The 72,089-nt window shown below is 35.9% G+C and overlaps 2 protein-coding genes across 2 annotated transcripts; one reads left to right on the forward strand and one right to left on the reverse strand.

Moving 5' to 3' along the window:
• Positions 1-15,712: 15,712 nt before the first annotated feature.
• Positions 15,713-17,948, reverse strand: LOC133815645 (uncharacterized). Its single transcript, XM_062248459.1, has 6 exons — positions 16,780-17,948; positions 16,522-16,686; positions 16,204-16,476; positions 16,024-16,114; positions 15,849-15,941; positions 15,713-15,763 (listed from the first exon to the last, which is right to left on the reverse strand). The coding sequence occupies exons 1-6, from the start codon at positions 17,946-17,948 to the stop codon at positions 15,713-15,715; spliced, it is 1,842 nt and encodes a 613-aa protein (XP_062104443.1).
• A 15,685-nt stretch (positions 17,949-33,633) lies between these two features.
• On the forward strand, positions 33,634-34,700 carry LOC133819689 (membrane protein PM19L). The gene is made up of 3 exons (XM_062252991.1): positions 33,634-33,936; positions 34,046-34,223; positions 34,307-34,700. The coding sequence occupies exons 1-3, from the start codon at positions 33,807-33,809 to the stop codon at positions 34,542-34,544; spliced, it is 546 nt and encodes a 181-aa protein (XP_062108975.1). The 5' UTR covers positions 33,634-33,806; the 3' UTR covers positions 34,545-34,700.
• The last annotated feature ends 37,389 nt before the right edge of the window (positions 34,701-72,089 follow it).

Genomic DNA, 72,089 nt, shown 5'->3' on the forward strand with positions numbered 1-72,089 from the left:
ACCTCAAATATATCTCTAATTATTTATTTTCATAACTCGGTAATATAAATAACCACTCAATACCTGAAATACCCCTTGACTTGTCCAAAGTCAAGCATTAGGCCCCGTTGTGACTTTCCCACTATCTAGCTCCCTAGGATCGCCTTAAGTCGCCCGCTGCAGATTTACCCACATAATAATGTGGCTCTCACAAACATAACATCTAACCACATCTATAATCATATAATCATACAAGCATGCTTATCATGTAATCATGCATTAAATCAATAAATTCACACATAAACCAATTATGCCCTCCCGACACACTAATCAAGGCCCTTAAGCCATATTAGTGAATTTGGGTCGTTACATTTTCCTTACCAAAAACTGGGATATTGGAGACAAGAGCGGGATTGGAAACTCCTAAAACCAAACATAAAGAAACCATAAGTCCTCTAGAGAAAAGAAGATGAATAGAATATCTAAACCATTGGAATAAAGACTTACCAAAAACCTTAAATTTCAAAGAAATTGAACACCTAACCAAAAGTCATTATAACGAGTTAGGATTTGAAGGAAATGAAAAGAATAAGAGGAACTATAATGAACTAACCCAGAGGATAAAGAATACCTTGGATAGATTAGAACTTTGATCTACACCTCAATACCGAAAAGTCACTCTATCTTACTTCCAACTATTTAGAAAAGCTTAGATTTGAAAGCTTTTAACCCCAAAACCCTAGTGTTTCTCTCTAGAGTGAACTTAGCAGCTTGAAGGCTCTAAAATGTGCTTGAATGATGAAGAGAATGGATGAGTGAAGGGTCTTATTTATAGATTTCAAGGAGTGAAACTAACTCCCATTTCAATGAATAAATAAATGATTAAAAATAACCTTTTTTAGTTCAACAGATGCCCAGAACTCGGTGAAAAATGTTCAGGAACAAGTTAAAGTTGTTGAGGGTTGTTTCTAGTTGATGATTCTACGAAAATTCAAAAATGGCTACTGGAGCCAATATATCGCCTCCTATAGGCGATATATCGCCTACACCATAATCCCGAGGGTCCGTGGTTTCGTTCGTGCGAAGTCGACGTGTTTTCCGTATCAACATAGGCAATTTATCGACCCCTATAGCTGCGATATATCGACACACACTGATATTTTAAACACGTTTTTGCACACTTTTAGCATACTTGAATTTTGTTTAAACCACTTTGACTGAGTAAAACTTAATCCTAATAGCTGAGGGAAGTTTCTAGACTTTCTAGACTTATCCATGTTTATTTTTATTTATCAAAAACCTTAAATCTTTAATAAACATACATGTGACAAGTGTCACATTTTTAGTTATTCTATCTAAACCTTAGGTTATAATAATTATCATTTCTAATACCAGCTATATTAATCAAACCTTATGATAAAATTAATATTTCTAAACTATAGGCTAAACTTATAAAATTCATAACTATCTCTACGAGTTTCCAACTAAATCCCAGCTTGAACCAATAACTACGAAAACTAAAATACTAAGTTACTACTACTGCTATGTAGCTAAGTAAAATTCTGGGACGCTACACACACTGTCCTCACAAACGGGTATTCATGTCTTTTTTGTGTTTAGAACAGAAAAACGTATTTCAACTCCTTTCTCTATTAATTTTCCGTCACTTCAATCTTTAACAAATTAACATAAATATCAGGATTCAATTAAAAACATTACGCATTTTGAATTTTGTTTTTAAATTTAAAAAAACATAACAATAGTTTACAATACAATACTTCAAAATAAAATTACAAACATAACATCGAAGGTTTAAAAAATTAAATAAGAAAGTACAAAGACATCTAAGTGAAGGAACATAACTGGAACTACCTTACCACAGGTATCACTTTTCTAGTGTATTATTGATAGCCTCTACAATACGAGCGAGTGTGTCCAGCTTCCTCTCCATCTCTTGAACGACAGCTGATAAGGTAGCCATCTTGTTTGCTGCAACATTATATCTTTCTACCCCTCCATTTGCCAATTCAATGATTTTGTGTCGGATATTGTCGGATTCGTTGATACCCTCAATTGATGGCGCATATTTTTCACAAGGATTCTTGAGTATTGGAGCATCGAACTCATCCCCACCATTGTCGGACCCACAATAACTCTCTGAATCGCTTCCACCTATGAACACAAACATTTCATCATCAGTAGAGAGGTTATTTGAGCTCATGATTTATCAATTTTCATGCCTAAAAATTTCAAATTTTTTGAGAGAATATGAACTGGTGGTTGTAGGAGGCTGTTATTTTTATAGTCTCTGAAATTTCCAAAAAAATATTCTAAATCTTCTAAAAAATTCCTTTGATGAGGGTAAAACACTTTTTCTTTAGGGAAAATGTGACATTGAATGTTAAAAATATTAAAAAAAAATGGGCAGTGGGATTTCGTTGTCCATGTAAATGACAAATGAAGGAGTATTGTGATATTAAAAACAATAAAAAAAAAAGACAAGACATATTTGTCATATTATAATATTGTAATTATTAAATAGTGATGCAAACTCATTTTACATATATAGTGATTTGATGGGACAAGTGAATCTTTTGACCATTTCTATAGGGGACCCACTATTACAATTATTGAGCCCATGTGTGCTCTACTCTATCATTCAACTCTTAAGACATGGTTAATTTTTCATGGTCTTAAAACATAAAAAAAAAACTTCAATTCCATTTTTATATAAAGAAAATACATTTTTCTTATTGGAAGTTTACCATTTCTGAAATACTATTTTATACATTGTCGTGGTAGGTCTTGTACCATTTTAGTAGGGTAACGTGTGCCTACTTGGTCACATCTGCCCAGTTATGGTCACTGCCAAGTTTGGCTACATTTATTTACTATTTTTGTAAATTTTTCCTAACATTCAAGTACAAGCTTTCCTCCAATCTAGAGCAGTCGAATTAGTAATATAAAACACATGATCATGTCCAACTTCATTTAAAACACCAAAATGTCTGTGTTCTATAATTAACAAGAATATAAACTTCATTTATTACATTAAAGGTGGTAGGTGCAAAAAACCGACTATAAAAATCCATTTTGTAAGAATTTTCATAAGTGGCAATTTTCTTCCACGTGTTCTATACATTTATTTATTTTTCAATGGATAACTAGAAATACTATGTATTATTTGATGGTAGCAAACAACAGATATTTGGCAAGAAAGAGTACACATGGGGCGGTGTTGGAAGGTGGTGGATCAGTCATCAAAGGGTATGCAACCTTTGAGGAAGCTTTTGCAGCATCGGTAGTGTATGATGAATGGTGTGGGTTTCACCCCTGCTTGCATGATATAAAGGAATGGGCATTCATAAGTGAAAAAAATGATCCAATCATTGAGGGTTAGGCCATCTCCAACCCATAACACCATATATGGTTGCACCAACACTAAAACTAAATAATCTTAGCACCATATTTTTTTTCCATTCCAACCACAACACCAAAAATTACACCAAAAAATATATTTTTTTATTATTTTATCTTATATATAAAATAATATACATATATATTTATTATTAAATACTAATATAAAAAGCAAAATAGTACTGCTTTTTGTTTTTGCCGTTGCTACAGTACCCCACCATATTTGGTGGGGTACTGTCGCTTGACAACATAATGGTGGGATAAATGGAGTTGGGTTGGATTTGATTTTGTGCCTTTTTAGCACTATATTTGCTGTTTTGCAGTCCGATTGAAGTTGCCCTTATAGTGATAACTCCACCAATGCAAAAATTGAAGGTAATAATGATTTAAGTGATGTCACAAGTGCGGACAATGTAAGCACATCGAAAAATGCCACCACATTTAAGGGAAAGGAGGGCACACCAATAAAATCTGACATTGTACGCAAGGATGAAAACAATGGTGAAAAGGACAACTAGTTAGCTAAATCTTCAGGAATTAAAAACTACCACAATATGCTAGTATTTAATAATGCAATATCTTTTACACTAGATATTTGTCTCCAACTTTAGGTTCCTCCTTTCCATATGTAATTGTAATGACCCAACTACTCTAGACTTTTGGACCATTAACGAAAACTATACATAAACACTAATTCTTAATAACACTTACAAGTGATAAGATCATAACTTTATTACAACTTTGAAAAAACAAAGGTCAAACTTACATAAAATTTAAGTTAGGATATGGGATCCCATTGTTTTAAAACCAAAACATGACATAATGATAATTTAAAAAGAGATTACATAATAAAATGCGGAAAAATACATATAAAAACCATAAGAACAAAAACTACATCCTCGAATCGAAACTCTCGGCTCTTTGAATCTATTCCGCCTCAATACACATTCCCCAAGCTGCCAAGAACCTTATCCGCCACTAAAATTATTTTCCTGCACATATAAACAAAAAGGAGTGAGCCTAATGCCCAGCAAGGAAAATCTAACATATAGCCATATACATAAAAATTCATAATGCAACATAAAACATACTATAACACTTATGTCACATACATACTATAATGACCATTATTACTTGGGGTCCCATAAACTAAGCAAGTCATATGCCCATTAGATTAGTGGGGTCCTGCTAGCTAAGCAAGTCATATGCCCATAATCTATTTGGGGCTAGTTAGTCATATAGGTCATATGCCCAAGTCTACAATCATACTTAACATAACATATTACATAACATAAAATCATAAGATAACATATAAAATCATATAACACATAAATCCTATCCTATTTTCCTTACCAAAATAATCGGGATATGGGAACTGATTTGGGACCTTGGAACACTCCTAAAAACCATTTATAATATGGTGAGTGTTGACCGCGTTTTTGGCCAACGAGACGTCAGAAACAACAAAACCTTCAAGAGAAATAAAATGACACAGACGGTTTTTGAACAGAAAGTAAATAACACAGGCAATTTTTATAGTGGTTCAGCCCCAATATGTTGGTAATAGCCTAATCCACTTAGAGTTGTGATTATAGATCTGTACTCAAAATCAGATGAACTGAGCCAACTGAGTTTCTTCAGTACAGATTGCAAGAATATAAGAATTCCTTCAGATACAAGCACTTTCTCTCTCTAGAAAACTCAGACCCAAAATTTCCCAAAAGTCCAAAAAGAAGCCGATTCCCCCTTCTGATCTCATAAGCCATGTATTTATAGGCTTATGATCATACATCTGATATCCCCTAGAATCGGGATATTTTATTATATTTATTACATTTAAATTACAAAAATATTCAAAATATAATAGAACACCAAATTTGTGGGAAGAATGAGAGATTCCCGCGTGTGCCAAGACCGGTTCTTGTTGAAGCCGTCTCTGAGAATCTTGACTTAGTCCTCCTCTATCTGGTCGACCCATATCTCCTTCAGGCTGGTCGAACACACCTCTACTGGACAGTCATGCACTTGCTGGTAGGACACGCAAGTGCTGGTCGGACACATGCATGCTGGACATATGCAAGTGCTGGTCGGACACATGCATGCTGGACATATGCAAGTGCGGGTTAGACATGCACATGCCTCTCATCTAACATGGCACTCTGGTCTAGCATGCCATGTCTCTCCTCTAACATGGCACTCTGGTCTAGCATGACTTTTCTGGGCAGCAAAGTCGTGACTGGTCGGACAAAGTCATGCCTGGTCGGTCATGACACTTCTCAAGCCAGTCAAAATTTTATCACAACTCTGAAGAGCCAATATATTTATTGACTTATTAATGTGTCTTTTACAGACCATGTACTGCCACTTGTCACCTCTATTTCCATGTCATCGATCTCCAATTTTTGGGTATAACAGTGAGTATATTGAAGAAAAGGGATGAAAGTGAAAAATGGACTATGCTATCAAAATATACTTACCAAAAACCTTGTGCTTAAGAACTTGGATTTCCTAACCAAGAATAAGAATAAGGTTAGAATGAGTAGAAGACTATGAGAATTTTTAAATAACATAATATAGAAATGGACTAGAGTTTGGAAATACCTTGAAGACTTATATAACCAATCTAAACCTTGAACTGAAATGTGAATAAACCTTACTTCCCCAAGTGTTTGATAAGCTTATAATGGTCAAGCTTATAATTCCCAACCCAAGTGTTTACACTCTCACACTCACCTAGCAACTTGCAGCCTCTGAACTTAGAGTAATAGATGAATAAATGGCTGGGTACTAGGTCCTATTTATAGAGTTTAGGAATGAAAAGATCTTCATTTAACTTGAATAAAAATAATGGCTTTTAAGTGAAAATAATTTGAATTATCGTTCAGCAGAGGCTGAAGACTCGTTCAAACAGATGCTGGATTCATCAAGAGGTTGAAGGTTTGAATGGAGAACGTTTTTTAAAACTTTCAAAATATGCTGAGAGGGGCGATATATTGCCTGGGCCAGTATGCTCGAGGCAATCGTGCAACGTTTCGTGTTTTTCGTATCTTCGTGCTGCGATATATCGCCCCCTATAGCTGCGATATATCGACATACGCTGATTATTTAAACATGAAATTACACATTTTTAGCTTAATTTAAATTGAGTAAACAGCCTTGACTAAGCCCTCTAACGTTTTCAAAGCTGCTGACTGACCTTAGAGTATTCAAATTTTAACCTTAATAAATTAAATCATCAAAATACTTAATCATTAATAAACTCATACATAACATGTGCTATTATCTAATTGGTTCTTATCTAAACCTTATAGTATAATAAATATTATCCTCAATATCAGTCATATTAATCAAACCTTAGGTTAAAATTAATATTCCTAAACTATAGGTTAAACTTAGAAAATCTACAAGTACTACTATGAGTGTCCAAATAAATCCTGGTCTGAACCAAAAATCCACAGTCATAAAGATAATACTATTATTACTATTATACAACTATCTAACTTAGCTAAGTAAAGTTCTTGGACTCTACAGTAATATTATATATTTAGTAGTTTTAAGTTTGGGCATTAGTGGTATGTTTAAAGTTTGGAAATAACATAATATAAATTGTGTCCCTTCGTAATACTAATTTAATATAAATACTATTTTCTTTGTTCAAACTTTTTGATTGACCCAAATTAAACTCGGTCAATGAAAGCCAAAATTAGAAATTGACACAAATAATCATGAGTGAAAATAGCTGATAATTTTGACTGCGAAACTCACAAGTCATACCACGTTCACAATAAAACAAGCTGCTAAATAATCTAACACCTAACCCATTTATCAGAACAACTGCTCCAACTTATAGTAAGACAAGTTTACATGTAAGTTGGCATAATATTCTAACTTAATCACACCACATTTTAGGTGAACCATTACAAAACATTGTAGGTGAATTGTTACGGAGACATGTTACTAATAAAATGGCTATACTCTCAAAAGGACTTGTGGGATTTGTAGCAGGATCTCAATGCTGGAAGTCAGTCTACGGGAGTAATACTCTCGACTAAGGATGATGGATTATTTAGTAGGCATGTAATCTTCTCAGCATCTGCATCAAGACCCCTCATATGTTCTCTTGCCAAGCTAGACATTTTCAATAGTTTGAAAATAATTTCACTAAAGTCAAACAAATGGTCCCTAGCTTCAACACATTGTCTGTTAGCCTTTCGCCTTAGTCGCATCTCCTCCTCCAACTCATCTTTGAAAATGGGGCATCTCCTACACTTGACAACTTTATGAGCCACCTTCCAACCTCAACTCGAAATTGATGAACCATTTTTCCTTGACGATCGAGGAGTCCCAAAAACTATGGGGGAAACATTTTTGGGGTACCATATTCTCCGGAAGACATCGTTTTGCACTTTATTTTTTAGTTTATTTGTTCTATGTAATGTTTCCAAAAGTTTCTATTTTGTGGACTATATTCTTTCAACATAAATTCAACCAAATGCCTTTTAAATAGGTGTGGTTTAAGATATATGAATAACAGTGTACCCCAAACACACAAGAGTAATAGACTGCACATGTATTTTGTCTGTTGTTGAGTGCAACATGTCATAACAATGAATAATTTCTTACCATACCTTGAGATGACATCACAATGACAGTATAATCTTAATAGGATTGAGACCAACAATTTTTAACAACCTCTGAATCTTTTTTACTATTAAATTGTTTGAGTAATAGACTGGTAACTAGTTATTGGTAATCCTAATTTCATTATATAAATGATTTTGAATTATTAATACATATATATATTCCCTCTCAAAGGGGTGATCCATTTTCTAGTATTTTTTAATTGCAATCATCTCTCTAGTCTCTTTCACGAAATTTGTCAAGAAAATATAAACAAAAACGTTTGTTTGGAAAAGTTTGAGCAAAAAATATTGATTTGCTTAGTCTTAAAGCTCCTTTCTTTTTTAAGGAAAGTATTAAAACTTCTTATTCATATTATTTTTTTAGGTTTTATATTTCTTCTTATCTTCTTTTTTTTTTTTTTTTTTGTTGAATTGCATTTTATTTGAATATAATAGAGCATTAGAATTATCTTATTATTTTTTTGCTATTGTAAATTTTTAATATTTTTTTTTCTTATTGTTGTGTTGAGTTGTTTTATAATTGTTACTATATTATTAAGCTGAAATTATGTTTATTATAAAAAATTAATATGGATATGACAAAACTTAATAAAAGAAACAATGAAAAAAAAATTGAAATATTCGAAAATTGGGACTCTTGATTTTTTTTTTGTTGCAAATAATAAGAACAATTTTTATAACTCATGGAAAATTTTAACAAATTAATTTAGATAAATTAGAACAAAATAAAAAAATTAATTATGTTTGATACAAACAAAAAATGTGAATAGCAAATGAGAAAACTATTCACAAATTTAAGAATAACTATATCCGCAACTAAAATTAAATAGATTAATCATATTATTTTTTGAAATTTTTCGACTAAATAAACTTGAATATGAAGATTTTTTTTTAATTTGTCTCTTAAAATATAAAATAAATTATTAAATATTTACAATGTTAATTTTTTGTTATCATAAGGTCCTCGATTATTATTTTTGCCTTAAGACATGATGTATGCTTGAGCTCGCCATAGTTATATATATTGTATATTATACTCAATTTTTTTTCACTTGTTTGGAAAATGTACATAATAACATAAATATATTTTATTGTATATATGGTATTATAAAATTATAATTTACAAAAAAATGTTAGTTTTACTTTTTAATTTGTCAAACTCATCTATAACGAAGCTCATTAATTGTTGAATATTTTATGTAATGGGTGAGTTTTGAACCTTTGATAGATATAAAAGCAACTTTTACTGTTCATGACAAAGATAGTATAAGAGAATGAATTATTAATTTTGTTAATAAAATATAAACACTATTTAATTATCTAAAAATATATTGTATTTTAGAAGATTAAATAATAAAAATATATCATTTTGAATACGTTAAAAATGAATTAATAAATTGTCTCCACTCCTCTACTCTTTACATCCTTACTCCTCTCCATCTTACTTACCAAAACGATGGTGTGTGTGAAATTTTTTTTATGAAACAAACTTGAAGAAATATAGGGAACCACAATTTTGATAAAATAGTATATATCTACTTACTATATAGTTGAACACATTAGTTCTCCTAGATTGCTACAACATTTGGAATTAAAATTATAAAACAACCACATGGTTCATTAAACATTAAACCTAATATATAATAATTACGTAGAAAGCCCCACAAAACATCATGCTACAGCGTCACACACAATGCACTAAATAAATAAGTACAGACAATATTAGAAAAACACAAAAAAAAAAAAAAAAAAAATTTCAAAGATAAACAACATCTTAACTCATTTCACAACATCCCTCACCTTCCAAAACACTTTACTTTCTCAACACATTATTTAGATTCCTTACATTGTTCCCAATTTTATTTAGCTTAATATCTTGTTTCAGCATAGCCATGTTCAGCTCAAACTTTATCGCCATTATTTCTTCAGTCACATTCTTGATTCTTTCTCGTACATTAGGTTGAGCTACCATATTTCCACTTCGTCGAGGTGTACTATTTACACACCGAGGCATAAATATGGGATGAATATACTCATGTCTTCCACTTTCCCCATTGCTTCCACCTATAGAAACACCACTTAACTCTCCCTGATTTCCTTCCCTCGCCCTCGGTTCATATTTTCACATTGCTAGTATTACAATTTTAAACCACTGGGTATTAAGAAAATTGGGGTTAGGTTGTGCAAACTCTCATCAATCTTTTTTGTTTTATATATAGATTTGTTGGACATTGTTGAAGATTCCCTAATATTGGTGTTCAATTATTATAATAGGTGATAAAAAAAGTATAATAATATTCTCCAATTTTGGAATAAATACCACTTATGACTTGGAAGTGGGTTATTCTCTTTGCAATTACAAGATACTTGCCTAAAGATTCTCACCAATAGTAAATATTCCAACACCACAAATCCACCAACGGTACAAAAGTTTTTTAGTTTCTTTTATGGGAATTTACTCATTTAGTACCTTAAGTTTTTGTAAAGTATCATTTTGGTACCATCTGTTTTCAATAATGCTCATATAGTTATTTTAAAATTATACATATTTGATACACTAGACTCAGATTTGATAGATAAAATTTTGTCAATATGATCAAACTGTCATCAGTTATATGTAATTAAATAATTAAATTTAAATTCGGAACTTACATAATTGATAGCAGTTTGATTAAATTGGTAAAATTTTATTAATTAAATTTGAGTTTAGGGTACCAAATATGTACGCTTTTAAAATACAGGGTACCATATGAGGATTATTAAAAACAGAGGGTACCAAAATGATACTTTGTAAAAAACCAGGGTACCAAATGGTTACCTACCCTTCTTTTATTAAATTACTCATTCTATAATTGGAGTATGCATAGGGAACATCAAATAAAATATAGCTTGAAATAGTAATACAAAGAGAATATCAAATATCAATTTACTAATTAACACTATAGGCAAATGAATAAATAAATTACCTCAATTAATTGAAGGTTCGCGTTTATAATTTATTAAATCATAATAGTCTAAATTTTGACATCTTTAACACATTAATAGTAATTATAAATCAATTTTGTCCTCAAAGTATCAATATTAAAATATATCTTATTATTATATTAGAAAAAAATATACCAATCACACCAATTAGATAATAAGCAAATATAAAATTCTAACGCAATTAAAATATTACCTGAGTATTATTTTTTATTTTCTTAATCAAGTTATGTTTTACTTTATAGTCATTGAAATGAAATTATAACTAATTCAAATTATTAAATGAGTACCCATCTCATTGTTTCATATATTGTAATCTTTTTTGTTATAACTAAATTTTGTTTTCATTCATATATATATATATTGGAAATCTAAAAAAATTGGATATATAATTAATCTCTATTTAGGTCTGAAAAATGGGTTCTTAATTGTTGTCCATGGTCATTCATGTCCATTATTCACGTGATTGCTACAATTTAAATAATGAATCAACAACAAACAATTGAATGGTCATTCACATGCACTATTACAATAGTACATTAGTCATTCACGTGTACTATTGCAATAGTAAATGGTAATTCGTGTGCACTATTTAATAAAGTTGTATTTTTTGTCTTTTCTTCTCAATAATTGCTAAGATTTTCTACTATTTACCTTGTGATATATCCTATCATTGTCACCATGCCGACTAGGTAAAAGTGGTATTTCTCCTCCTCTGTCATCAATATCAGTAATTTTGATATATAATTAATATCTTTTTAGGTTCAAATAAAATGAATGGAAAAATATTACATAGACTTAGAGCACTCCCAACGGAGGAGCTAAAATGTCTAATTCTTTATAATATAGAGAAAAAATGGTTAAATAGTCTTCCAATGGGTGATGTAAACTTATATTTTTTTACCTAAATGAATAGTATTTCTCTACATGTAGTGAAACACTATTCATCAAGCTATAAATATTTTATTATTTTTGTATAAACTTTTGTATATATATGAGTGTGATACTATTATATTTAATTATTTTATTTCTTAAAATGAATAAAATATTTTTTTTAAAATATAATATTTCAATGATGTATAGAAAAAATAGAGAAGATGATGTATGGTATAGTGTAAAAGTTTGATATAAATTATAAAAAAATATGTTTTGGTGATGTGTTTTGTAATACACTTTCTCTATAATATTTAGCTAAAACTCACAAAAACATCTTCCATCAACTCATTTATACATATATTTATAATAGTTATGCACAAACTCCAATTAATCCATAAATACATTTACATATCCTTTATACAATATTTTAATATTATTATTTTTCTATATAAGCTTTCTCTCTCCCATTTAGTATATATTTATTATTTCTTTTTTCTTTTTCAATTATTTTATTTTAATTTAATTAATAAAATATGTTTAAAGATATAATATTTAAATGATGTAGAAAAATATATAGAGAAGCTGATGTATGATATAATGTAAAACTTTGAGGTAAAATAGAAAAATGTGTGTTTTGGGGAGGTATTTTAAAGGATGGAGTAGGGCATCCATTGGGAGTGCTCTTATCAAGATCAGTGTAGTTTTTTTATGGGAAAAATAAATTGTAGATTCTTTAATAAATTATCTCACATTATTTAATTATTTATTATATAACACTATACACATGATAACATGCCATTTCAAACAGTGGTTCTCTTAAATGTTGCCCATGGTCATTCGTGTACACTATTTACGACATTGCCACAATTTTAATAAAAAATGAGTAACAAACTAGTGAACAAGCCATGTGCAAGAAAAGTACATTGGTTGCACTATTGCAATAGTAAATGGTCATTCATGTGCACTATTTAACGAAGTGGTCTCTCTTGTCTTTTCTTGTCTATCATTCCCCAGATTTTCTACTATTCTTGTGATATCCTATAAGTGTCTTGATGCTGAGTAGGTTAGTAGTGTTTGCCCTCTTCTATCATCAATATTAGTAAGATTCTATACTATTTAACTTGTACAATTGTGTCATTCTCACCATGTCGAGTAGGTAAGTGGTCTTTGTCCACTACAAGAAAAAAAGGCTTCAATGAGGACAAAATTCGTCAGTGAAGGGTGCTTCTTTCGTCAATAGTGGCTATCAATGGCGACATGTCGTTAGTGATAGGTCGTTGGTGATACCTCGTCGGTGAAAGTCAGTATCAATGACGACTTTACAAGTTGTTGGTAAAAAAAAGTATCACTGACGACAATGTCGGTTGTGATAATTTAACCTTTTTTTTTTAATGCTTTTGACTATCAATGACGATTATGTCGTTAGTGTTATTTATTTATTTTTTAAAAATTATTAATTAATATAAAAATAATTAATTATTTCATTTTTTTATAACTAATTAATATAAAAAATAATTTAATTAAAAATAAAACATATAACAAACAAAAATGTTCATATTAAATTTTAAAAAGTCATACATAGAAATATAAAATACTAAAGTGTTCATAAAACATAAATAAATACATAATCAATAGTCCATAAAACGTATATAAAAATACTAAAAGAAATTTGTAGTAGCATCGTCATCGTCATCGTCATCATCACTAGCATTTCTCGGAATTTGTTGTTGAGGAACATTTGGCATCTGTGGGTAGTAGGGCAGCACCTGCGAACTTGGCATCATCAGCGATGTTTGCTGCCCATGTGGTGTAGGCATCATTGGCGATGTTTGCTGCCCATGTGATGTAGGCATCATCGATGATGTTTGCTGCCCTTGTGGTATCGGCATCATCTGAAAAGTATGCGGCATCTGAGACATTTGTTGTGTCGGCATCATTTGTGGCGTCCGTGACTGAGAAACTTGAGACGTCTGAGGCGATTGCGTCATCATCTGCATCATTACTTGTGAACTGTTTGGCGACTGTGACATCATCTGGAAGAATGACTGGAACATCTGATATTGTTGAAATTGAATCATGTGTTCAGGGGTTAAAGATGCAGACGAATGAACAGGAGGTTGTTGTAGTAGTTGCTGAAAGGAAAGAGGAGTCTGTTGCGATTGCTGATGCTGAAAACCCATTGGCTGAAAAGATGGACCAGATCCATCTCTAGGCATATGAGAATGAGATGGTCGTGGATGCGTTGGTTGCGTTGGAGCTGCATTATTCATCTCAAGATCCATTTCAACACGTTCCTCAGGAGACAGTTTTTGAGACAATATCTGAACTTGTCTTTGCAATTGAGCTACTGTCTGCTGTAAGTCGGGCTGGTTAGTAGTTGTTGGTTGTGTACGCCGTTTTGATGATTGTCCTTTCAATTTGCGACCCACTCCTCGGTTATGGCCACGCCTCTCTCCAAGAGTCTCACGAAGTATCTCAATCTCAGAAACTTCTGTAGAGTCAGAAGTACTAGATCGACTGTCATAAGTATTCTTCATCCGTTCCTATTTTAAGAATAAGTTAGAAAGTAAAATCAAATTATAATTATTTGAATATATTTAAAAGTAATTAATTTATATAATCTTACCCATTCATTTTTGGCATAGTCGTTGACAAAGGTGTTTGTGCATTTCTTTGTATGACAATCCTTCCAATTCTCAATGTAACCCTTGCTTTGCTGATAAATATAAATTGTAAGAAAATTATAATTAAATTAAACTTCATTAAATATATATTATATATACATTAACTTACATTTTCATGAAGGGTTTCGGCCATCGTTATCGACCCTTGTGTTGAAGAGTATTTCATCTTCTGCTGATTGAGAGAGTTTTGCTTAGAATGAGCAATAAACTGAGGAGATGTGAACAACTGACATATTAGTCGCCATTGTTCTTCATTGAGTTCATTGGGGGGGTTTTTGATAGCGTTTTCGAAGTCTTCTGGTTTTGTGTAATATTCCTTGAAATGTGCCAGCCTAATATTCTTTCTCGTCTTGTATTTTTCGGCCATCTCAGCTAATGCTATTAATGTTGCATTGTCGTCAATCTGATAATAATACTGCATTTGACAAAAAAAATATGTTAATAACATACTAATAATAACATTTATTAATTTAGATATAAATTTTTAAAAATTTACTCGAAGTTTGGTTAAGATAAGGTGTTCGTATTGCTCCGGAACATTTGCCCAACTCTCAAAATGTCCAGGAACATGCAATGTAATCTCCCTCCCTACCAAACGAGGGAAAGCTTTACTCTCCAACCCTACTATTCTGTTGGAGGTGTTATCCACTAATAATGGCAACGGGGCCCCAGCTTTTTTTCTTCTATCTTCCAAATTTGCTAAAACATTCCTCCCGCGACCTTTCTTCGATTCACTACCTATATTGTCATCGAAAATATATAAATAAGTGTATTTAAGTTAATAAATGAAACACTTTACTTAAAAAAATAAAAAAAATACGAGAAGACTCGCACGAAGCAGGTACCCTAGTAGGATCTAGCGGGTCATCACCACCACCATCTCCACCATGATAACTAGCAACATCTGCAGACATTTTATACTAAAAAAGAATAATAAAATCATATGAGCCCTTATTTTAAAAAAATAACAACAATTCCTTATCCTAGCAAGAATGTACGGGTCATCTTTGTACCATATACCACTAACATTTATGCAAGTGATATTATTTTCAGTAATTAATTTCTTCTTTCTCGGATCTACATTGAACCATTTATACCGAAATAATACTACCGAATAGGCACCACTAAAATTCAAATGCAATATTTCTTCAAGCTCCCCATAATAGTCAAAACCTTCTGTCCCTATAGCAGACACCCCACTGTTTTGAGTATTGCGATCTTTGTCTCGACTGTTTACAACAAATCGTACCCCATTAACTATACATGCCGGATATGAATACACAACGAAATCAGACCCAGATGCTAAAGCTAGCAATTCATCACTATGTTCTAATGACCCGGGCTTATACAAATTGAAAATCTGAAGAAAAAAAAACAATCAGGATTTGAGAGATTTGAAGATCAGGAATAAGTATATATTAGGATAAGGAACACTTGTATACCTTCTCATGAAACCACGACTGAAATTCTTTTTTATGTAAAAGGTTATGGTTAGCGTTCGGGTCCCTCCGTCTGATTCCTTCGAGATGCTCTCTATCAAATAAAAAATTATTATAATTTTAATTAAAAAGAATTATACAATGTTATTCATTAAGCAACATGTAATCATTTGATTAACTTACTTCATATAAAAATCGATCTCAGTACAATTCTCTAGTATGTACCACTCAGCTCTTTTGCGAGTCTTCTCGTCGAGAGGTATTATTGTTTGTTTTCCGAGTGGACGACATTGAGATTTGAAAACTGTTAGGTACCGAGATAGAAGAGGAGCATCTTCATTGCGCTCAGGACAATTGAATTTTGTATGCACACCTTTGAAGTACATGGAGCAAAATGTCAAAGCCTCGTCTATAACATATCCTTCAGCAATAGATCCTTCTGGGCGTGCTTTATTCCTAACATAATTTTTCAACTTTTTCATGTACCTTTCAAATGGGTACATCCATCTCATAAAAACTGGCCCACCCAATATGGCTTCCTCAGGCAAATGTGGTACCAAATGTATCATGATATCAAAAAATGCTGGAGGATAAATCCTCTCCATTTTGCATAAAAGTTGAATGAGGTCTCCTTGTGCCTTCTCCATGTCTTTTACATTCAATGTCCTAGAACATAAAATTCTGAAAAAATTACACAATTCTATTATGGTGGTTGATATTTCCTTCGATAAAAACTTGCCAATACAAACAGGAAGTAACCGTTGCATGATAACATGACAGTCATGGGATTTCAATCCAACAATATTGTTGTCAGTTACTTTCTTCTTCAAGTTCGAACAAAACCCATCTGGCAATTTAACTTCTTTAAAAAATCTACAAAATAATTGCTTATCTTCAGCAGTCAATACATAAGGGGCATGGGGTTTTAGCAACCTTTTGTGAGCATCTTCGTAAATCCATAAGGATTGACGAACTCCCATATTTTTCAAATCTTGTCTTGCATTGGTGGTGTCTTTAGACTTGTCATTATCCAAGAGGGTGCCAAGGATACTATCACAAACATTCTTCTCCACATGCATAACGTCTATGTTGTGTTTCAGCTCATTGGTACTCCAATACTCTAGTTCATAAAAGATGCTTTTTTTCCTCCAATTACTTTCAGTCTCACCTCTTTTTCGTTTCCTCGGAGCTCGTTCTGATATAGCATTCACTTGTTCTAATATCTCTAAACAAGTAAATCGTCTTGGAGGAAGCCTCTTTTCAACTTTTCCATCAAATTCACGGTCCTTTCTCATACGATGATTGGATGGCAAGAAACGTCTATGGCCAACGTAAGAGGTCTTACCAATCACTCGAATAGAACTAGTATCCTCATTGCATGTAGGACAAGCTTTATATCCTTGGCCACTCCATCCAGACAAGCTACTGCGAGCGGGAAAATCATTAATTGTCCAAAGAAGAGCTGCACGCATCTTGAACATTGAATTGCTTGTCGCATCTCTTGTCTTAATCCCGTTAGTCCACAATTCCTTCAGCTCGTCCACCAAAGGCCTCAAGAATACGTCCATGTTTTTACCAGGTGATTTAGGTCCGGGAATAAGGAGAGTCAACAAGAAATTGTTATCCTTCATACACATCCATGGTGACAAATTATAATTCGCCAAAACTACAGGCCACATACTATACGATAAGCTCATGTTTCCAAAAGGATTAAATCCATCGGCAGCCAAGCCTAAGCGCACATTCCGTGGATCTCTTGCAAAGTCCGGATGTCTGCTATCAAAGTTTTTCCACGCGGCGGAATCAACAGGATGACGCATAACACCATTTTCTTTCACACACCCAGTACGATGCCATACCATCTCTTTGGCTGTAATTCTTGAACTGTATAATCTTTTCAATCTTGAAGTTAATGGAAAGTAACGCATCACCTTATGCGCTATCTTTTTTCCACTTGTGTTCTCATTAATCCATCTACTGGTCCCACATACCGGGCAAAAATCTTTCGATGCATGCTCATTGTAAAATAAACAACAATTGTTCTTGCACACATGAATTGATTCATACCCTAGGCCTAATTTACTTAGTTTCTTCTTCGCCTCATAGAATGTTGGAGGGATTTTGTTTTCCTTTGGAAATGCAAACTTCAACAATTTCAACAATTCATCAAAGATATAATTTGGTATTTTTCCCGAATTTTTTAAGTGCATCAACTTTGCTACAAAGTTGAGGGAGGATATCCAATCGCAACCGGGGTACAACTCTGCCTCGATCTCCTCAAACATCTCATCATAATATTGACCCCTCTGAATTCCATCGTCGGTTGCTCTTCCATCGTCGGTTACTTTTTTCTGGATCTTCCGTCAACTGCTCAATCAATTACTTCTTCATGGAATAATAACAAGAAAATTACTTGATTTTCTTTTATTATATTATCCCCATACCCTTCTTTTTTCCTTCATTAATTTGATTCTTTCTTTCGATGGATATCGGAATTCCATATAATTCGAATTAAAAATGAAAAAGAAATCTAGGAATTAGAATCGTAGGAGTAAGAGCTGTCTTGCAATCATTTCAGATTGATTGGAATCAAGACAAATCAAATAGATGAAGCAAAGAAATAGAATTGAGACATACTACTATGTACATTATATATATATGGAATTGATATCTATTCTAGATATAGAAAGATAAGATAATAATGTTGATTGATATATATTAAATTAATCTCTATCTTCATAGAGCAAACTTTATAGAGTACAATAACCATACTAGTATGGTAGAAAAATATTTTTTTCTACCATACTAGATAGTATCTCATAGAATACTGCTAATTCTAGTTCGCTCATTTCATTTAAAACACGAAATTGGAATCTCATAACTGCTTTCAAAACCCTTGGTAAAAATATGTGCCTCCACAGTATCTAAAGGATGCAGTCTGGTATTCTTGCATCTAACACAAGGACAGAAAATTCTTCCGTCAAAATCTTTGTGTTTAGACGTGAGTGCCATAAAGACTTGGAGACCTTCCCAGTAAGCAGGATCCTTACGATTTCTCATGGTCACCCAAGTCTTATCGATTGTCATCTACCAAAAATTTAAAATAAATTAATTTTAATCAAATTGGTTTGTGAGGTACAATTTTTATGATTAATGTACAAGTTGAACAAAATGTGTTTTATGTTATTTTATGATTTTTTTTTAACTTTTATTTTAAATATTATTTAGATAATTCTAAAAGAAACATTCAAATAATTAAACTTATAATATATTTATTGATTTTAAAAAATAATATTAATCTTTTTTTGAGCACAAAATTTTATTATGTTAAAATTAAATATTAAATCATTTAAATTATTATTTATGATTTATTAAATTAATTGTCTAATTATTTATTTTTATTAAATATTATTTTTTATAGAAAATATGCAATAATATTTTCTTACTTAAATTACTAATTCTGAAATTAATTTTATCAAATTTTTTAAATTGTTAATTATTTAAATAATAATCCTTTTTAAAATTAAACTTTTCAATATTTTTTTATCAAATTACTAACTTATTATAAATTATCTAATTAACATAATTTTTTTTAAATGTCTAAAAATTCTACTAAAATTTCGGCAGCATAACAACTAATTTTTAACCTATCCAAAAATTTTAAAACCTGCACTAAACACTACAAAAATTTCTAAATACATCACAAATTCACAGAATTTCAAGATACACAATAATTACATATATATATATGCAGAAATAATTAAACAACTAATTAATAATTATAAAAAAAATCATATATAATATGTTTTTTTTTCAAAACTATACAAAATTAAATTACATCTGATTTTTTTAAACCTACACTAAAATTAATACTAACATTGATAATAAAACACAGTAATAATTTGCAACAGATAAAAGAAAAAAATACTAACAGTGATTTATGCGGCGATTCCCCGTTCTCTGTCGGCTCCCTTTATATCTGTAAAATCAAACAAAAATATAAATATACATATATATATACATAAAAAAAATTAAAAAAAAATTAGTATGCCATGGTGGTGGTGCGTACCGATCTATGCCACGGAGAGGGAGACGACGGCGGTTTAAGAGAGGACGGCGGGAGAGGGAGAAGGCGGCGGTGAGGGAGAGCACGGCGGCAAAGGGAGATGGCGGCGGTGGTGCGAGTCACGGGAGACGGGAGGGGACGGGAGGGGAGGGGACGTGGTGATAGGCGGGAAGGGAGGCGACGGCCGTGGTGATAGGCCGGAGGGGACGGGAGGGGAGGGGACGGCGAACTTGATATGGTGATAAGGGGGGCTCGGCGGCAGAGGGAGGGGACGGTGATAAGGTGATAAGGGAGGATTTTAGATCTGAAAAACTGATAAAAATATGTTAAGAGGAACTGGGGGCTCGGGGTTGAAGAAGGTGATTTTTAATGATTTTCACCAACGACTATCAATGAGGACAAAGTCGTTGGTGATTGGACATCACTGACGACGTGGCAGAGCATTATTAACGACAAAGTCGTTGGCAATACTTTTTAGAGGGAAAAAGCCCGCCTCTTTAACGGTTCATTTTCAAAAACAGAAGAAAACATCAATGAGGACAATGTCGTCATTGATAAATTTATCAATGACGACATTGTCCTCATTGTTGCAATTTTCGTTGGTGATGTTTTATTTAACCAAAAAAAAAGTATTACTGATGACAGTGAAATGTCGTTGGTGATACTATGACTTTTACTAACAACATTTTGCCGTCAGTGATAGTGTCGTTAGTGATATTAGTTATTCTTGTAGTGGTCCTCTTCTATCTCATCAATATTACTATGATTCTATACTATTTAACTTGGACAATGGTGTCATTCTCACCATGCCGAGTAGGAAAGGTTTTACTACTTACTCATGTGAGTTGTGAATTGTCAAAATCATTCACGTCATTTCTTTTAAAAAAACTATTACCCATGTGACAAGCATGCAATGCCTAAAAGAATTATCTTCATTTTTTTTGTGGCAATGTCGTTGGGAATAAAGTGAGAAAGGAGTAAAAAAAACTAGCACAAAAACTCTGTCCATATTTATTATATGTTAAAAATATTACAAATTTTATTAAATCAATTTAACATTAAATAAATTTTATTTACAACATTGAAAAACCATACAACTTAATATTAATTAGGAAGAAATTTAATACACTCGTCCACTCTTCTGAAGACTGCTATTTCAAAACAAGAGTTAAAGCAGCAGAGACTTGGGCGCAGCGTGAACACTATGACCAACATTCTAGGAAAGTGATGGCAAAAAGAAGATATATGTGATACTATGATTATGTTCTTCATGATCATTTTTAGTTTTTTTTTTCAAGGTTTGTAGACTTTTGGTATTTTAAGTTTGAACTTTTATTATTATGTGTGTAATTTCTTATAGTGACACTCTCTATCATTTTAAGTATTTTTATTTTCGCGTTTAACAAATTATTTGAGGGCCAAATATATATATTACTTTACATGCACAACTAATCATCACAAAATCTGGAAAACATCATTTCAAAATAATATTGTAGTATCACCAAACTATATGCTCCCAACATTTAATTTTGGTACTTTTTATTTCGATGGGTGCATAAGGTTTGTTATTAGGAAATGTGCCATGATTTGACAAGACCATGCCAAGTTGTTGGGAACATGACAAGGACTTTGCCTATAAATACAAAAGTTAAACTCATTTTCAAGCATAATCATCCATCTATACATTTAACCATTTCCATGCAAACTGAGGTACTTTTGTTCTAATATCATCTATGGCCACCAAAACCCAATGCAATGAGAACTGCCCCAATGTTCCCCATTACCATGGGTACGTTGATGATGGAATATGTGTTTGTGGTGTCGCCGAAGAAGTACAGTTTGCATTTGACCAACTTGAGTTGAAGCATGAGGAAGTTGAAGTTGTTGTCAAACAACTTAACTGCCATTTCAATGAGATGAAATGGCATTTTGGTTGGTTAAAAGGTCGTGCAAATCGTCTAGAGAAGCTGATGGATTCTATGGGGTGATATGTTGTCACCCTAAACCAGTTGATAAGCCAACTTTAGGGGTTGATCTTCTAGTTACCACTGTTTGTTTTTTGTGGTTTGAGAAATGAGCTCTATCTTTAAAAACGTATTCCAATTGTTTCTGCTTATTTTGAATATGTATTTATCTTCTGTTAATCATTGTTTTTTCTTGGCGAATCTCTATTTTGTATTTTTACTTTGTTATGTTGTCGTAATATGAAAATATTAGCCTATAGAAGAACATGTTAGCTAATACAAAATAAGGTTAACAATATTCTTCTATAGGCTAATATTTTCATATTACTACAACATAACAAGGTAAAAATAGAGAACAAAGATTCGCCAAGAAAAAACATTGATTAACATAAGAAAAATACATATTCAAAACAAACAGAAATAATTGTAATACATTTTTAAAGATAGAGCTCATTTCTCAAACCACAAAAAATGAATAGTGGTAACTAGAAGCTCAGCCCCTAAAGTTGGCTTATCAACTAGTTTAGGGTGACAACATATCGCCCCATAAAATCCATCAGCTTCTCTAGATGATTTGCACGACCTTTTAACCAGCCAAAATGTCATTTCATCTCATTGAAATGGCCGTTAAGTTATTTGACAGCAACTTCAACTTCCACGTGCTTCAACTCAAGTTGGTCAAATGCAAACTCTACTTCTTCGGCGGCACCACAAACACATATTCCATCATCAACGTACCCATGGTAATGGGGAACATTGGGGTAGTTCTCGTTGCATTGGGTTTTGGTGGCCATATGGCCGGATCAACAATTGAGGTCACCCTTGAGAGTTACATTTGATCCAACAACCTAGGACAACTTCCATTTGCCTATAGAAGGTACAACATTCATATCCATCAAAGACAAACCTGTACTTAATAATTAGATTATATCTTTCTCTATATATATATATATATATATATATACTCTTTCTTTCCAACTAGAGGATTTTCCCTGACAAGCATTCCTTTTACCCCATGTGTTGGTAGAGTGGATAAAAAATAAGAAGAGAAAAAAATATAAGGGATAGAAAATGTGAAGGTAAAAAAGTAAGTGTATTTTCTCTTCTACATGTTTGGTAAAAAAGAAATGAAAGAAAATAGAAAAGAGTAATTTTCTTTTATTTATTTATTGTTTTAATTAAAATTAAGAAACAAATAATTCTTTTTGACACTTTTATCTTTATATTATTTAACTTTTTCAAGGATGTTTTGGTCAATCATAAGCCCACAGATTTTCTTCTTGGTTTTCTCTCTAATTTGGAGTAAAAAAATTTGACATGGCCCCACTTTCCACTTTATCTTCTATCTTACCAAACTACCCTACTTTTTTTAGTTCTCCCCACTCTTCTCTTAAACTATTTCCTTCATTCCACTTTTCTTCTTTAACAAACAAAGGGTTAGTCTCATTCTCAGACTACTTCAAAGTACCACCCCCTCAAACAATACTAAATGATGGGCCAAATTCATGATTTTTGGAAAAATTAAAAATTATTTATAAAAAGTAGCATGATATATATATATATATATTAAAAATTTGAAGGGATCAATGCCACCCTCTATGTCTATGTAATTCTGTCTTTGATTTCGCTATTTTCTTAACAAATATTTCACTACTTTTTAACAGTGATAAGAAAACTCTCTTTTACATTTTTCTTTTAAATTTTTTATATAAATGTTTGACAAATAAAATTATTAAAATATTTATTTATTTTAAAAATATTATAAATAATCAATAAAATCCACATTACAAATAAATAATTAAAAATAATAATTTTCATCATCTATACCTTCAAGTTTTTTGCATTTTTTCAATTTAATCTTTGAGATTTTTTTTTTGACAATCAAGTATTTAAGTTTAAGAACAATAGCATTATACATTCTCAAATTTTATACACATATAGATTTTATTACAAAACTAAGAACTTTATGAAAAATAAAAAATATAAATAGAAGTTACTAGTACCACAAGGTGTGGGGTAACCTCCAAGATCAATTCATACCAATTTGTCTACTTCTCCAATCCTTTTGTTTTTGTTTTTGTTTTCTAGCTCAAATTTTGTGAGTACCAAAACTTTTGTTTTTGGCTTTCCCTCTTAAAATATTTGAAATTACTAGGAGGAAGTTCCCTTCAAAAACTGTTTAAGCAGTCCCAAGACATCATGTACAATTATTTTCATTTCAAAAGTGGACATAGCATGGGTAAATTATATAATTTAAAAATGTATTTGAGATGGAGAAAAGAAATTAAAAAAAAAAAGAAAAGAAAATATTTTTCTCCTTTCTTGTTCGGGGTGACAAGATAGAAATAAAATTTTCTCATATGAAAATTATTATTTTCCTTATATTAGAAATGAGGGTAGTTTAGTAATTTAGTAAAAAAAATATTCTCCTCCATTTTCGGGAGTATAAGCTTTTGTGGGCTCTACAACAATTTTTTTTTCTCTCCAATTTTGTCTTTCTCCCTTTTTCTCTCCTCCCAAACACATATTTTTACTTTCCCTCCAAATATAGACAAAGTAATATTATAGTATTCGATAAACTCTATAATTACAGTAGAAAATATTATATTGTAAAAATTGACAGTTTTAGACCATATTAGTTTTCCTATAAAAAGAAAAAAAAGTTTCACAAACATAAATAACTAACAAATTTGTAATTCGTAACATTATCATAAAAACAAAATAAGTCATTTTCATGGTCCTTATTCACTGTCACGCATTATCAAAACACAAAAGAATATTACTATAAAATACCATGGTGCCCAATAATTCACTTTGATATAATTTGTGCAATTTAATTTTAAATCTCACATATATTTTAATTTAAATTAAAATATATGAGGCCAATACTAAATTAAGTGGTGTGGAGCATTATGCTTCATACCAATATTCATTAATAATATAGTTCTATTATTTAAATATTCAATTATTGAAAATCACATCACGTAAGTCTCAAAACTAATTTGTGTTTGCTTTTCAATAAAAAATTATAATTTTCACATGTGATGAATAATATTTAAATTATAAAATATTGAAGATGTCAAATAATTTTTGTTTGTGCCAATAATTAACTTTAAGATTTGTTTTTGACTACTATAGCACATGAAAAAATGACTCTTAAATGGGAGAAAATAATTTTTTTTGTCATCTAAAATTTTTGATGACAAAAGTATTATTGATTATTGGTGAAAAACATGACTTTTTAATAGCATTTGTTTTCTAAGGACTCATGTCATATAAATTTAAAATATTTAGAATAAAAATAGTAAATAAGTGTAATTTATGAATTAAGTTCAACGAGTGATAAAAATAAGAACCAAACATCTAAAGAAAAGCACAAAACGTCTAACTAAAATGTTCGGGCTTGGGCCTTCTCATCCTGTTTGGGCCTAGATTGACCTAGTAATCAGAGTATCGGGCTTAGCCCAACGTACGTCTTGTATTAATGTCATATATATAGAGATTTTTTTAAAAGTACCTATTTTTATATTTTGATTTTTTTTAAGATTCCTAAATTTTCTTTCTTCAAAAAATACGTTCACCCCAAAATATATCTCACACTCAATAATATACTGAACACCAACTATATATTTACGACCACATATACATCACAACACTGTAAAAATGTAATAAGTATAAAAAAATATCGTTTTTAAAAAAGAAAAATAGTGAATGTAAATTTCAATATAGTAACGTAACATATAATAACACCAACATAAATCCAGAAACGTGAAGAAAGAAAGAGAACCCTTTTAGTGTTTATCTGTTCCTTTTCCTATTTTAATTGTAAAGAATATATAACAGTTTATCTTCTCCTTGAAAGCAATCAGCTAGCTAGAAAATAATAACTTTTGAGGCCCATATATTATTGAATCAAAATACAAAACAAAGGAAAACTCTCATTAATAATTAGGATCCAATGATAGGATCATTCTAGAAAATAATACTACATATATCTTTATATATTATAAATGCAAGTATAACTGAAATAGTTATTTTGTGTTCAATTTAACATCTTTTATTGTTTTCTAACATTATTAATTTTAAAGTTATATAAATAAGATAAATAAATTAAAAAAGTAATAAATCTAAATTTTTTTATCAAAAGTACACAAATTTCTTATATTTTGTACCTTAAATAATATAGTTTGTGATCTAAAATATTATCATATTATATATATATATTTTTTAAAAAAATTATAAACCATGTTTTGGTTTAATAATTTTTATTTTAATACATTTATGCCATTTTTTTTATATATAATATTAATTTATTTATTTGAAATTTATATGATAATCATAAAAATCAAATAAAAATAATTAATAAATTTTCTAAAAAAAAATAAAGTTATTTGTATTATACATTGCTATATATATGAGAACTTATATGTAAGTTTGATAGAGGGAAGTTGAAGAAGTAGAATGTTCACATATATAGTAAAGTCTACATATGATATGTGATGATGATAATGTGGCCAATTCATGATCATTGCATGAGTTTTTAGCCGTTGATATGCTGCTGGACAAGTTTGGACAGACTATCCACTGCTCTTCGTCACCATATATAATACATACAAAAAATGCTTTGTAGTATATATGGAGAAATTGGAACACATCATCACAGTACTACGTAATAAAAAAGAAGAAGATAATAAGTTCCATGTATCGGAATTAACTGTAATAGGATTTTCTAGCTTGAATCCATGTACTTTATATTCTTATAACATTTACATAGCTAATGAGTGCTAAAAAAGTGAAATATTGTTATATATTAGTATATCTTAAAAATGATTGTAGCTTTAATGATGTTGTAAAAGTTGTGTCAAATTTGGCGCATGTTAAAAATTATACTAAATTTAATACAAAATATAATATAAATTAAATTTGACACACAATAAATATTATATTTTTGCTACTATGGAAAGCTTTTTAATTATTTATTTATTTAATATATATTTTTTTATATATTTTCAATAAAAATTAAATAACTTGGTTGATTTTTTGAATTAATTTGCACTTTATGCGTGTAGCACAATTGTAAAAGTTGAGTCAGATATAAAATTTGTTCACTTTTTGAGGTAAATTTGACACAATTTACACTTTGTAGATGGTCTAAAATAAACTTTATCTACAGTTAAAAATGTATGACATTAATAGTGTGATGTGCATTTTAAATGTGTGAATTATTATTCATTTCTTTTTCATAAATGTAGAGATATGATTGTCCCCAGAAGTTTAGTCAGTAAGAGCTCCTCAAGAGGTTGAACCTTAAAAAAAAATGTATTTGGTAAAAAAAAAAAAACTCTCCACCCCACTTCAGTAGATAAGGAAAGAAAATAATAAGACCGACAGAGGAAAAGAACAAAGAGAGTAGACTATGCCAAAATAATAAAAGAGAAACACAACAAATTACAAATATGTGTGAGAAGAGAGAAAAAAACAAAAAACAAGTTAAGATTTTTTTTAATTTCTCCGAGTACATATTCATATTATTAGGAAAAAAGATCAACTTCTCAAACGCAACTCAACTGAAACAATAAGGTAGCAAAGAAATTTACTTAATTTGGTAAAATTATCAAACCCAAGAGAAATCTATTTCACTTAATATTTTAATATTATACAATCAAACTCTCTACTCAAAACTCAATATATCATTTGCTTCTTACTCTCACGCTCTCAACACTTTAAACTCACTCTCGCTCTCTCTTCAAAATCATGTACTCACACTCTCTTCGAAAGCCCACACTCTCAGATATACAAAATACATATTTACAGAGTTGCAAAACTTCGGCATCAAGACAACTTGCCTAACAAGACACTTATTTTACATAAATTAGTAATTACCCAAAATTAAAACTCTATAAATATAAATCATAATTAATTTGAGTCAATACTCAACAATCTCCACCTTGACTCAAATTCTCTAAAATCACAACCATCAGTAAGAGTAAATATGCATGAGTTCATACTCTCATTGAATTTCACATGAGCACTTGTCTTCACATTCTTCAATGACTCACTCCTCTTATGAGTGTTGATGTCTTTTTTCTTCAAACAACATTTGACTGGAGTTGGAGTCTTCACCATCTTGTTGCATTCTTTCACTTTTACAATACTAGATGATGACATTTTATGACTTGGCTCCACCATCACAGCTCTACCTAAAATTGTAATGACCCAACTACTCTAGACTTTGGACCATTAATGACTACTATACATAGACACTAATTTTTAATAAAACTTACAAGTGAAATAATTATAACTTCATTAAAACTTGAAAAAAAACAAGTGTTAAACTATATAAAATTTAAAGTAGGATATGAGATCTCATTGTTTTAAAAGAAAAACATAACATAATTTTAAATAACATGGATTACATAATAAAGTGTGGAAAAATACATATAAAATTTAAAGAGACTTCATCCTCGAATCGAACGCTCGGTCCTTCGATTCCATTCCGCCTCAATACACATCCCCAAGCTTCCAAGAACCTTTCCCGTCACCAAATCTATTTTCCTGTACATATAAACATAAAGGAGTGAGCCTAATGCCCAGCAAGGAGAATCTAACACATAAAACATATACATAAAATTCATATCAACATACACTAAAACATATCATAACATATGTCACATATACTATAATGGCCATTATAACTTGGGGTCCTATAAACTAAACAAGTCATATGCCCATTAGATTTGTGGGGCTTGCTAGCTAAGCAAGTCATATGCCCATCAATTTATTGGGGCTTGTTAGTTGTACAGGTCATATGCCCAAGTCTACAAATATACATAACACACAAATCATAAGTTAACATAACACATAAATCATAAGATAACATATGGCATAACACATAATATCCTATTCTATTTTCCTTACCAAAAGTACCGGGATATGATAACAGGTTTGGGACTTTGGAACACTCCTAAAAATCATCAATGAAAGGGTGAGTATATTGAAGAAAAAGGAATGAAAAGAATGGACGAACTATACCATCAAGAATATACTTACCAAAAACCTTATGTTCAAAATCTTGGATTTCCTATCCAAGAATAAAGAATAAAGTTAGGGTGCTGAGTAGAAAACTATAAGAACTTAAGGAAAACAATACCAAAATAAACTAGAGTTTGGAATACCTTGAATGCTTCTATGACCGATCTAAACCTTGAACCGAAATGTGCTATAAACCTTACTTCCCAAGTGTTTGGTAAGCTTATAATCCCCAACCCAAGTGTTTACACTCTCAAAAATAACCTAGCAGCTTGCAGCCTCTGAACTTAGCTTGATGAATGAATAAATGGATGGGTACTAGGTCCTATTTATAGAGTTCAAGAATGAAAAGATCTTCATTTAACTTGAATAAAATAATGGCTTTTTAGGTGAAAAATATTTGAATTATCGTTCCGTAGAGGCTGAAGACTCGGTCAGAAAGATGCTGGACTTATCAAGAGATTAAAGATTATAAAGTGAACGTTTTCAAAATCATTCAAAATTAACCCAAGGGAACCGATATATCGCCCCTTGTAGGCGATATATCGCCTGGGCCAGCATGCCCGAGGCTCGTCAAGGTGATCGTGTGAAGTTACGTGTTTTTCCTATCCCCGTACTGCGATATATCGCTCCCTATAGCTGCGATATATCGGCATACGCTGAATATTTAAACATGAAATTGCACAATTTCAGCTTAATTTGAATTGAGTAAACAACCTTGACTAAGTCCTCTAATGTTTTCAAAGCTGCTGACAGACCCTAGGATATTCAAATATTACTCTTAATAAACTTATTCCTCAAAAATACTTAATTATCATTAAACATACACATGACAAGTGTTACTTTCTTATTGGGTCTAACTAAACCTTATAATATAATAAATATCACCATCAATATCAGTCATATTAATCAAACCTTAGGTTAAAATTAATATTCTTAAACTATAGGTTAAACTTAGAAAATCTACGAGTGTTACTACGAGTGTCCAAATAAATCCCGGTCTGAACCAAAATCCACAGTCATAAAAATACTACTACTATTACTATTATACTACTATCTAACTAGCTAAGTAAAGTTCTTGGACTCTACAAAAATTGTCTTCCCAACTAGTTTATACAAATTCAACTCATTTTCACCTTTCATGACTACTATAAGTCACCTTTCATAATAGTCATTACACCATCTTTTGCTAAATAGTCACAACCTAGAGTGTCCAAGGCTCCCAGAAAGATTAAGCTCCTCCTCAATTTAGAAACATGTCTAACCTCATTCAATGTTCTCACAACACTATCAATCATCTTCACCTTAACAATTCATATTCCAACAACTTTAGAGCTAAAATCATTATCCATCAAAACAGTACAACCATCATATGTCTTATAAGTATCAAAACACTCCTTATATGGGCACATGTGGAACGAACAACCAGAATCTAAAATCCAAGAGTTAGAAAATTTTTCATCAGTTATAACAGAAAGGACATCAGTATCACTTTCAAAACCTGCACCAATAACATTAGTGGAATTTTGAGTCTCTTTGCATTCTTGATTTCTCATTGCCTCAGGATGCTTAGTCAATTCTTGCAATTTCGTCTCATGTGTCCCTTTTTTGTGACAATAATAACATTCCACTTCTCTCCAAGTGCGTGATTGGCTACGATTATTTCTTCTGTCATCATACTTTCCTCTTAACTTACTCCTACCACGATTTAATTATGACCTTGTCACAAGAGCCTGATCAATATAAGATGTATTACTTGGTTATTGCTTGATACTCAGTGTCTCCAAAAGAGCAGTTGACACCTCATCCATAGTTAAAGTGATCTTTCCAACTAAGAGTGTAATTACCAACGTCTAATGTGATTTTGGTAGTGAGGCCAACAAAATAATAGCTATATTCTTCATCAATTTTAACCTCTGTTTTTAACAATTGAGTTATGCACTTATTAAATCTATTTATATGATCTCTAACATCATCACCTTCAATCATCTTTAACTCATATAATTGTTTCTTCAAATATAACTTATTTGTTAGAGATTTAGACGTATATATAATTTCTAGAAATTTTTCCATAGCTCAAATTAACATGTTTCATTCAATACACACTATACTTTAATTCAGGAGCTAAACTTAAACAAATAGTGCTTATACCACTTTTGCCTGCATCTCTTCCTATTCTTCATCATCCATACCCTCATGTTTTTTTCCTTATAGTGGCTTCAGGAGCCCTTGCTGCACCAAAACATTTTTCATTGGGCTTCGCCATATACTAAAATTGTTCTTTCCATAAAAAAACTCATTTTTAAATTTTGTGAAAGACATCATTTTTTATATATCCGGTGAAGATCTGAACCTTGGCTCTAATGCCATTTGTTGAAATAAGACAAACTTCTCAAGTGCAACAAAAACAATAAAGAAGCAAAGAAATTTTCTCTGTTTAGTAAAATTATCAAACCCACAAAAAGATATTTATTTCACTTCAAACTTCAATTTGCATACTTATGACTCTCTCAATCTCTCTACTTAAAACTCAATACACCATTTGCTTCTCACTCTAACACTGTCAGCACTTCAAACTAACTCACCTTCTCTCCTCAAAAGCCTACACTCACACTCTCTTCAAAAGCCCACACTCTCACATACACAAAATATTTATTTATAACAAAATTTGGGCATCAAGACAACTACTTGTCAAACAAGACACTCATTTTACAAATTAATAACTAACCAAAATTAAAACCCTAAATATAAATCATAATTAATTTGAGTAAATACTCAACACTTACTACTTTCTTTCACATAATGGAAGCAACAAGTCCTTCCCATAGGGGACAGATGCTAAATAAAATGCTAATTTTATAGTAGTTGTTAGCGATGAGAAATGACCAGACTTCATATAGGGGGCAGATGTTGTCACACAGTATTTCATTTATTCATATAGTAAAATTTGAAAAAATCGTATTATCGAATTTTTTTTGTCTGAAATTCTCTACAATAGCGAAGTTAGTAAGCTTTTCTCACCACCTGCAGTTAGAGCCCCTTAATTAATCTACTCTTTTTTCTCTAATCTTCTTCGAGCCACCCATAAATATATATATATATATACTAGTTAATGGCTCGTGCTTTAGGCACGAGCAACCCGTTAATATTATTACTTTTTCTCTAGCGTTTTGTTTATTATCATAAAATTAAAATTGATTTAAAAATGAATAAATAAATAAGTATATTTTTATTTTGAATTCTTATAGGTGATGAAAGTAAATAATAATATAAACAAATAATTCATAATTAATAATTTTTTTATTTTGGACTTAGAAATTGAATTGACTGTGTTACTTATTGAATTTAAAATTTATTATTATTATTATTATTTTGTCACTTCTCTCATTTTATGACAATTTTTCTTTGTTTAATAAATTAATATTTTGTGAAAAGATAACTTAATTGTAAACTAATATTTTTCTAAATATTTAATTCAACTATTTACAACTTTACAAATAGTTTATTGATATTATTGGCTTATAATATTCCAAATACCAAAAGTAGAAAATGTTACTACCTAAAAAAATTCATATAAATACACTATTATTTACTTATTAGGATCTATATTTACATTTTTAATTTTCGTAAAGGTTCAGTTATTTGATTTTTTTAAGTGTTTATCGTATATATTCTTTTTAGTGCAAAATATGAAAGGAAAAAAAAAAGGCTTGAATTTAAATGAAACTGTTATATTCTATAGCTTTTAAATTATATCCAAATAGAAATATACACATATATTTATCACTCTTAGTACTGGTTATCTAAAATATAATACACCATTAATAAACTAATTTTATGTTTATTATATTAACAGTTTTTAAAGGCATTTATTTATGTTATGGTTGTTATTAAAATAATTGTTCTGGCATAGTAATATATGTTAGACATAGTAAAAGCATATTTATCTAACTTAATAAAAATAATAAGAATATAATAAAAAAAAATAATGGAGACAAACTTTTCGCTAATTTTTATCTATCCGCAAGAAGACAAAATAAAACTATTGAATCAATAACACATAAAATGTCAGTTTATTGATTTGAAGTGCAATTAATAGACAAAACGACAAAATAGGTGGCCCAGTTATTAATTTGAAGCTTGATACATAGTAGAAATAAAATGAAAAAAAAAGGATGACCACCAGCTTATCCACGCATATATATATCTAGTATAGTACTAGTACTAGTATAGATATTTCTCCCAACTCTACCGACTTACGTACGAGTGGCGCCGAGGCCAAATGGGCGTGAGTGGTGCCTTATAGCTAGGTCTGGTGGGGCACGCCTCAGTATAAGATAACGCACCGTCTGATTGAACTTCGAGGTTTATCCAAGAGAGAAGCACAGTTCATAGGACGATACATCGACAAGTGTCCCGCCACCTGTAACCAAAACTCCACATGCAAACCCTATTCGATCAACACGTATCCGTATCTAAACCTTTGGCTCTTACACAATAAACTATCTATCTATATATATACATTCTTATCCATAGCTACTTATTATTATTATTATTATAACCTCCTGTGTGAGAACGCAAATTAATTTAAAGCTCAAGAGCTACTCGTTACAACAAATTATATAATCATATTGTCAAACAGAGCGAGTGGATTATTAGTCATCATCAGAAGCAGAAGATCGAAGAAGAAGAAGAAGAAGAGTAGTGAAAGAGTAATAGTTACAAATATGGCTCAGACAGTCGGAAGAAACATTGCAGCTCCATTGCTGTTTCTTAACTTGATTATGTATTTCATTGTTCTTGGTTTTGCTAGTTGGGCTCTCAATCGCTATATCAATGGCCAAACCCACCACCCCAGTAATCACTCTCCGGTCCCCTAATATTATTATTACATCAATAATAAGTTCTGTTCTAAAAGACAGCAGCACATTATTAACATATACAAGTGCATTTTTTTTTTCTTCAGATTTTGGAGGAAATGGTGCAACAATGTTCTTCCTGACCTTCTCCATAATGGCTGCTGTGGTGGGAATTGTGTCAAAATTTGCAGGTGGAAACCACATCAGGGCTTGGAGAAACGACAGCCTAGCCGCAGCTGGAGCTTCCTCACTCATTGCTTGGGCCCTCACTGCTCTAGCCTTCGGGTATATATATATACATAACCAAATCTCTTGCATGGTTTATATATATATATATATATTTGTGTTAATTGTATATATTTAAACAGGTTGGCTTGCAAGGAAATAAGCGTAGGAGGATACAGGGGTTGGAGACTGAGAGTGTTAGAAGCGTTCGTAATAATCTTGGGCTTCACTGAGCTTCTATACGTGTTGATGCTTCATGCCGGTGTTTTCAGCAGCAAGTACGGCCCAGGCTACCGAGACACCGACTACGGTCTCAGGGAAGCCGGAACTGATCCTAACCTCAAGACGGGTGTTCCAGTTACAGGCACCGCTAGGGTTTAATCAGGAGATATATATATATATATATCATCATCATATTGTATAAAATATATATATTGTCTAAGTATCATGTTCATGTGTGTGATGAAGTCTTATAATTTGCATATCATGTAGTGTTTCGATGTCGTTTATTATTTCAAGTTGTACTTTTGGCCTTGAGCTTCATGATGTCGTTTATTTCAAAGCTAGAGATTTCGTGGTTTTTGAGTAGAACGATTCGAGTACCTAGCTGAGTTGCTAAGTACAATTATCCATGTGTGGAAATTATTAAGTTATATATATATAATTTCCCTCCCTATATATATATATATATATATATAGCTCATCCTCTGCACATTTATAGATTTTCAACAAAAATTGAGCGTCTTCACTTCATGTTTTTTGATTTATGTGTTTAGTTTTTCATAATTTACAATAACAACATAACAAGATAAGATTATAGAAAAACCCCAACATAAAAATAATTTAAAACAAAAGAAGATCAAATTTCCTTAACTAATGGGAAGAATCTAGTATATATAATATATATTATTGTCTTATAAATATCTATAGAGGGCATTTCAGTGTTGTCGAAAATTAAATTTAACTAGTTTTCTGTATAAAAAAAAATTGTGTCCAAAATTCTTGTTGAGAATATTAAGAACTCTAATCTACCGGTAGGGCCTCTGTGAGAAATTCCGTGTGTGTATATATATATATATATATACAGGTAACTAGATATGCATCTATATTTTCAGAAAAAGGTTGGACAGCAGACATATTATTCCATGCGTTATTTGCTCCAATGAGTACACGAAGGTCTCTGCGCTGGTCCAGGTGTCGATCTTATCAGACGATGAATCATGCAATTTATATATATAAATAATTTGGAAGTGGGGGAGTTTTTTGTCCTTATCTAATATGGACGAGACTAACGAAGACTATAATATTGGGCGACATATGTAATATATATGAACTTACTCCATAACTTTATTTTTTTCTGAAAATTAGTTATTATATATTCTCTAAACTAAAAAAATGTGGAATTAGTCAAGTACAAAGGATAACTGGTCCCTTGAGTGACCCGTAGAGTTTCTCTCTGCATGTCCAAAGTGACCTTTGGCTTTCTCGTGTCTGAAACTTTTTGGTTTCTCTCTGAACAGTAACTATGGCAAATCTTGGTGTCGAATTGGATAGTATCATCACCATGGCAAACAATCTGGTTGTCGACTCTGGAGAAAAGGAGGAACTTAGGGAGGTTCTTGATCTAGCAGACGAAGAAGAGGATTGGGGTGAAGGCTCTGTAGAACATGAGGATTTCGTTTCCAAGTCCGTGGTTGGTCGCGTCTTTGCCAAAAGGAGATGCGGGCGTAAGTTCTTGCAAACGGTTTTTTGTCGAAGGTGGCGTGTGTCTACGAAGTGGAAGATTAAGATACTGAAGAATGATGATTGTAGCACATATGTGGGATTGACGTTTGAGTGCCTGAATGATGCGAAAAGAATCTGTAAGGAGGCAATATGGAAATATAATGGAGGATTTATGTTGGTCACCGAATGGCCTTCCTCCGGTGATTGGAACGATGCTGCTCTGTATGAGGTGCCCTGTTGGGTTCGATGCTATGGGTTCCCGACATCGGCATTGAATAAAAACAATGTGCAAAGATTGGGTAATATGGCAGGGAAAGTGTTGGAGCTACCATGGACAAACAATGACAATATTCTGCTTAGTGGCTATGCTAGAATGAAGGTTAGTTTTCCTATCAATACTGGCATTTTTTCAGGAAAGTTCATCCCTTTTGCAGGGAAGAAGGTTTGGGTGTATTTGCGGTTTGAAGATATGCCTTTGATATGTTATGGATGTGGAAGGTGGGGGCATGATGAGAAGGAGTGCTCAAATGCGGTGGTTTATGTGAATGATAGAATGGGGTCTCCTGTTAAATATTATGGCCCTTGGCTTAAAAATGAACAAGAAATCAGCAACTGTTTTGATAGTAGACTCTTTGAGAAAGATAGAAGGAGGCAAAGTCAGAATGGGGATGGGAGTAAGGGATCCTTAGATACTCAACCGAGCGATGATTTGTCTTTGAAAAGAAATGGGATGTCAGGTCTGTCAAGTGAAGGGGATGTGCCGAATACTAAAGCTGCTATTGTGGAGAGTATTACTACTTCCATCTCTGAGATGGCAGGGAATTGTGTTGAGAAGAGAAACATGGAAGATGGTGGAAAGGGTGACCGAAGCAAAGATCCAATTCAGGAGGAGAAGGAGTCTACTGTTAATGCAAATATGGATGAAATCATGACAGACACAAATGATGGAAGAGCTGAGGTTTTAGTTAAGGGAGACGGTAGGGACACTCAAGATGGGGGAGTTTGCTCTTTTATGTACGAAAAGGACAAAACTGGGACTATGTTTGATAGGGGGTTGGGCGATCCAAAACAGAAAAGACAGGAGGGGGACCCACAAGGTTCGGTTGACTCTGAGTCAGGGAAAGAGGATTCTGCAAAGAAAAAAAGAAAACAGGCTGTTGGTGATTTTGGTGAGGGGGGGACCACGAAAAAAGGGGAAGGAAGTTTGCATAAGGAGGTTATTGATGGTGTGGAGGGAAATAAGGGTCACAGCAGTGCTTTTAATTTTGAAGGGGGTAAGGTACCCAATTTCAACGGAGGTTTCAATACTCTACATGAAATTGGTGGATTTAAAGGGAAAAGAAGGACCATATCTATCAAAGGCCGTGCTCGGAATGTAGTAAAAAATGAGAAGAGTAGTAAGGCCAATACTGGACAAAAGGGTGGTTCGTCTGAGAAGAACGAAGTGGTTGTTGATAAGGAAATCTATGAAAGGAGGTTTGGGTCTTTGGGGGTTGAGTCTTCTGAGAAATTGGATAAGTCATCCCCTTCTTCTATATTTCTATCGGCGAGTCTTGTTGAACAAGACCGCCGGTCACAATGAAAATACTAAGCTGGAATGTCCAGGGAATTGGGAATACCTGGACATTCAACGCTCTCAAATCCCATATAAGGGATCATGATCCTGATATTATTTTTCTTGCGGAATCGAAGCTTTCTAGAACTCAGGCGGATAGATTGGTGTTTAATCTGAACTTGGAAAATTGGTGGGCAGTTGATCGGTGTGGGTTGAGTGGGGGGCTCCTCCTCCTGTGGAAGACGGATGTGAACCTCAAGGTGCTTTCGTGGTCGACTGGGCATATTGCTGCTATGGTTTCAGGGAAGGGCATGCTACCGTGGCTTTTCTCTGGTTTCTATGGTAATCCTGATCAATCTAAGAGATCTATTTCATGGGATCTCCTAAGAAAGATTAGGAGTATCCAGGCGGGGGCTTGGTTATGTATGGGTGATTTCAATGAGATTAGTCTGAATTCGGATAAAATTGGGGGCAAATCGAGGAGTAGTTTGGCGATGGAAAATTTCAGAAAAGCCTTAGACGACTGTGGGCTTATGGAGTTTGGGTCTGTTAGTCAAGAAATGACGTGGCATGGTAGAGGAATCTTAGAGAGGCTTGACCGAGCTTTATGTAACAAGGAGTGGTTTGATCTGTTTCCTAATGCTTATGTGGAAGTTCTAGATTGGCTGTGCTCGGATCATAGGCCAATTCTTGCTCATTTCAAGGAGAGAGACTCGGAGGATAAATGTGGGTCGGTCAAAAGAAACACTAGATTTCATTTTGAAGAAGCTTGGTGTGAGGATTCTCACTGCAGGAAGGTGGTGTTGGAGTGTTGGGAGAAGGCCGGTTCTGATAGGAGTGCTAGGGGGATTAAAAATAAGATTTTGAGATGTGGCAATTCTTTGAAAGCCTGGAACATCAAGAGAAAGAAAGAGTGGAACAGGGAGCTGAGGGAGGCTAAAAAGGTGCTTTCGAATCTTTCCAAAGCAAATGACCCTAGCTTGTGGAAAGCCTTAAAAGAGACGGAGGATAAGATAATTTGTCTTGAGGAGAAAGAGGAGATGTATTGGAGACAAAGAAGCAGGGCCCTGTGGTTGAAAAATGGTGATCGAAACTCCAAATACTTCCACTATAAAGCTTCTGCTAGAAGAAAGAAAAACACTATCTTAGGGCTGCGTGATGCCATGGGAGTTTGGCAAGATGAGGAGATTATTGTGGAAAAAGTGATTTGTGAATACTTTAGAAAGTTATTCTCTTCGTCGGAGGTTTCTTTTGAGGAGATGGCAGGGGCGATTTCTGGGATAGAAAAGAAGATCTCGGAGAGTATGAATAGTTTTCTTGAGACGGACTTCACCGAAGAGGAGGTTATTACGGCAATAAAAAATATGAATCCGACCAAAGCTCCCGGTACTGATGGCCTTCCTGCTCTGTTTTATCAGAAATTCTGGAATGAAGTTAATAAGGATGTGGTTGGAGTGTGCCTTAGTGTCCTTAATAGAGGAGGTTCCATTGATTGCTTGAATGATACTTTGATTGCTTTGATTCCTAAAGTGGAGAAGCCGGAACGGATTGAGCAATTTAGGCCCATTAGTTTGTGCAATGTGATTTATAAGATAATCTCAAAGTGTATGGCGGACCGTATGAGGATTTCGTTGGGGGATGCGATCTTTGAAGCTCAAAGTGCTTTTGTCCCTGGTAGAGTGATTCAGGATAATGCGATTATTGGTTTCGAGGCACTTCATTGTTTGAGGAAAAATTACTATGGAAATGGCACGAAGTTGGCTCTCAAACTGGATATGGCAAAAGCTTATGATAGAGTTGAATGGAACTTTGTGGAGGCGGTTATGCTTAAGTTGGGTTATTGCAGGAGTTGGGTCGAAAAAGTTATGCGATGTGTGAGATCTGTAACTTTTTCTATTTTACTCAATGGCAATATTAAAGGGAATATAAAGCCTTCGAGAGGTCTAAGGCAAGGGGACCCTTTGTCACCGTTCCTCTTCCTTTTTTGTGCCGAAGCCTTCTCTTCCCAAATCAGAAGTGCGGAGGAAAATGGCCTTATTAAAGGGGTCACCTTTGGGAGGGATAGGGTGTCGGTTTCCCACTTGTTTTTTGCTGATGACAGTCTGGTTTTCTTGGAAGGTGATGAGAGGAACTGGTTGGAGTTTAAGCGGATTTTGGAGTCGTACTCAAAGGCATCGGGGCAAGTTATTAATTTCGATAAATCAGATGTTAGTTTTGGCAAATCTGTTGGTCTGAAGGATAAGAAAAGGATGGCTGAGTTACTTAATGTAAATCTGGTGAATATGCATGGGAAGTATCTGGGTCTTCCCTCTTTTGTTGGGAGGAATAAAAAAGAGGTTTTTGATTGTATTAGAGATAGAGTGTGGAAGAGACTAAAAGGGTGGAAAAGGCCTCTTTTTTCGAGTGCAGGGAAAGAGGTGTTGATTAAAGCTATTATTCAGGCCATTCCTACTTACGTTATGAGCTGTTTCAAGATCCCTAAGAAGATTATTGATAGCCTCCATGGAATGGCTGCTAGATTTTGGTGGGGGTCTACAGACAAAAAAAGGAAGATTCATTGGTGTAAGTGGGATGTTCTTTGTTTACCTAAGGATAAGGGTGGTCTGGGGTTCAGGAATCTTCATCTCTTCAACCAAGCAATGCTAGCTAAGCAGGTTTGGCGTTTTCTGAGAAACCCCAGTTCGTTATGTGCCCGTGTTCTGAAAGCTTGTTACTTCCCTAATGGATCGATCCTAGAAGCAAATTGTGGGTCCAAGGCCACCTGTGTTTGGCGCAGTCTGGTGTGGGGTAAATCAATTCTTAACCAGGGGTCCAGATGGAGAATTGGGAATGGTAATAGTGTTAATGTGCTGAAAGACCCTTGGATCCCTAGACCCAGATCGTTTAGGATTTTTGATCAAAATTTTGTCCCTGAGGATCTTCATGTTATTGATCTTAAGCATGAGAATGGTGATTGGGATGAGGTGATGGTCAAATGCCTGTTCAATGAAGAGGATGCCAATCTGATCCTTAGATTGCCCTGTTCCGATACAAATCTGGAAGATAAATTAAGATGGCATTATACTAGAGATGGTGAATACAGTGTTAAAAGTGGCTACCAAGTTGCTGTTAGTTACTGTGATATTCCTGAAAATTCAGACTCTTTGAAATCAAGGTCACTTTGGAAAATTGTTTGGGAGTTGAGAGTAGCACAAAAAATAAAACACTTTCTTTGGAAGCTTTGCCATGCTTGGCTTCCCACTAACTTTGCTCTTTTTTGCAGGAAATTAAACTGTGACAAAATCTGTTTCCGTTGTTCTGGTGGTGGGAGAGAGGATGTGGCTCATGCGTTATGGAGATGTAAGGAGAGTACCAAAATTTGGAAGGCATCCTGTTTTTGGCAAAAAATCAAAAGCTGCAGTGAAATTGATCCTGGTCTCTTTATTTTGCATATGAACTCTGTTCTGAACAAAGGAGAGTTTGAGCTTTTTATCATCATTTCTTGGCAAATCTAGTTTTTGAGAAACAGGGCTCGGCTGGGAGAGAGGGGTCCGAAACCCAGTGATGTGGTTGAGTGGTGTTCTTCTTTCTGGGTTAATTTTGAGGCTGTGAATGGGGAGTCCAGGAAGCCATCGGTGAAGAGGGAGATCATTAAGTGGAAGCCTCCTGACATGACTTGGCTCAAGGTGAATGTGGATGCTAGAGTTCAGAAGGAAGATGGCTCTTGGAGACTGGCGGCTGTTGCTCGGAACTGGCGCGGGCAGGTCCAGAGAGCCCGGTTGAAGGTGCTTCGTAGTCGGGTGGAGCCGATCGTGGCTGAATTGTGGGCGATCTTGGAAGGGATTAAGCTCGGAGGGGACCTGAACGGGGCTTGTTTTGGAGTGGAGTCCGATTGTTTGGGGGCTGTTAGTGCGATCTCTAAGCCGTCCCCTGGGATTTTTGACTGGGATGGAGTTCTTGATTCCATCTCCTCGCTGGCCCTTGTTTCCAATTGCAGGGGGGTTTCTTTTGTCTGTCGTGAAGCTAATCGTTTGGCTCACTGTTTGGCCAAGTCGTCCCAAGTGCTGGGTTCTAGTGCCGTTTGGAATGAGGCTCTGCCTCTTGATGCATCTGCTGTGGCCATCGCAGAGATGCCTATTCCGTGACTGTAGTTTTTTCTGGTTTTTTTTCTGGTTTTGTTCCTGTAGTTTTCTTTTTGGGTTGCTGTCTTGGCTTGACTGTTTCCTTGGATTTCAAAAAAAAAAAAAAAAAACTAAAAAAATGTGTAGTTTTACTTATTCACCTAAGGTTTAAAATAAAAATACGGAGTAACTATTTTCTGTCTTGACTTTTGTCATGCTTGTCTTTGTCTTTTTCTCTAGTTTTGGTCTTTTCCTGCTATCGTGGTGATTTGTTAGTGGCTCTGGTCACAATGGAGGGTCCCAATGTTCTGCTCCCAGGGATGAAAGAGGTTAATCTATCTGAAGAAGACGAAGGGGGACTAGATCTTTTAGCAGTTAACGGAGAAGGTGGAGAAGCAGAGTCTGGGTTCAACTGGCGTCTATGTTTAATTGGCAGGTTCATCCAATCTGGTTCGTTGGATAATCTATCCATGCAACAAACATTGGCTTCGATATGGAAACCAGGAAATGGTGTTTTTATAAAAGAGCTGGACAACAACCGATTTCTCTTTCAGTTTTACCATGAGTTGGATATCAAAAGAGTTGTTGAAGGGAGTCCATGGTATTTCAATCGCAAAGCACTCATAATTTCCAGAATGACTCAGGAAGGCAACCCCAGATGTATTGCGCTGGATACTCTAGATCTGTGGATCCAAGTCCACGATCTACTTATTGGTTTCATGACTACTACTGTTTTGAAAGCCATTGGAAACTACATAGGCGTCTTCGTGGATGCTTGCCCGAAAAACTTTATGGGCATTTGGAGAGACTATATGCGCATTAGAGTTCGGCTCGAACTGACCAAACCTTTGAAACGGAAAATGCGAATTCGTCAGTCGGCCACTGAATGGGTTTGGGTGAATTTCAAATACGAAAACGTTCCGATGTTTTTTTTTGTTTGTGGTTTGCTGGGCCACTCCGAAAGATTCTGCCCCCGTCGTTTCGATACTCCGGAGGAGGAGATAGTTCAGCCTTACGGGGACTGGATGCGAGCCCCTCTTCGTCGCCCAACCAAGCTGATCGGAGCTCAGTGGTTGCGAACAGAAATCTCGTCCGAGCCACCGTTCCAACCGCCTAATCAGACATCTATTGGCAATCCTTCCGTTCCAGCGCATAACGCTCCACGAATCCCAGATCTTTCGCCCCACCCCCATGTTTCCAGCTCCAGTCGTCCAAATCGCGCAAATCTCGGCTCGTCTTCAATGAGTGATATGGAGATGGAAGGAAGTCAAAGGGAGTTAATTCTTAACCCACAAGTCGCTGAGCTGGCAGGCATTACTCAGGAAGATATGCTAGGGGCAATTATTGTGGAATCTAAAAAAAGAAGCACCTATACGGAAGGGGCCCAAGATGGTGGTGACTCTCATGTGTTGGGCCAAGCCTCTCTAATGGGCCAATTTGAAACGTCTGGTCTAAGTCAAGCAGCTGAAGCACATATACAAACCATCCGGGATGAAAACAGAAGCGATGGCAACATTTCAAGCCCAAAAAACTTATTAATGGCGGGTTCCGAGACTCGGACCCGCCAAGGATTATGAGTACCCTCAGTTGGAATTGCCGCGGGCTTGGGACCCCGTGGACGTTTCAATTCCTAAAGGAGATAGTTCTCCAAAAGAAACCCAACTTCTTATTTTTATGTGAAATTTTGTGTAAAAAAGAAAGAGTAGACAAGTTGAGATTTGCTTTGGGCTTTGAGGGTATGATGGTAGTGGAGGCCCAAGGACACAGTGGGGGAGTTGCCTTGTTGTGGAGAAATAAAGAAGAAGCCCAATTGCAATCCTTTAGTAAGTATCATATTGATGTAATCATTACCCCTAGAGGAAGTCCAAGTTTTCGGCTGTCTGGAATATATGGAGAGCCAAACCGTTCTAGGAGAGCAGCTACGTGGAGGCTTCTAAGGCATTTGGCAAAGTCATTATCTCTTCCTTGGTGTGTCATTGGAGATTTAAACAACACTCTTTCTGTTGTAGATAAGCGTGGAGGTAACCATATCCAGCATGGTTGATGCAGGGGTTCCAAGAAGCCATTAACGATTACTGCCTTATTGATATGGACCTTACTGGTTATCAATATACTTGGGAAAGAGGTAGAGGTACTGATCAATGGATAGAATGCAGATTAGATCGGGCTCTTGTTAATTCTCAATGGCTTCATCTTTTTCCTAGAGCCGTTTTATTCAATGTTGAGTCTTCCACATCTGACCATAGCCCTATTCTTCTCGACCCAGCTCCTGTTACTACTCCTCATTCTAAGAGACCCTTCAAATTTGAGAACGCCTGGCTTCGAGAGCCTATGTGTGGTAAAATTATTGAGGATGTCTGGAGTAGAAACTATGATCGGCCTGTTATTGATAAGCTCTCTCATTGCGCTGAAGTGCTCCAACAGTGGGGCAAAAATTTAATTGGTAACTTTAGAGTTCGCATGAACCAGTGTACGGCTGCTATGAGGCGCTTTAAACCCTTCCATGACTCTCGCTCAGTTAGGAATTATGCAAAAGCTAGTAAGGAGTTGCACGAAATACTTATCCAAAAAGAGGTATTTTGGAGGCAGCGTTCCAAGCAAATCTGGCTGAAAGAGGGTGATAATAATTCAAAATATTTCCACGCTACAGCAAGAACAAGAAGGCGTTTGAATTCTATCCATGCCCTGTACAATGACTCCAATCAGCGTATAGAGTGGAACAATGGGCTTCAAGATTTGATGGTAGAGTACTTTCAAACTTTATTTAAATCTACTATACCATACTGGCCCCTGTTGTTGATTGTATTTCCAGGTCCATATCATCAGCTCAAAACCACTTATTAATGGCGCCTATTGAAGAGGAAGAGGTGAAAATTGCCACATTTCAGATGCATCCTGACAAATCACCAGGACCAGATGGGATGAGTCCAAGATTTTATCAGAAATATTGGCATATTGTGGGTCCAGATGTTGTAGCTGAAGTCAGACGTTTTTGGCGTGAGGAACGATTTGACAGTCGGTTGCCTCTTACAAATATCGTCCTTGTACCAAAGAAAAAGAGCCCTACCACTATGTTGGATCTTCGGCCCATTTCCCTTTGCAATGTGTTGTATAAGATAATTTCAAAGGTGCTGGCCAACAGGTTAAAACAGGTGATTGATTGCATTATTTCAGAGACTCAAAACGCTTTCATACCGGGACGTTTGATCACTGACAACATCATCATTTCCTATGAGCTAATGCACTACATGAAGAGGAAGACTACAGGAAAGCAAGGCTACATGGCGCTCAAATTAGATATGAGTAAAGCTTATGACCGTGTTGAATGGGATTATCATAGGGCGGTGCTTCATAGAATGGGTTTCGATGACAAGCATATCAGACTTTTTATGGCTTGTATCACGACTGCACAATATCAAATCTCCCATGCTGGACAGGTTTTCGGTCATATTATCCCCGAGAGAGGTTTGCGTCAAGGTGATCCCTTATCCTCATATCTTTTCATTATTTGTACTGAGGGGTTCTCTGCTATCTTAAAGGACTTTGAAGAAAGAAGGCTTCTTAATGGTATTCAGGTGGCTAGAGGAGCTCCTAGGATAACCCATATGTTCTTTGCTGATGACTGTTACATTTTTTGCAAAGCGTCTAGTGAGGAGGCCAGTCATGTTATGCACCTGTTAAACTCTTTTGAGGAAGCCTCAGGTTAAAAGATCAATTATGACAAGTCATCAATTTTCTACCGTCGCAATACAGATGTTCTTACCAGGGACATTATTTGTGGTGATATGGGTATCCATGAGGCGGACGATAATAGTACTTACTTGGGGTTACCCAATATTTTGGGCTGCAATAAGACCGCAATCCTAGGGTACCTTAAGGATCGTATTCGTCAACGCATTCAAGGATGGGAAGGGAAGTTTTTATCTAAGGCTGGTAAAGAGATTTTGTTAAAAACGGTGGCTCAAGCTCTTCCCAATTATGCTATGAGCGTATTTCTTCTCCCTCTTGACATTAGTAGGGAGGTAGAACACATATGAATCGATATTGGTGGTCCTCTTCATCCAAAAAAGCCAAGGGGATCCATTGGCAAAGTTGGGAGAAATTATGCAAACCTAAATGTATGGGAGGCCTTGGATTTCGATCTCTTTATGACTTCAATTTATCTCTCCTTGGAAAACAGGGATGGCGTTTGATTCAACAACCACAATCTCTTGTTGGGCGTATTTACAAAGCGAGGTATTATCCTCATACTTCCTTTTTTTCGGCATCAATTGGGGGCAGTCCAAGCTACATTTGGAGGAGCATCTTAGCTTCACAAGAATTGCTAAAACAAGGGTCAGCTGTCCGTATAGGTTCTGGTATTTCGGTTAATGTTATTGGGGATCCTTGGCTCCCCAATGAGGACCCTTTCGTACATACTTCCTCCAATGCTTTACTGAATGTAAAGGTTGCCCAGCTAATGAACGATAATCAGACTGAGTGGGAACAAGACATTCTTAATGATATTTTTAATTCAAGAGACCGAGACATTATTCGTCTCATTCCTTTTGATACAAATTCAGAAGACCATTGGTATTGGCGTCTGGAACGACTTGGGCATTACTCTGTCAAGAGTGTGCATGCTCTCCTTCAGAAGAATAAATTACCAGTTAGTTCGGCCGAAAATTTGGCGTTCTGGAAGAATTTGTGGCAGCTAGATATCCCTCCTAAAGTTAAAAATTTTCTTTGCCAAGCCTCCTTTGAGTGCCTGCCGACAAGATGTAATCTCCAACTGAAAAATATCCCAGTTAATGCGCTCTGCCCGTTTTGTAATAGCTGCCGTGAGTCCACCATCCATATTCTGGTTTCTTGCTCATTTTCGCGAAATTGCTGGAGGTATATCGGCATTTCAGTGGAGTCCGAGGTTGATCTCTCTTTCCCAGGTTGGTTTTCACAAATTTTATCCAAACCCCATGGTCCATCTCTTAATCTCATCCCCATGCTTTGCTGGGCCTTGTGGAAATCTCGGAATGACCTTATCTGGAATCAGAGATCCATGGAAGTTGCTGAGATAGTGTCTCTTGCCCGTAACTCCCTGTCGCAGTGGAAATCCGCCCAAGACCGTACATTCGACCTCTCCTTGGGGCTTGTCCTCTCTTCAGACGGTCATGCAATTTGGTCTCCTCCCCCGCCTGGTTTCATCAAAGTGAACTCTGATGCTGCTTTGTTCTCTTCTCCAGATCGCTTCTCTTTTGCGATTGTTGCTAGAAATCAATCTGGGGAGCTGTTGGAAGCTAGAGCGTCTTGCCGTGAAGGTTTGGTGGAGCCTGATTTCGCAGAAGCCATCGGGATCAAAGAAGCCCTGAGTTGGATCAAAGCTAAGGGATGGCGTAATGTTATGGTGGATTCGGATTCATTGGTTTCAATTCAAGCTATTAGAAGTTCCACTCCTCTACTCTCTTATTTTGGGAGAATCATCCAAGATTGCAGACAGATTTTCTCTGAATTACAAAATTGTTCTGTGTCACTAAACTTTGTAAAACGTTCTGCTAATGTTGTGGCTCATTGCATTGCAAAATCCACTAGCAACATAGCTAATCGTATTGTGAAAGGGAATGATGTTCCAGTTGAGTTAAACAATGTACTGTTGAATGATTTAATTCAATAAAATTTCCCCTTTTATTTGGCAAAAAAAAAAGACACTAAATATATTTAGTTAAATTTTATTTATTATTATCATGAGATTTCTCAAATTATCCTTATTTGAGCACATAATTCTAAGTGTTGTTGTAATGTGTATTATATATGTCATATTATAGTTAAATTAGAAATACATTCGGGTATAATGGGTACATTAATTGAAAATTTAGGTACTAAAATAAAAGTTAAAAATAATAGGTAAAAATTAAAATGTATTATTTAAAATTGGTACAGATCTAATTTTCACGTATTATTTTATTTATGGAGAAATTATAGGAAATGACCCAAACTAAAGCTATCAACAAGCTAATGTCCTCATTTTTAAAATTGTAGATAAATGACCTTTTTACATTGTTGATTACCTAAATTGTCATTTTTTATAATTTTTTTTATTTATTTAGGACTGTATGACTTTAATATAGTAGTATATGTCTATTAGTTTTGTTTAATTAGTTTTTATTTTAAAGTTATATTGATTTTTTAAGTTTTTTATAGGTTGTTGGTATATTATTTTCCAATTAGTGTATATGTTTTTTGTGGTATGGTATATAATTTTTTTTTTGTGATATTTAATTTCTATTTTATTATAGGTAGTATATAATTTTGTATCACGGTATATACATTTTAATGGTAGTATATAATTTTGTATCACGGTATATACATTTTAATGGTAGTATATAATTTTGCTAGCATAGTATATACATTTTTAGTAATAATTTTGTAAGTTTTGATGGTATATTATTTTTCAACTTAGTATATATATTTTGTGATATGGTATATCATTCAACAACCCATAAAAAACGAAAAAAAATCAAAATAACTTTAAAATAAAAACTAATTAAACAAAACTAATATACATATACCATAATATTAAAATATTTAGAATAAAATAGTAATTTGTTCGAGGGTGCATTTGGTAATATGTGATATTAAATAGATGATTAGACTATTTTACTACAAAATTAAAAACATGGATATTTACTTACTTTCACACAATATTAAGGGTTATTTTGCACCATGCCCCGTTATAAAGTGGCATCAGCTAAGGTTACGCCGGATACTGTCTTTTTGGATGGAACTTTGGCCTCCAATAGGGCCATGAAAAGAAGAATATAATTGTTCTTGGAATAATGCCAGTCAACCACGATTAATATTTAGAGACCGGCAACGTGTGCCAAGAGAGTAATTACTAATGTAGGGTCAAAAGTACTACTCCCCCGGCCTCTCATATTACAAGTATTGTACATATCCCAAAAGCCAAAATAGAACTTTTTACTTTCAAGTTTTGAAGATTAGGATTTACTCACTGGAGAGGTTGTGATTCGAAAATGAATCACTAAACCCAAATTTTGCCAAGGGTTTTTCTTCTTCTCATATTTATGGATATTTTAATAGGCGTTTACATAAATATGGCATTTTACAAAAATTAAAAAATATATTGTGTTTTTTCTAAAAATTGGTGTGATGACCAAACAACGACAAATTCGACCATATGCTACGGAAAGAACGGTCAAAGTTAGTTAACATAGATATTTACTAGATATTTCTTATTTCAAATATAAAAATGTATTATTTATATATTATTTTATTATTTTATTATTGCTTGTCATTCAAGTCTTGAAAGACCCACGACCATCTATGTAAATTCTTAAGCCTATAAATTGAGAGCTTAGTGAATCATTATTTACTATATTGAATGTTCTATATAAAAAGTTAGAAGCGATTATTTTTTGTACGTTCTTGTATTTTCTCAAGCTTACGAAACTCAATTAATACAGACTTATCTGATCGTCAGTTCTTGGGAGAATTACTACAATAATAAAATTATAAGTAGAGATATAGGCCATTACCAATATATGGGGTCAAACTACTATAAAACTTCTATGTTGTTTTTCTATTCTAGTTCAGTTCTCAAATTTCATATCATTTATTTAACTATGTGTTGTTAGCCAAATCGTCGGTCAACGTGTGGAATTAAGAATTAAAGTTTCCAAATCTCAATTTTTTTTTATTTTATATTTAAGACTTAATATCCCTCTCCCCTGATACCTCATCATCTGTCTCCCTTGCATAAATCGACCACCATTAGATGACAGTTTTTCAGCTACTATTCGTCAATACGCATTTGGCTAAGGGTAGAAGCTTCCAAAACCATAGTCCTTCAAATCCTGCTGACCGACGTGCACTAGAGTGTTGTGAGGACATCGTCGAAGTTCCACGCCACTGTGGCTTTCAAGGCGTTTCTCGACCATCTTCGACCTCTAATCATGGAGACAGTGCATGGTTGTATCCAATTCACCAAGATGACCAAGATCCATGTAAGGGTTGGTATTATTTTTCTTAGAGGCCATTGCACGAACTCACCAAAACCATGGTGTACTTTCGCCAAATCCGACCACCACATGTGGCTCTGAGCCTCATTGCCACCATTATTGGTTTCGTCAAGTTTTGAGCTTCACAATCCAGTACTCCATGCCACCATCATGCAGTATATGGTGTTGTTGTGCAAAGCTTGGCCAAACTTCATTCATGGTGCTCAGGAAGTTGGTTTTTCATGCTTTTTGATAATACTCTTCAATATATAGATGGCCATAACACTATCATAATGAAAAGGTGAACTAATAGACAGGAAAGTTACAAGGATATAGTTAGAAGCACTCTTGCCTTTCTTGGTTTTCTTCATGAATTAGTTATGAGAAATGCTAAGGAGCAGTAGTGGTGTCCAACACCACATGAAAATTGTCTACTACTATTGGTGCAATCTAATATCAAGGCCCACACACAATTTAATTTAATAATTAATATTGAGTATCGCTAACTAATCTTAATAAGTCACTACAACAAAAACCAGTTTTAGGGGCAACAATATCTAGGGGCGACATTATGTCGCCACTAATAGTGGCCATATCAGGGGAGACAAGTTGGCAGTCGCCCCTAATATTCATACATGTCGCCCCTAATATATATCATTTTTTATAAGAATTTTTTGCCACCTTTTCTAATATTAGGGGCGACACGTGTCATTTTTTTGCCACCTGTTCTAGTATTAGGGGAGACACGTGTAATATTAGGGGCGACACGTGTCACCCCTAATACTGTTAATATAACCTACCCCAGCCGTGCCTCTTCTCCTTCCCTCATGTCTCTGAAATTTTTCAGCCGCCTCTTCCCTCTCCTCCTCTCCTTTTTCCCTCCTTCACTCACCATCATCATCCTTGCCTCCCATCCCCACCCTCACCGAAGACCCGCGGCGCGACCCACCCCCTCCGAAGACCCAAGCGCGGCCCACCCTCTCCTTCACTCACCATCATCGTCCTTGCCTCCTAACCCCATCGAACCACCATCATTCTTCTCCCAACCCCAAGATCGAAGACCTCTCCGACCTCTCAGACGCAACCCCAAGACCCAGGCCGACCCAACTCGAAGACCCAGGCCGAACCTCCGGCTTAGACTCCCTCTCGGCTCCCTCATGGCTCAGACTCCCTCTCGGCTCTCTCTCCAGACGGTCGGCCGCAGGTAAGTGATAACTCTACAAAATAGAGTTATTTTACCACTTTTTGTGTGCTAATTGTTGCTTAATTCTTGAGTTTTTAATTGATTTATTAAGTTTTAAAGTAATTTTTAATTTATGGGGTTTATTTTGATTTTATATATTTTTGTGTGTTTTATAGTTATTTTGTTGTGAAATATTGTAGTTAATTATTTGAATTATTGTAGTTTAATTTGTGGTAAAAAAATATTGTATTATTGAGCTTAAGTGTAAATATAAATTAAGTTATAATTAATATTTTCAAAGAATGAGCTTGATTTATTTTATAGTTGAAAATATTTTATTATGATTTATTTTATGTTTATTTTGTAGGGATTTTTATTGTATTTTTGTGTTTGGAAAAAATGATAAAAAGCTGAAAAAGAAGTGAAAGATGACATTTTTGAAACACCATCAGCACAAGGCCCAATCTCTCAACAAGCTACATTCCGAAGGAAGCCCATCAGCAAGGCCCAATCTCTCCAGCCATTGCCTTATGCCATCAGCCACGTTCACTCTCCAACACAATGCAGCCCCAAGACCACCAACTCCTCCCAGCAGCTCCTGCCTGCCTCCCACGCTTCAGTCCCAACAATCAACCAACGTGGGCCAGCCTCCTCAGCAAAGGCCGCCTCTTGACACCCTACACGGCTAGCATCATCAGCCAGCCGAAGTCTACCATGCATGCCACCAACATTTTGAGCCCGTAAAAAATGTCACAAAGTATCATTTGTCCCCTTGTCCAAAAATATCACATTTTTACCCCACTTTCTACACATTTTACTCCAAAACATCATTATTACACCCTATAATTTACCCATATTTGCCATATTATAATTAATTAAATTAATTTAATCAATTTAAATTGATTATTTTAATACCCATTTTTTTTGGCTATAAATAAGGGAGTTTAGGGTCCATTTTAGAGGGGAGGTTACTATATCAAAAATTCTACACATTTCAAAACCTCTCTATTCTCTTCATCTTCTTCTTCTTTTTGGTTACTTTCTATGTATTTTTAGAGGAAAAATTTGGGGGTTTCTCCTCCAAATTTTTCTATTTATGTTTGTAATTTTTAGTGTGTATTTGCTATTCTAGTTATGAGTTTCTAATCTTTTTAAGATTATTAAGGTGATGATGAAACAATTTTAACTAGATAGTATTTATTTTGTATGTTAATTTCCCATTTTGTGCAATAAAGTTTATGGAATTTTCTTCTTCAAATATTTTCTTTCATCTTAAATATCATGTATTTTGGATTGTTAGCACATATTTACACTTTGTTCTTCATTAGTGCAAAAACATAATACTCTTTGTGTAAGATGTGTCATTAAATTGTACACATCCATGCTTAGAACAAAAATATTATGTTTTGCCTTATAAATAATGTTCATTGATTTATTTGTTATTTCATTAGATTGATTTACATTAAATGCTTTGAAATTATAATTTTGAAAAGTGAAGAAAAATCTTATCTTTTTAGAAGTAATTTGTGCTTAAAATTATAAATCTATTTGGAAAATGATAGTTTGATTTATTTTAACTATCACTAAAACTTGAGAATCAATGTACTTATAAATATTATTGAACTTATATTTTGTGGATTCTAATCCTTAATAATTTATTTTACCATCTTGATTTCTAATATTAATTTATTTTTATGTATTGTCTTAAATTTCTTTATTATTATCTTTTATTTTATTTTTATTGTTACAAATTCTCATCAATCTTTGGAACTAGGTTAGAATTTATTAATTTTGGTTTAAAATAGTTTTCTTTTCAATTTTAGACAACTTCTTTGGGTTCGACATCCTTGCTTACACGATCACTATTCTATATGAACGATTCGTGCGCTTGCGATTTATAAATTTTTAAACATACCCGTTTTGGGTCCATCAGTAAGCTTGTATATATTTTTTATATGTATGTATATATAATATATATAGTTCTATATATAATATATATGTATATATAATATATGTATATGTATATATATAACCGGTTCATAATATTATATATATAATATATGTATATGTATATATATATGTTATACCCAGATTTCAAGCCATGAGGATTGTGACCTCGAAAGCTGGATTCATAATGAGTGAACTCGTAAAATCTGGAATATGTTCGAAATCTAAACAACGAGCCTACGAAACAGAGACGACTTCAGAGATGGTAGCCTCGAAATCCTCACGATCTCGAAGGATAAGCCCGAGGTGCATCTTTTCTCTGGGATGATCTCGGATCAGGGGTTCCGAGCCTGATGCGCGTACGAGATCGAAGCCATGTGGCCTCGGGAAATGTCATAGCTCGAAAGTCAGTAAGAAACCTGGGAGAATATGGCCTTGGTGATATAGGATAATAACTTTGAATATCCTAATGAATCATCAATAGCAAGACGCGGTCTACATTTATTACTGCTAATCCCCTACAATCAGGGGATATTATTTGATTAGTTATACGCCCCCTGGTCTTCAGGGGACGTTTCCTTTGACATCGGATTTCAGGCATTTAAGGCCATTTAATTTATTTGCAAATATAGAGTAACTACCCGAAATATGTGGGATAGTATTCAGCATTCTTCTCTATAAATAGAGAGGTCATGCACCATTGTAAAGGACCCGAATTTTTGTAATCTTGAGGAAAAACTCTGGAGAATTCATCCTTGAAGGATTTTCAGAGATATTCTTAAATCTCAATAAGAAAGACTCGTGGACTAGGCAGATTTAACTGCTGAACCATGTAAAAAATCGTGTTTGTATTATAATATTTTAGTTGGCCATTACTGATTATTGTTTACGTGCTCTTCTTTCACTGTTGGCGAGAAACGGCGTCAACAGTTTGGTGCTTTCATTGAGAGCCTTAAGCATTCATTCTTGAAAGAGTCATGGCCACTAATAATCAGAATACACCTGAAGAGAATTATCCAAGACGTCCTGGGAAACAGCCGATGGAAAACCCAGATGTCGAAGAAAGGAGCGGATCCTCCGATTCTAGGGGACCACCTCCTCCACCAAGAGATGAGGATATGTACTACAATCCTGAGCGATATGTTCCTATAGTGGAACTCGAGAACTGACAATTGAAACAGCAGTTGGCGGAGGCCAACAAACGGAATGAGGAGTTGGCAAGGATAGTTGCAGAGGCGCAGGTTGCTTAGCCCCCACCTCCGCGTGAAAACCAAGCCCCTCCTCCAAGGGACGTACACGTTCCTCCCCGTAGACCCCGTGGGCGTCCACGAAAAGATGCTGCCACAAGGAGGCCGGCTCAACCTCTGGCACCCGCAGAGCCATCCGCTCCACCTAGGCCCCAGAGGAGTACTCGGGCTCGGACCCTGGTTAATCCACCTGCGGAAGCACCTAGGGTAACTGAGAACAACCGAGCCCCTGCAGAGGCTCGGACTCAAGACCCTGGGAATGCACCACACGCAACCAACCCATCTCGGGCAAACTTCGGACCGTCTAGGCCGCGATATGGGTGGCAGCCAACGTCGCCCATACGGTTCCCGCCATCACCGATAAGATATCCTTCGCCCCCTCGCAGGAATGCTCAACCAGTTCGAGATCAGGGCGAAAGACGTGCGGGAGGAAGACAAGGAAACGAAGAGGCTTTCCAGGAGCGGAGAGGCGCCCTATCAAAAAGAAGTCAAACATCCCGGTCTCGCACGATAGAAATGAGGCGGCATGGAAGAAACCCATCTCGGAAAAACTATGCGATGAGTTTTACCAGCGATGACTCTGGAGATACCAGGTCGGTCAGCAAGCATGACCGAGGTCGTAAGAATACTGGAAGCCGTAGAAATTGCCCAGACCTGTGAGAACACCTGAATCAGAGTTGGGGTAATGTCGACCCGATAAATCCGGACCTAAGGGATCGCTTGAATAGGCGCAGAGATCCCTTACGAAGGCACGAGCCTGGAATTGTGATCGATGACAACTGACTCCAGACAGTACCTCTTGCGGACCCAGTCCAAGAAAGAATTGATCAGCTCGAAAAGCCTTTAGGCTTTTGAAAAACGAGCAAGAGCATGATCGATATGAAGATTCTGATGAGGAGCTTGAACCGTTTGTCCCCCATATTTCCAACACTCCATTTCCACAAGGGTTTCGGATCCCTCACGTCCCGACGTTTGAGGGAAAGACCGACCCATATAGTCATCTGAGTACGTTCAACACCATAATGAGAGCAAGCAACGTGGGTTACGAGCTCAGATGCATGTTATTTCCAGCATCAATTACAGGACCAGCAAAAAGCTGGTTCGAAAAATATAAGAGACATTCAATAACCTCTTAGGAGCAGCTGTCTAAAGACTTTAAAAAGCAGTTCAAAGCCATGATGGGGGTTCGACCTAAGGCGTCAACCCTAACTAATGTTCGGCAACAGCCAGGCGAAACATTGAAAAGTTACCTTACAAGGTTTAATTTGGAAGTCGCCCGAGCTCGGAATGTGGATGACAGTGGACACTTAATGGCTGTCCAGGCCGGAGTAATGCCAGGAAGCGCCCTCTGGGACGACATGCAAAGAAAACTGGTGAGGTCCCTAACCGAGTTTAATAGACGAGCGCAGAGGTTTGTCAATGTAGAGGAAGCGAGGTCGTCACTTAATGTGACTTCCCAGCCCGAAACTACAACGATAGACGTAAACTCTGCCTCAACCTCGGCGGACCCAATAGCTTCAAAGCCTGCTGTGGAAAACCCTTCCAAGAGAAAAAAGAACGAAGGAAGTAATCTCGAGGCTGAAGGAGGAAAGAAAAAGAAGGGGGAGAGATATTTCTCCGTGTATAGAGTGTACACCGAGCTCAACGAATCTCGGGAGAACATATACCTGACTAATGAAAACCAGGTCCCCTTTAGGCGTCCGGACCCGATGAGAAATCAAAAGTCCAAGAGGGATTCAAGCAAGTATTGCCGATTTCACAGAGACACCGGGCATACTACCGATGAATTTCGACAGCTGAAAGACGAGATCGAAGGATTGATCTCGAGAGGTTACTTTAGACAATATGTTAAGAACCAGAGTACTAATCAGGCGACCGCAAACCAGAGAGTTGCCGCATCGCAGCTCGCACCTAACAACAATTCTCGAGCTTGGGAAGAGGATAGGCCCCCGCCGATTGATGGAGAGGACGTGATAACCATCTCGTGAGGGCCTCACCCCGCAGGAACGGGCAGAAATGCCCAAAAGAGATATGTTAACGAGCTGAAGACCGGGGACGGGTCTCCCTACGAACCCGAACCTAGAGCTCTAAAAAGCCAGAGAATTGAAACACAACCAATAACCTTCACTGAGGAAGACGCGTCTCATGTCCAGTTTCCTCACCATGATTCGCTGGTCTTTACTCTTCAGCTGGCCAATAAGAGGGTCCACCGTGTCCTTATAGACAATGGGAGCTCAGTTAACATCCTCTATAAAGCAACCCTCGAGAAGATGGGACTCTCCCTTCATGACCTGACGGCATGTGCAACTACTTTGTACGGCTTTTCAGGAGAAGGAACCGCCTGTATGGGCTCCATCGAGCTCCCCGTAACCTTAGGAGACTATCCAGTCTCGACAACTAAGAAGATGGAATTCGTGGTAGTGGATCTACCTTCAGCCTATAATGTTCTGCTCGAAAGACCCGCCCTAGTCGGGCTGGGGGCAGTCTCATCAGTAAGGCATCTGGCCCTTAAGTTCCCGACCCCTAGCGGCGTTGGAACATTAAAGGGAGATCAATTGGCTGGGAGGGAATGCTACAACATTTGCCTAAGAGGAAAGAAACAGACGAGTGCACAAACACTCATCATTATCCAAAATAAAGACGGGACAATCTTAGAAATTGATGAAGAAATCGATCCAAGGGTTGAGGAGAAAGCTGGTCTCGAACCCTTAGAGGAGCTCGAAGAAATTCAACTTGAGGAAGCTGATCCCCTGAAAAAGGTGAAGGTTGGGAAACACCTCCAAGATGAGACAAAATAGCAACTAATTTGCTTTCTAAAGAAGAACCAGGATGTCTTCGCGTGGTCGCACTCGAACATGGTGGGAATAAGTCCGAATGTAGCTAGCCACGCGCTGAATATAGACAAAATCTTCCCTCCGAAGTAGCAAAACCGAAGACAACTGGACGAAGATAGAAAGAAGGCACTAAAGGAGGAGGTTGACAGGTTGAAGGCAAACCGATTCATTAGGGATGCCTTTTACCCTGATTGGGTAGCCAATTCGGTGTTAGTCCCAAAACCCAATGGGACGTGGCGGACCTGTATTGACTATTCAGACCTCAACAAAGCTTGCCCGAAAGACTGTTTTCTGTTACCAAGGATTGACCAACTCGTGGATGCCACGGCGGGGCATGGCCTGATGTCCTTCATGGATGCCTATTCTGGATATAACCAGATTCCCATGCATGCCCCTGACCAAGAACATACGAGCTTCATAACGGATAAGGGGCTATATTGCTATAATGTCATGCCATTCGGGCTCAAGAATGCTGGGGCCACATACCAGCGGCTCGTGAACATGATGTTTTCAGAATAAATAGGAAACAACATGGAAGTTTATGTTGATGACATGCTTATTAAGTCTCAACTCAACAAGAACCATGTTGATGACCTCGAAGAGTGCTTCGGCGTGCTCCGAAAGTATAACATGAAGCTAAATCCTCATAAGTGCACTTTTGGGGTGTCTTCAGGAAAATTCCAGGGCTTTATCGTGAACTCTCGTGGAATCGAGGCGCCGACAAGATCCAAGCCCTAATTGACATGCCTTCGCCTCGAAGACACAAAGATGTCCAAAGTTTGACCGGAAGGATGGCGGCCCTAAGCAGATTCATCTCAAAATCTACGGACCGTGGTCTACTATTTTTCAACCTATTGAGGGGAGGCAAGAAATTTGAATGGATGAAGGAGTGCGAGCTGGCCTTTCAGGAGCTCAAAAATCACCTTGCAAAACCCCCCATCCTGTCAAAACCTGTTACGGGAGAAGTACTGTACCTATACCTTTCCACCACCGAACACGCGATAAGCGCAGTGCTAGTTCGAGAAGAAGATAAGGTACAAAGACCCGTTTACTACATCAGTAAAAGATTACTGGGGGCAGAGTCGAGATACCCCCTAATGGAGAAGCTAGCGCTTTGTCTAATTCATTCATCTCGTAAACTCCGCCCCTACTTCCAAGCACATCCCATTCATGTGTTGACTCGTCAACCACTTAGGCAAGTCTTACCTAAACCAGAAGCTTCAGGTCGACTTCTTAAATGGGCGGTTGAGCTCGGACAGTTCGAGATCAACTACCACCCGAGAACGACCACTAAGGCGCAGGCGTTGGCGGACTTTATAGTGGAATGTACTGGTATGACCAACGACGAAGTCATAACCCCGACCCACGAGCTGTGGAAATTATACGTCGATGGCTCATCCAGCGAAAATGGATCGAGGGCAAGAATCATTTTGATTACCCCCGCAGGAAGCAGATTTCATTCTGCCTTGAGATTCGACTTCAAAGCGTCGAATAATGAAGCCGAATATGAGGCTTTACTCGCAGGACTTCGTGTAGCAAAAGAGCTCAAAGCAAAAGCTATACATTGCTACAGTGACTCCCAGCTCGTGGTTAATCAAATCTTGGGTGAATACCAGGCTCGTGGCACGAGGATGGCAGCTTATTTAGAAAAGGCAAAATCTGCATTAGAGCATTTTGAGTCTTATGCGATCGAACAGGTTCCCCGAAAGCAGAACTCAAATACAGACGCTTTAGCTCGGCTTGCTACCTCCGCTGAGAATGAAGAACTAAACGTTGTCCCCATAGAACACCTCTCGACACCTTGTATTAATGAGCCGGAGGAGGAAGACTTATGTATGATTGAATCCAAGCCTACGTGGATGACCCCGATAGTAGAGTATCTTGAGACCGGCGTCCTTCCAAAAGACCGGAACCAGGCTCGAAAGTTAATGTATCAGCTTCCTTGATACACCATGATGGACGGAAAGCTATATAGAAGGGGGCATTCCATGCCATTACTACGGTGCGTAACTCCACCCGAAGCCAAGAGGATCATCGAAGAAATTCACGAAGGGTTCTGTGGAGATCATACTGGGGGGCATAGCCTCTCCAAGAAAATCATAAGCCAAGGATATTTTTGGCCTACCATTAAGTCAGATTCTTTCGAATATGTAAAGAAATGCGACAAATGCCAGAGATTCGCCACGATTCCTCGAGCTCCACCATCCAAGCTGACCATGTTGACATCCCCATGGCCATTTGCGGTATGGGGATCGACCTCATTGGCTCTCTCCCAACTGGCAAAGGTGGTGTAAAATATGCTGTAGTCGCGGTGGACTACTTCACAAAGTGGAAGGAAGCTGAACCATTGGCAACAATAACTTCCAAAAAAGTCCTTGACTTCGTGGTAAAGAACATTGTATGCCGATATGGGGTGCCGAGGAAGATTGTGTCCGACAACGGGACTCAGTTCGAAAGCGATTTATTTACCAACTTTTGTGAAAATAATGGAATAATAAAGAGTTTTTCGTTAGTAGCTCATCCTCAGGCAAATGGACAGGACGAGGCTGTAAACAAAACTCTCAAGAGTTCATTAAAGAAAAAGTTGGAGGAAGCAAAGGGACGTTGGCCCGAAGAATTGCCCCAAGTCCTATGGGGTTATAGAACCACGGCTCGAACATCAACGGGGCACACCCCGTTCTCTCTAGCATACGGATGTGAGGCTATGTTGCCAATTGAGGTCGAAATTCCCACAGTTCGAACTTAAATTTACGACCAAGATTCAATCCACACTCATCTCGAAGAAACCTTAGACTTGATTGAAGAAAAGAGAAATGAGGCTCAGCTAAGGAACGTTGCCTACCAACAACGAGCTACTAGATATTTCAACAAAAGGGTTCGAGATCGAAAATTCGGTGTGGGAGATCTGGTGTTAAGACGCGTATTTTTGGCAACACGAGACCCAGCAGCTGGTGTGCTCGGACCGAATTGGGAAGGACCATACCAGATAGAGTCAGTCATCCAGACCGGTGTTTACAAGTTGGCGAGATTGGATGGGAGCCTGATACCGCGAGCATGGAATGGCGAACACCTTAGACCTTACTATCAGTAGTATAGGAAGTGTGTTGCTAATAACCATGATTGATTATCTGTACTAATTTGTCTGCTTTTGAATTCCATCAAATAAAGATCTATTTCGTTCAATATGTTATCTCTTTTTATTTTTGCAATCTCTCTTAATTTATTAACCTATGGTCACACTCATAGGATATTAAGGGGGCATCATTGGTATATATACCATCAGCTTAAAAAATAAAATAACATACATGAAAAACATAAAAGTATTTGGATATAACTAGATACGCGAGCTTAGATAGTTTGGACATAACCGAACTATCAAAAACATAAAAGTATTTGGATGTAACCAGATACGCGAGCTTAAATAGTTTGGACATAACCGAACTATAAAAAACATAAAAGTATTTGGATGTAACCAGATACGCGAGCTTAAATAGTTTGGACATAACCGAACTATAAAAAACATAAAAGTATTTGGATGTAACCAGATACGCGAGCTTAAATAGTTTGGACAACCAAATTATCAAAAGATAGTAGCGTTTGGATTTAACCAGATGTGCAAACTTAACAGGTTTGGAGCAAACCAGCCAAAACTAATCGACGATAAGTAGGAACTTAAACCTACTTTGAGATAAGTCGAGATCGAGGCTGGAATATCTTAAAGGAAAATAGTTTCGACCTCTTAACCTCGAAGTAAAAACCGAGGACGAGAAAAAGTAACTAAGCAAAAAGATATAACTAAACCTTTCACATTACATACCATTAAGTACTTTCGGGTTCATGGTTAAAGTAATATCCGACTTTGATGAATAATGAGATCAGAAGCGGATGATTCGAACAAACTATGCGTGAATGCATCGAGTTTCGAGCCTAAATCCAAACTATGTTTGTATGAAGAAATAAACATAAACAGCTCATTCATATAAAATATGCAAAATATTTCGAGCCAAGAAGTGTAAAGCATGTATAAGTCCATACAAAAAGAAACTGTATCAGCCCTGTGGGCATAAATTAAAGTAATTACAAAAAATAAGGGGACGCAGCCCCAAGATAAGATTTCCCCAAGATCAGATTCAAGAAGGAGGAGTCTCCTTGGCCTTCTCAGCATCAGCAGCACCGGACCCCTCAGGACGAATAGCATGACTATCCTTTCGGGCTCTCTCGGAGGCGGCCTCCCGAGCAGCCTCTTCCTTCTCAAGCCGAGCATTCCACTTATCAAGAAGCTTCACCTCGAGAGGGCCTAAGAAGCTGGTATCCAGGTCTTCGTTGTTGGCCCACATTCTGTACATGGACGAATCAACCGCCTGGTCCTTCTTCTCTTTATACTCAGCGAGGAGATGAGCCTTTTCACCCTCAATAATATCAAAGGTGGCGGCCTTTTCCTCTTCGAGCTTTTTGTTGGCCTCCTGAAGCCGAGCGTTCTCCTTCTCAAGATCTGCGAGCTTGGCATTCTCCTTCTCAAGCTCCTCGAGCCTAGCTTTCAGCTTCCCAAGCTCGATTGCCATGGCCTCAAGCTCCTGCATCAAGCTTTGCATTTGCTGCCTTCAGGTCATCACTTGCTTTGAGGTGGAGATCCTTCACCTCCTGAGCATAAGACTTGCTCAAATGGATCTCATTGTTCAACTTATAGTTGAGTTGGGCAGTAAAGGCAAGAGACTGACAAAAGAAGAAATCATCATTAGCACCAGGTCAGTGTGATTATAACTAAGAAGTAGAAGGACTGTAGAAGGAAACTTACCGCGGCAGCGAGCTCGATACTCTTCTCATAGAGGGCAGTGCAGTCTCAGGTATTGTTCAAGCATTGCCATTGAGGAGCTTCGAGACTGCCAAAGCTCTGGCCGATTCGAGACATAACATCCGAGACCAGCGTAGACCCATGGGACCCAGCGGCATTGTCAACCACATACGCATCCATGTGGGTAGAAACTGACAACTTCTGAGTTTGAGAAGCAGAAGGCTTTCTAGGAGGTGGCCCAAGTGTCGATCGAACCACTACAGGAAGTTGGGGCTTGGTCATGTTAGAGGCATCGACCTGCGAAGTCGGTACCACGGTGGAGGCACCGACCTGCGAAGACGGCGCGGTGATGGAATTGGTAACAGGCGGAGTTGGGGGAGGAGGCGTTTTCTCAGTCCTCTTGGGGACTTTGGCAGGCCGGTCCCCCTTTCGCGACCCCGCCCTGGGACGCTTGCTCCTCTTGGCGCCACCGCTCTCGATGATGCTGTCGAGGTCGGAATCCATCTTGCCTGCAGAGTCACCACAATGTGAATCATAATAAAAAGATAGAATAGTATATAAGGTGATTCAAAATCGCATAGAGCAGTGATAGAAGAAACCTAACTGAAACTCTCCCCCGAACTAGAGCTCGGGGACCATGAAATTCCCCCATCTTCAGAAGAGGCGAGGGGAGTACCTTCCCTATAGGTGGGCGTCAACCTCAAAAGATTCCTATAATCGTTGGTCCCATATTGGACAGCTATCACATTCCACACCTCGTCTGAAGTATACATGGTGTCATACTTCTCGAGCCAACTATCAAACCTATGAACTCAATCGTCTACCCAAGTCCATATGTAGAAGTGGTATCTATCATACGGGCATGAAACTAACCTATCGGGTTTATGCTTTAATAAGGTGGGGGACCACATTCTCGAGGTAAGGATGACTTTACCTTCATCCGAGTCTGAACTCGAGGCTTCGTCATTAGCCTCATTCCCCGATGGTGGACTCATTTGGCGAGCTGGAGGTGGGGGCCTCACCTCTCTCCTCGGGGGGAGGATACCTGTGGGCAAAGGCACTTGCTCCCAATGATCATACTTCTTGTTGGACCAGTTCGAGGTGGACTGGCCATCACCTAAAAGCCCGCATGCTCGGAGCTTACTCTCATGTAAGAGGTACAAGAGAGATCTCCGGCCGTAAGGGAGTTGGAGCAGGGTCTCTATATGCTCCTTCATCGTGACGTCGGGGGTAGGACGGTGAAAATTGGCTGGAAAATAAGACACATTTTAACTAAGTACAAGAATATAAACCAAAGCCTGAGCACAGGGATAAAGAAAGCTAGAATACTTACGAATCCGCCTGAATGAGTAGCATCGAGACGGGGACAGGCCATCTGTCCAGAAGAAGGCTTTCTTAAAGTCTGGAGGATGGTTAGGGAGGTCCTCGAAGAATTTTTTCTCTTTGGGATAGCTTGAAAGATAGTAGAAGTCGTCTCCTCCCTTAGCTCGGGAGGGGTTGCTTTTCAGACAAAAGAGATATAAAATCTTCTGTGGTGAAGGTCCTTCCCACTTCAGCTCGTGGTATAATGACCTTAGGGCAGACAGGACCCTGTAAGAATTGGTGTTGAGCTGGAACGGGGCCAGCCCAACAAAGTCCGTGAAGTCCTTGAAGAAAGACTTCAAAGGCAGTAGCGCTCCTGCCTTCATGTGTTCCTGGCTCCATGCTGCATACCTCAACTTAATGTCAGGGTTTCCAGCCCCTGGAGCATGATAGCTTCATTCACTAGAGGTTGGAGCTCGACATCTCAAGGAGCTTGACAACTTAAGGCCATGTAATGCCAGGAAGTCAGTTACCTGAATTATTGAGGTGACGGAGCTCCAGTAATGCTCGGCTCAAATAATTCTCTCTTCGGCTGGGAGGAAGAAGGCTCCCCCATCAATGAAAATTGGAGTTCTCCTGGACTATATGCGATGGTGACCTTTAATGCGGGGTCGAGTGGGATCGGCCTGGGCCCTGAGTTGGGTTCTGGATAAATGGCTTCTTGAAGAATCCTCATTTTCTTCTCTATGACCTCGTCTATTTGGCGGCGATAATGAGCTCGAATATCCTCCTGCTCGCGCGCAAGGTCGTACTCACGAATCCGACGTTGATTCCAAGCAAACAGCGACTCCGGGCTCGGGGTTTTTGGCGAGTAAGGGATTGCCAGCAATGACCCCCATCGTCTTTCCAGATTCTGTGACATCTAGCGAGAAATAAAAAATGGTGAGGGCCATGCATGCAAGAGTTCAAAGGTTACGAGCTTGACAGGACAAGCTCGGATCTTATAGACGAAGCAAGTTCAAAATTAAAACCCTTATTAAAGAGTCAGAACATGTATTTTACGGGGAAAAGGAGGAGAGTGGGCATAACATTTTGAACATCCCGAATTATCTGGGAAAAAAGTTGGCGGTTATTCAGAAAAGGTAACATTGGGTATCGTGCATTCTTCAAAACCAAGGTTTTGCACCCAAATATCTTGATATGCAAGATATGTCTCTTAAAATTTTAAAACCCAGAAAAAAGAGGTCTTGCTCAAACACCAAAACTGGGTATGGAATCAGTGATGTAATCCCAGTACGGAGACTTAAAACATGAAAGCCTATCGGTCAAAAAATTCCCTCACGTATCGTACTAAGAAAATAAACTAGTACATTCACAGAAATAACAAGAACAATATGAACAGAAACGGGTATGAGGAAAAATAAAAAGACAGTTGGACACTTACACAAGGTTGGCGATTGCAGAGAAATCGTCGATTGAAGGAGAGGCTGCAGGTATGAGCACACGATCTCGAACAAACTGGTGGTCCTCTGTTTCTTCAGCTGGGAGAACATGCACAAGAAATAAGTTCTCTGGGATGGCCTCTGGTTTTGTCCCTTCTCTTTCACTTCTGATGCGTGTAAAATAAGAGGAAGAAGAAGACCTTATATACATAGAGGGAAAAAAGTGATAAAAAGGATTGATCTGAGCCATTGGCCAGAATCCTCATAAAATCCAACGGACAGGGATTGATGACATGATGGTACCGAAAAGGTGGCAGACGAATGATCATGGGCAGATTTCCAAGGTACTCAAGTACCCTGAATGGGCAATACCCGACTGACACGTGTCCATTCTCAAGAATGTGACGGTACGATTCTCGAAGAAAGTAGTTCAAAAGTTTCCTTCTCATAGGATTCGAACAAATACTTTTGAGGGGGCAAGATGTTATACCCAGATTTCGAGCCATGAGGATTGTGACCTCGAAAGCTGGATTCATAATGAGTGAACTCGTAAAATCTGGAATATGTTCGAAATCTAAACAACGAGCCTACGAAACAGAGACGACTTCAGAGATGGTAGCCTCGAAATCCTCACGATCTCGAAGGATAAACCCGAGGTGCGTCTGTTCTCTAGGATGACCTCGGATCAGGGGCTCCGAGCCTGATGCGCGTACGAGATCGAAGCCATGTGGCCTCGGGAAATGTCATAGCTCGAAAGTCAGTAAGAAACCTGGGAGAATATGGCCTTGGTGATATAGGATAATAACTTTGAATATCCTAATGAATCATCAATAGCAAGACGCGGTCTACATTTATTACTGGAAATCCCCTACAATCAGGGGATATTATTTGATTAGTTATACGCCCCCTGGTCTTCAGGGGACGTTTCCTTTTACATCGGATTTCAGGCATTTAAGGCCATTTAATCTATTGCAAATATAGAGTAACTACCCGAAATATGTGGGATAGTATTCAGCATTCTTCTCTATAAATAGAGAGGTCATGCACCATTGTAAAGGACCCGAATTTTTGTAATCTTGAGGAAAAACTCTGGAGAATTCATCCTTGAAGGATTTTCATAGATATTCTTAAATCTCAATAAGAAAGACTCGTGGACTAGACAGATTTAACTGCTGAACTATGTAAAAAATCGTGTTTGTATTATAATATTTTAGTTGGCCATTACTGATTATTGTTTACGTGCTCTTCTTTCACTGTTGGCGAGAAACGGCGTCAACAATATATATGTCTTGTAAAACATATAAATATGCCTATGTTTTTTGTAATTTAATTTTGTTTTAATTTAATTTTTTGGGTTAATTTTGTGTAGAAATTGAAAGAGTATCTCTTGGAAATTTGGTCACTAGAGTATTTATAATTTTGTGGCATCAAGGTATTTATTTTTTAATTATGTTATTATTTTAACTAATATGTGAATGTGTGTACAAAGTAAGATGTGTTCAGTGATATATTTATATATGTGTATAAAATTATAACATGTGTTAGTATTTAAATTTGATTAATAATATGTACATTGTCAATGTTCTGGGACTTTTCTGAGTGTTTTTTGTAGGGTTTTAAATTTTTGGGATATGTTATAATAGAGATGTTATGCTGCCGAAATTTTGGTAGAGTTAGATGACTAACTAAATAATAATATAATAAATAAAACATTGAATACTTAGAATTAACAAAATAAATTAAAACATTAGATAAATAATTTAATTTAATATTAATAATTTTAAAATAAAGTGAAAAATTATAATTTAATATTAACAAATTTAGTAATTTAAAAATAAATTAAATAATTAGATAAATAATTTCAAAATAAATTACAAAATTATAATTTAATTTAATATTAACAAATTTAGTAATTTAAAAATAAATTAAAAGTTAGATAAATAATTTCAAAATAAATTACAAAATTTTAATTTAATTTAATATTAACAAATTTAGTAATTAAAAAATAAATTAAAAAATTAGATAAATAATTTCAAAATAAATTAAAAATTTAGATAAATGAATTAAAAAATTATAATTTTATTTAATATTAACAAATTTAGTAATTGAAAAATAAATTAAATAATTAGATAAATAATTTCAAAATAAATTAAAAGTTGGATAAATAATTTCAAAATAAATTAAAAAATTATAATTTAATTTAATATTAACAAATTTAGTAATTTAAATATAAATTAAAAGTTAGATAAAAAAATTCAAAATAAATTACAAAATTTTAATTTAATTTAATATTAACAAATTTAGTAATTAAAAATAAATTAAAAATTAGATAAATAATTTCAAAATAAATTAAAAATTTAGATAAATGAATTAAAAAATTATAATTTTATTTAATATTAACAAATTTAGTAATTTAAAAATAAATTAAATAATTAGATAAATAATTTCAAAATAAATTACAAAATTATAATTTAATATCATAAGATTTTATAAGACATCATAAAACATCTAGTGTTAAAAAATATTTCTTTTTTTGTTGCTTTTCTTTGGTGATAAAATTTGATCACCAAAGATTGGATAAAAGTTTTATATATTATCACTTAGTGATAATGTTTTCTTAATTATTTTCAATCACGAAAAGCCTTAGACCCGTTCGGTGAAGCTGAGTCAGTAAGAACTCTTAAATATGCTTCACCGAATTATCCAGGATGGTATGTGTCCGCATGGATAGTTTGGATTTGTTGTGTACCTATAATTTGATCTAGTACTCATTTTATTGTTTCGTTAATAGAGATTTCAATATGTGTCTCCTTATTTGTTCTCGTAAGTGGGCCACTTAATTTTAGTCTGCCCACTTATGAGAACTATAGGGAGGTGCGGCCGAAATTTTTACATAAACGAAACAATTTTAAGAGTGTAGATTAAATTATATGTATACTACAAATCTGAATGGGATAGGTTCTTTACCCTGATAGAAATGGAGTGAAAAGGTGGATTAGGGCGCACACACACATAGTCAATAATTTTTAATTATTGTTTATTCTTTTATCGTAGATGCCGATCGACAAGAGTTGGATGACATTAAGGAATCGTAACTGTGATGCTTATTGGAACGGTCTCCAAGCCTTCTTGAGAATGGAAAAAGAACACGTAGACTGCGACGGGAGAATTTTATGCCCGTGTGTGAGGTGCCTGAATGTTAAACTACAAACTATAGATACAGTGGAGGCTCATGTCTTTGACAAGGGTTTTCAACAGAATTATCAAAAGTGGGTTTACCACGGTGAGGTGGAAGCTAGTGTCGCCAATGAGGATAACGAAGATGTAGACGAGATGGTTGACGTCGTTGAGGATTTCCTCTTACCGACAAATGCAGAGGAAGCAGATGGTGTGTCTGACAGTCGAATGGGACAGTATTATGACGAGTTATTCGACGAGATTGAAGCTGAGTTGTATCCGGGTTGTGATTGGATATCATCCTTAAACTTTTTGGCGAAGTTGATGCATTTGAAAGTTAGGGGGAAGTGGCCAAATAACTCTTTCGATGAATTGTTGAAGTTATTAAAATTTGCATTTCTGAAAGATAATAAAATTCCCCCAACACACTACGAGGCGAAAAAAAAGCTAAGTAAGTTAGGGTGGGGATATCAATCAATCCATGTGTGTAAATATGATTGTTCCTTATTTTATAATGAGCATGCAAGCAAAGATTCATGTCATGTGTGTGGGAGTATCCGATGGGTCAATGAAAAGAAGAAGGGGAAAAAGGTTCCACACAAGTTGATGTATTACTTTCTGTTGACTCCTAGATTAAAGAGAATGTACAGTTCAAGACATACAGCTAATGACATGTTATGGCATCATACTGGGAGATCAATAGAAGATGGGGTGATGCGTCATCCGGTTGACGGGTCTGCATGGAAAGACTTTGACGCCACCCATCCTGATTTTGCAAAAGATCCTAGAAATGTTCGTCTAGGCTTGGCTGCTGATGGGTTTAATCCTTTTGGCAACATAAGCTTATCATACAGCATGTGACCTGTGATTTTGACGAACTACAATCTCCCCCCTTGGCTATGCGTGAAGGAAGAGTATTTTATGCTAACTCTGCTTATTCATGGGCCAAAATCATCGGGTAAAGACATGGGTGTATTTCTAAGACCCTTGGTGGATGAGTTAAAACAATTGTGGATTAACGGGGTCGACACAAGAGATGGCACAAGGAATGAATTGTTCAAGATGCGTGCAGCCCTTCTGTGGACAATTAACGATTTCCCTGCTCGTAGTAGCTTGTCTAGTTGGAGCAGGCAAGGGTATAAAGCATGTCCAACATGCAATGAAGACACCACTTCCATTCGAGTGATTGGTAAGACATCGTATGTCGGCCATAGGCGATTCTTAAGGAGTAATCATAAGTATAGAAGGGACAAGGAATTTGATGGCAAAGTTGAGAAAAGAAATCCTCCACAACAGTTTACTTGTCAACAAGTTTTAGATCAAGTCAATTCTTTACCGCTTCAAGTGTCTGGTAAACATGACAGATTTGGGGGGGTGAAGCGCAAGCGAGGTGCAGGGGAAAGTAATTGGAGGAAAAAAAGTATTTTCTATGAACTTGATTACTTGAGTTCAAATCAGTTAAAACACAACCTAGATGTGATGCATGTTGAGAAGAATGTGTGCGGCAGTCTCCTTGGGACTTTGTTAGATAATGATAAATCTAAGGACACCACTAACGCAAGACATGATTTAAAGAATATGGGGGTTAGGAAATCGTTGTGGATTTACGAGGATGCCAATAAAAGGTTAATGAAACCACATGCTCCATATGTGTTCACTTTTGAACAGAGGCGAGGTTTTTGTCAATTTTTTAAAGGAGTGAAGTTGCCCGATGGTTTTTGTTCTAATCTACAGAAAAAAGTCACAGACAATGACTCAAACATTGTTGGGTTGAAGTCCCATGATTGTCATGTGATACTGCAACGATTACTTGCAGTAGGTTTTCGCAAGTTTTTACCAGAATCTATATCCACTACCATCACTGAATTGTGTAATTTCTTCAAACAATTGTGCTCTAGGACACTGAACGTTTCTGACATGGAGAAAGCTAAGGATGACTTGATTGTTATTTTATGCAAGATGGAGTTGATTTTCCCTCCAGCATTCTTTGACATAATGATCCATCTGGTTTTGCACTTGCCTGATGAAGCAATATTGGGAGGACCTGTATTTATGAGGTGGATGTATCCTTTTGAAAGATACATGAAAAAATTAAAATACTATGTCAGGAATAAAGCTCGTCCTGAAGGATCTATAGTAGAAGGATATGTTGCAGATGATGCTTTAACATTTTGTTCAATGTATTTCAAAGGTGTGGAAACAAAATTTAATCAGCCTGATCGTAATGAAGATGCACCGTATGTGAATCGACGCCTCATAGTGTTTGAATCTCAATGTCGTCCTCTTAGTAAGGGAATTTTGTGCCCCTCGATGAAAATACTCGGAATAAAGCTGAGTGGTTCATATTGGATAATTCTCCAGAAACTGAAGTGTATTTAGAGTAAGTAAAAAATTAATATTTATTTTATCCTTTGTTCAATCTACTCCTTAATTTACAATATTGACATTGTTAATTAATTAACAGGGAATACCTAACTGAGGTGCAGCAAAGAGATCTGGCTGCCAATCATAAATTGATACATAAGAAAGAGTTTCGTTCATGGTTTCATAAGAAGGTAACTTGTACTTAGCAAATTGCATACTACAAATTACATTCCCATTCTAATATATTTCTTTATTATTAGATATATGACTTGCACCAGCTTAGGTCATTAGAGCATGCTGATGAATTACTAGCTTTAGCATCTGGGTCAGATCTATTGGCTTACTCCTACCAAGCATGTATAGTGAACGGAGTTCGATTTGTTTCATACAATCGAGATCAGAATCGAATTACACAAAATAGTGGAGTGTGTGTTGCTGGAATAGAAGGTTTTAACTATTACGGGCAACTTGAAGAAATACTCCAGCTGTCTTTTAGTGGTTCTTATTCAGTGGTATTATTTCAATGTAAATGGTTCAATACAGATCCGAAAAAAAAAAGAAAACCATCACTGTAAATAATATTACTAGTATCAACATCAGCGGTGAATGGTATAAAGATGAACCGCTCATACTAGCTAGTCAAGCAAAACAGGTATTCTACATCGATGATCTCGTTAGAGGACGAGATTGGAAAATTGTCCAAGAAGTGAATCATCGGCAAGTTTGGAACTTTCCAGATGCTTCAGATATGATTGCTGATGTTGATGTTGTACATGACACCAACTCATCGAATTTTGTTTTGACTGTGGATCTCGGAGAGTTGGTTGTTCAGCAATCTGATGTACCAGCGACTCAAGTCAACACGGCACATCGACCTTCTTTAGTTGTTCAAGAAGATGATGGATTTATTAATGACAATGAAGATGATATGGCAGACAGTGTAGAAGAAGCAGAAGATGAGGATGAATTAATTGTCGACCTTAGTGATGATAATACAGATGATGTGTGCCCGATGGATGTTGATGTAATTAGTGAGGATAGTGACTATTCTACTTAGTTTTGTATCTAGTGTTCAATGTATTATACATATTGAGAAATAAAAAGTTTGTTTCCAAATAGCATGTTTCAAATTACCTAATCAATTGAAATAATACTCAATAAATTAATTATAAATAATAATTAAATATTAAAATAGATAGGTTAAATTATTGTTGTGTTAGTAGATGTCAGCAGATGTGGCTAGAGCTCATGGTGGAGACGCTGGCGGTGATCCTCCACCGAATCCTACTAGGATCCCGACTACATGCGAGTCAGGTAATTTTTTTGTTATTTTATTTACTCACATATGTTTATCATGTATATACTAATATTCTATGTATTATTAATAAAAAAAATACAGGAATCCCAACTAAGAAAAAGGGTCGTGGCGCAGCTATTGGAAAAGATTTAGATGAGAGGCGGCGTAAAAATGGAAAACCACTGGAAGTAACGTTTTGCCCGCGAACGTACAAGGTTGTTGGGGGCGAGCACGCTGCTTTTGTCCGCCTCGTGGGAACCCAAATTAAAACGAAAGTTCCCGGATATTACGATTCATGGGAATTAGTGCCTAAACAATACAAGGATCAGGTCCTTGGCATAATTCAGGTAAAAATAGTATTAAATATATTTTTTAAAAATTTGTCTTTAATATAATACATATATTATTAATATGTTTAATTTTCAATTTAGTACTATTATCAAATAGCAGGCCGCGAGGATTTCTTAAAGTGTTTAGATGGTATCGATCGAGAGATGAAAGACCGATACCGTAATAGGAAAACACTAAGACACGAACACTTTGAGAAACACTACAATGGACCGGAGGATTGGGATAAGGTTCTAAACAACCCAACCAATGATGTTAACAAGGAGGAGTGGAAATAGATCTGTCAGTTATTTACAAGTCCACAATTTATTGCGCACTCCGTAAAGAATAAGGAAAATTGGAAGAAACAAAAGTATTCTACAACGTAGGGTACAAAATCGCTGGCAGCCATCCGTTTTGAAAAAGTAAGTAAAAGATAAAATATTATCAAAATTATGTTCTTTTAAATTATATGTTCTCTAACATTTGGGTTATATGTTTTAGACAAACCCGGACCTTATTGAGTCATGGAAGGATTATCATTGGAAGAAAGCAACAGATGATTTCGTGAACGATGATGCTCGCCAAGATTATGTAAGTTTGAATTATATTTTTTAATATTAATAGAGTTATATTTAATGTT

This window comes from Humulus lupulus, chromosome 2, assembly GCF_963169125.1.
Source record: "Humulus lupulus chromosome 2, drHumLupu1.1, whole genome shotgun sequence".
Lineage (NCBI taxonomy): Eukaryota > Viridiplantae > Streptophyta > Magnoliopsida > Rosales > Cannabaceae > Humulus > Humulus lupulus.

Bases quoted from the DNA above. Each gene is read 5' to 3' on its own strand.
- LOC133815645 (XM_062248459.1), bottom strand. From the start codon at position 17,948: ATGCGTTACTTTCCATTAACTTCAAGATTGAAAAGATTATACAGTTCA. The intron at 16,477-16,521 runs GTACCCATTTGA...AAATTATGTTAG, and splicing joins CCAGTTTTTATGAGATGGAT to GAATAAAGCACGCCCAGAAG. The intron at 16,115-16,203 runs GTAAGTTAATCA...TTTATTTGATAG, and splicing joins GAGATCGATTTTTATATGAA to AGAGCATCTCGAAGGAATCA.
- LOC133819689 (XM_062252991.1), top strand. From the start codon at position 33,807: ATGGCTCAGACAGTCGGAAGAAACATTGCAGCTCCATTGCTGTTTCTT. The intron at 33,937-34,045 runs GTAATCACTCTC...TTTTTTCTTCAG, and splicing joins TGGCCAAACCCACCACCCCA to ATTTTGGAGGAAATGGTGCA. The intron at 34,224-34,306 runs GTATATATATAT...ATATTTAAACAG, and splicing joins CTCACTGCTCTAGCCTTCGG to GTTGGCTTGCAAGGAAATAA.